Raw genomic sequence first — 69771 nt, forward strand, 5'->3', positions numbered from 1 at the left:
ACGCTGAATAATCTTCTCTATCCTATTATGGATAGATAGTTGAACTCCAAGTTGGATATTGCATTGTCAAAATCAATGCACCTGCACTTAAGTAGATTTTTCAATTGGTCCAATCTTCCCTACTCTTCTTAAATGGCCCTTCCTACCAAAACCTCCCCCATCATATTCTCTTTCACTATACAATTCTACGTAGCCTTATCCGTACATATACATGCATGCATGTATATACATATCTCTGTATTATACTACTCCCCTCACCTTCCCATGCAAAAAAAAAAAAAAAAAACCCCCAAAACATACAAGTTCCTACTAATGAAGACTAATAATTCAGTTAGATTATTTTAGTAATGATCAATATTTTTAGACATTATTGTGCACTTGTTGAAGAATATAAATAGAAAATTTTAACTTTTTGATGTATTTAATTTATTCCCAATTTAATATTCTTGATAACTTAGACATTTTAAGACAGAGAAAAGAAGGTATATATTTTCGATTTTTTTTATAATTATTTACTCACTTAATAAAAGTTGGACATAGACGGATATATATATAATAAAATAAGTATGTATTTACATAATTCTTTGTCCTATCTATATTTTTTGTCACCTGATTTGTATTTTGTTTAACATAACATGTGCATATATTTTAACCATACTCACATAAAAATATAAAAATGTATGTAATTGTAATAGATGAAGGAACGAATGAATTTGGTGGAAACTCAAGTCCAGTTGACTTCACGTGAAGTTGATAGATGAGAGCCGTTAGATAATTTGACTGATTTGACTAAATTTTTATCTAACGACTCTCAGTTATCAATTTTACGTGAAATCGACTAGTTATTAATTTTACGTGAAGTCGACTGCAACTGAGTTTTTAGTTTACTATATGATTGAGAGAATAAGAATACTAACACTATAAAGAAGGGTACGTAGCTTCGTCCAAAGTTAGAATGTTGAAGGCGATGTAAAATTCTAAATTTCCCAACTGGGCTATCTGAACAAATAATGATAAACTTAGTAGTAAGTAGTAACAACTAAGAAGACATAAGAGGTTAGTTAATAATAAGGTGAAAACTCAGTTGAAGTCGATTTCACGTGAAGTTTAAGAACTGTTAGATGATTTAACTGATTTGACTAAATTTTTATCTAATAGCTCTTAAATATCAACTGAAGTCGACTTCATTGTAAAAGTAGAAAATATACAAGTAAATGAAAAATAGAATAAATAATAAGAAAAGAAAAAGGAAAACAGTGAAACGTTCTCTCATACTAGAAAAAATCTGACAGCAGTACATAGTGTGTTTCTCCCTCTTAAAATGACACCAAAAAATAATGGCGGTTGTGTTCTCACTTCTCACTTCTCATAGTCATTTGCATTGATTGATTGAAGCTGTGAGAGAGAGAGAGAGAGAGAGAGAGAGAGGGGAAAGCAATAGTAGTAAGTATAGTAAGTAGCAACAAGCATGGCCACAGGAACAAGCTGCAACTAGTACTATTACTATTACAGTATTACTATTACTACTACTGCCACCATCACCATAAACCATAAACCATAATCACAGCCATGCTTTTTTTCTAACTCATTATTTTGTTTTTCTTCTTTGCCATTACAGGAAAATAAAATGAGCCAAACGCTATAAACCTGACCCCTGGATTCTATTTGGTACTCCTGAATATATAATACACAAACACACACTTGTTTATTTTTTTTCGTGCCATCAAAAACCTCCCCCACCGCTATTCACTTTCCAAGTTTATCACTTTATCTCTTTCCTTCTTCTGGGTTTTGCTTCTTTTCTTGAGATCTGTTCTCTTCTGAGATCTGTTTGGTTTTGCAAGTTTGTTCTGTTATTCAGCTTCTTGGGGTTATTTCCTTTGAACTAAGTTGGTTGCTTTGTTTTGGTGGTATGAGGTATTTGGTTGAAGATTGGAACCTGGGGTGGTGGGGGTTGAGGAGGAGTATTAGCGAATGAGGCATAAAGCTATAGTCTTTTGCAGTGATACTGGTTTTGGTTGAAGGGTGGGAATCTTGTAGGAGGTGTGTACAAGGTTCTGTTTCTAAGAGATTTTGGTTTTTGTTGTTGAAGGGGAACAAGAGGATAACAAGAATGATATTCTGTAGGGGGAAAGAAGGGACTAAAAGCTTGGTTTTGTGGTGTGGGTGTCATTTTCCCAAGACTTTGTTGCTCAATTGGTCTACTTAATAAGAAGGTGCTTTTATTTGGAATCATTGATTGTGTGTTGGGAGACCTCAATTTTATTTTAAGGTTACAACAACTTGTTGAATTCCCTTTCTTTTTCTGCTGAAAGAGAAAATATGAGACTTTCTTCAGCTGGTTTTAGTCCTCCACCACAAGAAGGTATGTTTAACTCTTTGCTTTTTCCAGGTTATTCTTCACCTCATTCATCTCTTCATGTTTCCCAGTTGCTTTTTGTGTTAAAAAGTTTTGGAATTTTTTTATGGGCGCTTATTGAAGTTTTTAATTTAATGTCCACTGTCCAACATATGGTTTTGTTCTTACAAAATGTATTTGAAATTTTTGAGGTGGGGATTAGGAAAATCAAAACCTTTTTTTTTTGAGCTGCAGTTTGTCTTGTTTTGTCACAACTGATTGTCTAGAGAAAGTGTTTTCAAAATGTGTAGCAGCCACTTCTTCTGGTGCTTGCTCTAGTGTTTTGAGATCTTGGTTTTCTTTACATCAATTTGTTGTTTGAGCAAGTTATGATGAAATTTTGGTGGTGTTTTGAAGGGGAAAAGCGAGTTCTGGACTCAGAACTTTGGCATGCATGTGCTGGTCCCCTTGTTTCTTTACCTGCAGTTGGGAGCCGTGTGGTGTACTTTCCACAAGGTCACAGTGAACAGGTATGTTGAAAATATGATATTAGATTATTATTATTATTATTAAGCATAATAAAGTGATGATCATTTTCTGGGCTTGAAGATTGTTTCTTGTCTCTTGTCTCTCTATCTTTTATTCTTGTTGCCACTGTTAATTTGGAGGATGGGGTTTCTGTTACACACAAATTAATTAACAACACTTTAACCCATGATAGAAACCAACCAGTACATGACCTTCATGTAATTTTTTATCTGATTTACTTCTTTTGCTCTCAGGTGGCAGTGTCAACTAATAAGGAAGTGGATGCTCATATTCCCAACTACCCAAGCTTGCCACCCCAACTCATTTGTCAACTCCATAATCTTACTATGCATGTAGGAGATTATTCACTACCTAACTTTTTATATTTGGGTTTGCTAGCTCTTGTTTTGATTATTTTGGATTCAGGCCGATGCTGAGACCGATGAAGTGTATGCACAGATGACCTTACAACCTTTGAATCCTGTATGGTATCTTGTTTTACCTGATAACTGATTATTACAGTTTGTAAAGTTAGTTATATCTTTGTTTTTACTGTGATGATGTTTGCAGCAAGAGCAAAAGGAGGCATATCTTCCAGCAGAGTTGGGAAGTCCAAGCAAACAGCCAACAAACTACTTCTGCAAGACTTTGACAGCCAGTGACACAAGCACCCATGGAGGATTCTCTGTTCCTCGCCGAGCAGCAGAGAAAGTCTTTCCTCCATTGGTAAACTTACTCCAGAGACATGCTACAAACCTTGCACTTAGCTCATCAAATCTGTTAACTTTGTGTTTTTATGATTTTGATGTACAGGATTTCTCTCAACAGCCTCCTGCTCAAGAGTTGATTGCAAGGGATTTGCATGGCAATGAATGGAAATTCAGACATATCTTTCGAGGTGAGTTGTAAAGTGGACATTGATTCAGTGTTGGGGGATGAAGAATTGAAGATGAGATCAGTTTGAAATTCTTTCAATTTATGCAGGCCAGCCTAAAAGGCATCTACTCACAACCGGATGGAGTGTTTTTGTTAGTGCTAAAAGGCTTGTTGCTGGTGATTCTGTGCTCTTTATCTGGCAAGTAATTTAATTCTTTCCTGCTCATTAATTATGTTTTTGAGCTTTGAGAATATTCGTGTTTCTAACTTGAGAGCCTAATTTCTTTAATAGGAATGACAAGAACCAGTTGCTTCTTGGCATCCGACGCGCGAATCGACCACAAACTGTGATGCCTTCCTCAGTGTTGTCAAGTGATAGCATGCATTTGGGGCTTCTTGCTGCTGCAGCTCATGCAGCTGCAACCAATAGTCGTTTCACTATTTTCTATAATCCACGGTACAAAAGTAGTGCATGCATAATACTTGTTAAAATCTCTGTTCAAGGTTAATTGCCTGGGATTGACATGATCTTCTTAAATTCAGTGCTAGTCCATCAGAATTCGTCATACCTCTGGCAAAGTATGTTAAGGCTGTGTATCATACTCGAGTTTCAGTTGGTATGCGCTTCAGGATGCTGTTTGAAACTGAGGAGTCCAGTGTGCGACGGTATGTTTCCAAATCTTTTCTTAATGGTGAAAACTCAAGTGTAGTCGATTTCACCTGAAGTTGATAACTGAGAGCCGTTAGATGATTTGACTGATTTGACTAAATTTTCATCTAACGGCTCTCAACTATCAACTTCACGCCTGAGTTTCCACCTTTCTTAATACCATGTAAATGCCTGCATTTGTTGAATCATACCTTGTTGCTTTGGCAGATATATGGGCACCATAACTGGCATTAGTGACTTGGATGCTGCTAGGTGGCCAAATTCACATTGGCGCTCTGTGAAGGTTTGTAAGGAGCATTATATTATTGTTATTTGATTAAATTTGTAGCATTTTCAAGTGTTATCATTGATTGAGTTGGATTGCAGGTTGGTTGGGATGAATCCACTGCAGGAGAGAGGCAACCTAGAGTGTCTCTTTGGGAGATTGAGCCATTAACAACATTTCCTATGTATCCATCTCCATTTCCTCTACGCCTTAAACGACCTTGGCCTCCAGGACTACCATCATTCCATGGTAAACCTTGCCTCCTCCTATAGACCATTTCATTTCAACATTGCAAAACAAATAGAAATTCTCATTGTGCTCCCCATGAAATGCTAGCAGGATTGAAGGATGAAGATTTTGGTATGAGTTCTCCACTGATGTGGCTGCGAGACGCCGACAGGGGTGGTCTTCAGTCTCTAAATTTTCAGGGGATTGGAGTTAGTCCTTGGATGCAGCCGAGGTTTGATCCATCCATGCTGAATATGCAAACAGACATGTATCAAGCTGTGGCTGCAGCCGCACTTCAGGATCCTTCTAAACAGCATCCTTCTTCCTTACTTCAATTTCAGCAGCCACAGAACTTCCCAAACAGGACTACTGCTTTAATGCATTCACAGATATTGCAGCAATCACCACCTCAGCAAGCTTTCCAAATTGATCAAGAGAATCAGTCACAAACTCCAACACATGTTCAACTGCGTCCACAGCACCAGAACTCATTCAATAACCAGCTTCACCATCACAACAACCAGCAACAGCAACAGCAACCACAGCAGATTTCCAATTCAGTGTCTACAATGTCTCAGTTTGTTTCAAGTTCAGCAACTCAGCCTCTCTCACCACCTGTGCAAGCTATCTCTTCCTTGTGCCAACAGCAAAGCTTTTCAGATTCAAATGGAAACCCTGTCACCACTGCTAATGTTTCTCCTCTGCATAGTATCTTGGGATCCTTTCCCCAGGACGAAGCATCTCAGCTTCTGAACCTCCCTAGAAGTAGCTCTTGGATTCCTGTTCAAACATCATCAGCAGCATGGCCGTCGAAGCGAGTTGCAGTGGATCCTCTCCTTTCTTCCGGAGCATCTCAGTGCATTCTGCCTCAGGTGGAGCTGCAGAGTAGTATTTCTCAAAATGCAGTTACATTGCCACCCTTTCCTGGGAGGGAGTGCACAATAGACCAAGAAGGAAGCACTGATCCACACAACCATCTTTTATTTGGTGTTAACATAGAGCCTTCAACTCTTCTTGTGCATAGCCATGGTGACTCTCCCACCATTCCCTTTCAAACTTCTAACTACATGAGTACTGCAGGTGCCGATTCTTCAGGCTTCCTGCATCCCTCAGAAAATATGCCCAACAAAACCTTCGTGAAGGTTAGTTTTAGTTTTCCTCTGCTTAATATCAATTCATCTCCTTAATCAATATCTGATTCATTCTTGTTTACAGGTTTATAAGTCAGGGTCCTTCGGAAGATCACTGGATATCACTAAATTCAGCAGCTACCATGAGCTGCGCAGTGAACTAGCTCGCATGTTCGGCCTAGAAGGCGAGCTGGAGGACCCTTTGAGATCAGGCTGGCAGCTTGTATTTGTAGACCGCGAGAACGACGTTCTTCTCCTCGGCGATGGCCCCTGGCCGTAAGTACTAATTAGTAGAAACAAAATACAGCCAGAATTTGCCTTATTTAGCATTCATTAACTGTTGCAACAATTAATGAATGTTAAATAAGGTAAGTTATGCTTCTTTCTCTTGTTTATCACACATTTATTATGATCATGTTTGTTTCACAGGGAATTCGTAAATAGTGTATGGTGCATCAAGATACTTTCACCGCAAGAAGTGCAGCAAATGGGAAACTCCGGCCTAGAGCTCTTGAACTCAGTTCCGGTCCAAAGGCTCTCTAACAGTATCTGCGATGATTATGGGAGCCGAGACTCGAGAAGTTTAAGCACCGGGATAACCACGGTGGGATCATTAGACTACTGAATCAAATTAAAGTTACTAGGCATTTCTTCCATATTTTGTAATATTATAGTCTCTACTCTTAAGCCTTCTGTTTTTTTGGTTCTTTTGTTTTCATGTTCTTCAGACAATACTGTAACTATATATGGCATATAGTCATTGTGCTAGCTACAATATATTACAACACCTAATTCGTCAAAGATACTTCTCTCCCTTAGTTTCATTTTTAGTTACCGTATATTTTATGATTTTAAGTTGGTGGAAATTCAGGTACAGTCAATTTCGTGAAATTGATACTTGAGAATCGTTAGATGATTTGACTGATTTGACTAAATTTTCATCTAACGGCTTTTAGATATCAACTTCACGTGAATTCGACTTCACCTGAATTTTCACCTTTTAAGTTAGATAAGATAATTTTGGATGTTTAAATAAAGTCAACCTTAGAAAAAGGAGGGTGACTTAGTCTCTTATAATTACAAAGCCATGTGAAGTAGTGTCCCTATGATCGTTCCATTAATGTGAAAGTGGCCTTATTTGTCGTCTTCTTTGGTTCTGGCCATGCACCCTTTTTTACCTTGTTATTGCTTTTGTTTCATGAGTCGCAAAGTGAAATTAATAAAGCTCTGCATTATTTTGTCCATTTCGAACTTGTTTAATTATGCTTTCTCCAATTTTTTGTGTCCCCAAGTAGTTGGAATTATTTAAGCCTAAAAATTCCTTGGATATTTGGAATACTTCAGTTCGTACAAATTTAAACTCCAAGATTTGTCGTTAGGCAAATCTTAAGAGATAAGCATTGCTAATGATTGAGATTCGGTACGCAGTAACAAATTGTACAAAGTCTAATAATGAAATTTATTTATTTTATAGATTTAACTAGACACATATTAAAGTTATTAATTAAACATTTTTTTATAGAAAAGATATAAATTAAAGTTCTTCTACTCATAATAACTTTAACACGTGTCTTTATTACATCACGTATTAACCATGATAACCGCTTTATTATGAGTTAGGTACGTACGTAGATTGAAGTTGATAGCGACGAGAACTTCATTGATTCTCATAACGTGCAGTGTTAGATACATTTAATCATAGCTAGTTCCTAGCTTTTTGTTTTCTTCCCCTTGAAAGGTGTTTCACGTTTCAGCGAATGCAAGGAGAGCCTAATTTGAGGTTTACTTTTTTAGTTGGCACCATTAGGTACCTTTAGCCAAATTAGGGCACTAGGAACATGTAGGATAAAGCTAATAAGCTTAGAGTTGAGTGTAGGATTATTGTAAGGTCCTACATCGATTGGAGAGAAAAACAAAGCATGCCTTATAAGGGTGTGGATACCTCTCTCTAACAGTTACAATTATTGTGTTGTGTAATTGCATTGTCTTCAATAATAGGTATTTGCATATAAACAAAATAATAAATATTTAGGATATCAAACACAAATTTTTAAATAAAAAATAAAAAGTAAGTATATATTATTAAGATATATAATGTATGTTGATAGGAAAGTTATATCTAAAATGATAAAAGAATAAATATTTACAGAATACACAAAAACTCCATGTACAAATTAAGTAATTTCTGTATTATTGTTTTGATGCCTAATACCAAGTTGTGGGAGCTTTTTTTCTTGGTATGGAATGGTGACCAGGTAGGGCACTATCTATACCAATGATATAAATACTAATAAAATATAGGGCTGGCAAACCAACAAACCTTACCCCACCTTATTACTTGTATTTATAGTTGGGGATGATATATTCATTCTTAGCTTGTCAATCATATGATATTGTTTTACCACCTTATAATTATTAATATTAATAAAATCGTTTTTACTACTCAAATAAACACGATTGTTATTATTTTTGTTTCTTGGGGACTCAGTCAGTCACAGCATGACTAATAAAAGAAGGTTGTAATAATAACCTTTGTTTGAACAATTATACATGCAAATTTAATTTACGATGAGAAATTTGGCAATGCAATATTGAAAAGACTTGCATTATGACTATGACTTATTTAGCTTTAACTATATATATATATATATATATATATATATATATATATATATATATATATTCTTTTTTAGCTTCTAGAATTTATTTCTTAGTTCAAGATCCGACCCCTCTTATCTTACTAACTGGAATCAAAGAATTAGTAGATCTGTTCTGTCCAAAATGGGAATAGGCTAGGGTTATGAACTTAGAATCTAGAATCTGATGATCGAGTGAAATTTTAGCCCCGATTAGTAAAGGGCCCGAAAAATTTTCTAGTTATGAATCGAGAATAGAACCAATGGATGATGCTTGGTTACAATTTTAAATCCGTTATTATATGTTTGCTCTAGTTATAATACAACTCATATATATATATATATATATAAAAGTGGTATTATATTAATTCTCACAAAATTATCATTCTTACGTTAATTTGTTGGCTTGCCTATAGTCACAACAACTAGTATTTTTACCCGTAATAATATTATAGAAATATAATTTTTTTTTTAAATTATGGTCCACTTTATTTTAATAGTATAGATTATGCATGACACAAAAAATTTATAAAATCAAACTATTTTTATAACAAAATTTGTAGGCTGACAAAAGTCTCTAACTAAGAAGATCAAGATATCTATAGATAAAAAATCAAATAATAAAATTTTTAGTTATTATTTTTATATGAAAAGTCTAATTTTTTATTAATAATTAATTTTAACATTTGTTATCTAAAATTTAATATAATTTAACGTGTATAATTTAACATTTAATTATATGTTAAGTCTGTTGTACAAATAGAAATAATTAATTTTTATACTTGTTATTTAAAAATAATATTTTTTATCTCTATGTATATAAAAATATAATTAGATATTAGCATAAAAAAATTATACTGATAGTTATAAAATTAACTCAAAATTAATTTTTTTAAAACAATTGAATCTTGATTCTAACTTTTAATTATAACATTAGTATTCTCTCCAAACTATATGTAATAAATATTTGAAAAAAGAGAAATGAAAATATAGATTAGAAAGATAAGCGGTGAAAATTTAAAACTAAATAAAAAATTAAAAACTATGTATATAATAATAATAATAATAATAATAATAATAATAATAATAATAATAATAATAATAATAATAATAATAATAATAATAATAATAATAATAATAATAATTTTTATTTGAATTATATTATTTTGTTAATTTTATTTTTTATAGAACAGAAAGATAGAAAAAATAGAGAATGAGAGAAAAGAGAGAGAAAGATAAAGATGAAAAATGAGAGTGAGAGTGAGAATTTGTTAATTTTGGAAGAAAACATTTTATTTTAATTGTAAAAAAATATCAAATGACATATTTTGATTTATCAAATCACTAATATAAAATATAAATTATATATAGAGTAAAAATAGTTGAGAGAAATAGAAAAATGGAGAGAGGTATAGATGAGAAAATTTAGGAAGAGAGTTTATTAATTTAAAAAAAAATATTTTCACTCAATTTCAACAAGAGAGCGTCATGTGAAACATTTGATTATTAAATTAGATAATAATATAAGTATATTTCAATTTTAATTTTAATTTTAGTACAATTAAAGAATATCATCTTGCATATTTTGATTGTCAAATTAGTAATTAGTCATTTATATTGATAATAATATATAAACTAGATAGAGTGGTTGAAGGAATGAGAGAAATAGAGAAAGAAAAAGGGAGGAGGGGAGAACTTTTTAATTTTAGAGGAAAAGATTTTATTTCAATTGCAATAAGGAAGTGACATGTGACACATCTTGTTTGTCCCGTCGGTTAGGTGGAAATTCATCAATATCATAAAAAAACACCTCCAAAAACTCACAAACAACCGGAATTTGCTCAAGACTCTGGTCATCCTCCGAAACACTCGCCGTTAGCAGCATGATACCCTGACACTTATAATCAGAACAGTTCTGTAACGTTCTGATTTGTTTTAAAAACATTTTACATTTGAATTCTTTTATTATTATCCAACCCTCTACTTTTATCTAAATTCCTACACTACCCTTATTTCTTTTACCAAACCCTAATCCTAATTAACACCCAATTATCCTTTTACCCCAAAGAAATCCTAGCCCCCTTTTTTTTCAGCAACACACACACACACACACCTAACAGCAGCAGCTGGGAATGAAAGAAAAAAAAAAGAAAGGAAGAGGGGAAGAAGGGAAGGGGGAGAGCAGAGGGGAAGGGAGACCGGTGAAGGGAAAAGAGAAGAGGGAGGCGGCGCGGTGGGTGTTACTACCACCGTCGCCGCCGTTGTTGACATGGGAAGGGAGGGAGATCTGAGAGAGTGATATCCGAGAGAGAGAGAAGGGAGAAGATGCAACAGCGCTGGTGGGCCTCGTCACCGTGCTTGCCAAGTCTCCATCGCGTAGCTGTTGCCGCCTTGCTGCTGCTTCGCCGCCACCATGCTCTGCCGCATCACCGCCGAACTCGCCAACCCGCCGTTGCACACCAGAGGAAAGTGAGATCGAGCAGAGAGAGAGAGAGCAGTGACGCTGCCGTCGCTGTTGGGGCTGTCGCGGTGGTTGCCGTCATCACTGAAGGAGCTCGTCGCTGAGCTGCTGTGTCGCCGCAGGAGGAGAACTCGTCGGAAAGCTGCTGTCCTATCCGGCCGTGCTCTATCCTCCATTCTTCCTCCACTGGTTCCGCCATTATCATTGCTCTTTGAAAACGTCGTAGGAAGCGTTTCACACTTCTGTCAGTTCTGTTTCACCACTGTTCTAGCCTAGTTAGTGGTTGTTCTGTTTTGTTTCTGTTTTCGCTACTGTTTTACCACAGTTGTTGATGTTGTCGTCGTTGCTCTGCCTTTAGCCGTCGTCGCTTCTGTTCTGTCGTGCCCCTGTTCGCTGTTTTGCTTGCCTATTGGAGCTGCCGCTTCCACCATCCAAATTTTGGGCTCTTTCGTACCCTTTAGTTTGGTACTCCGAGTTTGGTCTCTTCAGTCCCTTGGGACTAAGTTGTGAGTAGGCTTTACATTTATAATTGTTTAATTGTGCATCTATAATTATTTTGACATGTATCTATTATGATCTTTGAATTATACTCATTATATTTGCTTTGAACGATAATAAATTGATTAGAATAATTGGTTTATTAGAATTAAATAATTCATTTTTATGAAGTTTATACTTTCAGAACTATACATGAGACTATATATATTTTTGATGAAGTTTTGCTTTATTCCAAAATGTTTGATTTTACTTGAATATCTGTTTTTGAAATATTTGTTGGTACTCACTTACTTTAAAAATTGTGAAATATATTTGAAATCTTTTATGATTGAAAAAGATTTCTGATGAGAAAGTATTATCTGATTTGATTTGATTCGATATCTTATATATTTTAAAGATAAAATATTTGTTGTATTTGAAATTATATGTTTTGAATTGGTTTGGGAGGCTCGTATTAGAAAACCGTAGTTAACGGCGGTTATGACGTTAACCTAGATGCATCTGGCTCAGACCTCAGCTAGCAGGGACGTTGCTAGCCTAACGTATAGGTCACACGTTGGATCTGTTATTTCGTACGGACACACTAGAGGAAAGGGCTACCCTTAGAGGTGGAGCCGCCCAAGTGTGGACTATTTGATTTGATTTCTGTATGAGAGCTCCCTTATTGATTCACTTATTCATATAAATTATTATTTTCTAACTAAAATTATTTTCATAATAATGTTTAGATGGTCTCATGTGAATTATAGATGTACTGTCTAGTCACTGAGTTGCAAAACTCACCCCTTTTTTTTTTTTTTAATATTTTTCAGGAATAAGTATTTGATTATGTGAGCTTTTCTATTCAAGAGCTGCAATGGGTTCTATTTCTTGTTGAGTTCTTAGACGTCATCTGCTCCATATGTCACATGCAGGATTCATCTATATTTATTTATTTTATTTTGTTCAATTATGTAATTATTCATTCTAAAAAGTGTAAATTTATCAAAAATTATTTGTAACATTTTTATTTACCTTATATTCGAATTTGTTAGGGTTACTAGGAAACTATTTTTCTTGAGCGCCAGTCATGACTCATTTTGGGCGGTGACAAGTTCACTGTCATAGAATTTAAATAATAATTATTCGCCACAACCGATCCTTCCATATACTCCAACACAAAATACACTAATTTTTCAAAACAGTTGAATAAAACATGATTCTTAAATAACCAGTCCAATACATGCATACATAACATGCATGGGATTGTTAGGTTCCTTATTAAGTAGTTCATTTTATGGGAGACTTACATACATATACATTACTAGTATTATTTCATTAAATAATAGATTGAGGATTAATTTTAATAATGCAGCATGCACGTGCAATGTAAAGTATTTTATTTTATAGTGTATATTAACTGTCAACAGTTTGTATTGAGAGGTTATAGTTTGAGAAAAGCCTCATTTCAATTTAAATTTAGGACATGCATATGCATTTGAGTTTATCCTAACTTTATATTGATAGTGTATAAATAGAAGATTGATTAAAGTAATTTTTGTTGGTAAAATTTACATGCAGTTGTGTCTATATAAAATTCATATTTAAAATTTTTTAAATAATTTAATAATTTTAACTAAATTATCATCTAATAATTATTAATTATCAATTTTATATAAAATAATTACATATAAATTTTTATCTTTTAATTTTTATTATAAACCACCAAAACTTACAAAATAAAAAAAATATCTTATAATTTAAGAAATTCAGGAACTAATAACTAATAAATAAAATAATTTAATTTAACACGTGTCCTAAATCTTCAGGGCATATGTTAAATTTATAAATTAAAAAAATTTATTAAAAATATAAATAAATTGAATTTTTATATATTTGTTTTATATTTATTAAATAAAAATATTTAAATTTTTTTACTAATGATAATCTAAGGACACGTTTTTTTTTTTTTTGTTTGCACCAATAGACGATCAAACAAGCAAGTTCCATTCCCATCCTCTATTGTTTAAGGACACGTTTTAACTAAATTCTAAATAAAAATAAAATATTAAAGTGAGCACTAAGCCCAATGTATTTGGTAAACGCAAGTCTACAATATGGGCTTTGAGGATTATTAGGGAAGGTTTATGGGCTGGCATTGGTTTGGGCTTTAGGGTCCAATTTCAGAGGGGTTGGATTAGGGTTTACGAGGGGGAAGACCGAAGACATATACATAATACATTGCATTCATTTTGGTTCCCTTTGCGGCTTCTCCTCTTTCTCACTGCACCCGTTGCTGCTTTGAAGTTGGAACCATGGTATGCCAATTTCACTTTCTCGAATTATCCCGTTTAATGAATTGTTAGGTTTTTGCAAATTAGCTACTCAGAGTTGTTTAAACACTATTGCATCGTTGATTGGTTATGGTTTATAGAATTATAGTCACTAATCATGTGTATATAAAGTTGTGTTCTTGAATGTTAATTTTGCAATGGTGTGTGATTGAGCTTATTTGTGTGTAAAAAGCCGAAGCAAATACATGAGATAAAGGATTTCCTTCTAACAGCAAGAAGGAAGGACGCAAGGTCAGTGAAGATAAAGAGGAGCAGAGATGTTGTTAAGTTCAAGGTCAGGTGCTCCAAGTACCTCTACACACTCTGTGTCTTTGATCCTGAAAAAGCTGATAAATTAAAGCAATCTCTCCCTCCTGGTAAGAGAGATGATTATAATATCTCAGTTAAAATGAATGTTTTTTTTTTTTTATTTAATGACATTTTGTTTGATCTATAACAACTAACTAACTTATAAAGTTGTTGGTTTTTTCAGGTTTGAGTGTGCAAGACCTGTAAAGGTGTTGACCAAGTATGTGTTTTTGAGGCCTTTGATGTTTGTTTTCATTATATTCTGATCAACATTGGGATATTTGTGAGTTAGTTGGTCTTCCTATTTAGATAGTCGTCCTATATAAGAATAGAACATGGTTGTTTACTTTTTTTTCATTTGTTATGAATGCATATTGTTTTCTGTCTAATGGAAGATGTCTCTACTCTGTCAAACTAAATATGGAGGAATTCATAGCCTTTTTCTGAATTTTTGGCTGGTGTTCTTTTCTCAGTATAGTTACAAGTTACAACTTACAACTTACAGGTATCACGTTACTATACTCAAGAGTGCAATCATATAAATCTTCTAAGCAATAGAGCGAAAATTGAAGTTCACTAATTGTTGATGCTCATTCATTTAACGTTGCTTTCTTATTTCTGTGATGTCAACTTCTTTAGTTCTCGGTAGACAAACATATGAACCAATAGATACAAAATTCAAGAAATTTTTAGAGTGCCCAAATATTAAGTAATTCAAAATATTGCATGGTTTGGTGAAAGCAAATGTTTCATTTTGAAAAGAACAGTAAATTTTCTGCTTGTAAACTCGAGAAATGGTGCCCTCTATCAATAGTCTAGCCATTCATGAATGTGGCCGAAAAATACATACAGAAACTGAAGCAATTTTGGCGAGTAGTGTTGTAATTTCATTTTTATCCTCAGTATGTCACAACAAACCACAGAAAATGTAATTGGAGGAGGGTATTCTTCCAGATTGGCGAATGTATTCTCCTTTTTCTGCGATTCTTGCTGCTTCTCGATTCTTTCTAGCTTCAGCTGCTGCGAACTTTTCCTCTGTTCTTTGTCTCAGCATCGCAATCTTTTTCACCGCCTTTGCCCGAGCTTGAGCTTTCATTTGCTCAACTTTGGCCTATAATGTTAAGAACTCAGTCAGTGGTAAATTTGCTACACAAATCAATTGAATGTCATTAGTCTTGGATCAAATCTATGATCTGTGCTAACTAGTTTTAGTACCTCGATTCTTCTCATTTCTGCTTCTAATTTTGCCTTTTGTTGACTTTCCCATGCTTGAATTTTTATGTCCTCGCGCTTGTATCTGCAAATTGAAACATGTTAATATCAAAAGGAAGAGCATGGTTTAATTTGTTTAAAAGAAAAATGTTGTTTTTACTTTAGTCCATAGACAATATGAATAATGCAGAAACCTTGCAGTATATCTAGATTTCTCAGCTTGCTCCCATGAAGCTGCACGTTTTTGGAATTCGATTCTGCCACGTTCTTCTTTATTCAAGTCCCAAGAAGATGTTTTCTTCTTAACCTTTTCATCATGGCTTGCCCATGCAGCAATGTTCATCTTACCAAGCTGCACACCAAGGGCTTCAATCTCTTTCCTTGTCTTAAGCTTCAGTTCTTCTTCAGACAGCTTTTTTTCAGTGTTTTCAACTGGAGACGGAGGATTCGCGCCCCTCCTAGGAGTTGAAGGCATTGATGGTGCTGGACTAAGTACTGGAGTTATTGAACCAATTGGAGTAGAAGTTCGCGAAGGTCCCTGACTTGTCATGGGGGTCATTTCTGTTCCCATGTCTCTCATTGCAACAGATCTTATCCCAGGAACGGCTTCATCATAATTTATAAGGATATAGTTAGTTAATGTTCCTAACTAATCATTGAGCATTGTAAAAAAATGAATCCTATTTATGTTCTTCTATGATCAATCATATCCTAATTCCATGAAAATAGTCAAGTATGCTGACAAATTTTGATGTAACAATTCATATGACATTGGGTGCAATGAGATCTTCTACATACCTGTCTTATCATCTGCTTCCTTTAAACCTTTGGTTTCTGGAAAAGATTCCATTACTGGAACATGAACTCGTTCTGTTTCTGCCACTTTGGCTTTTGGTAGCTTATTATCAAAATAATCAGAATCTGGTGCAACCTTGATCATACTAGTTGTGAAGCGATTCACTTGGTTCTGTAAAGCATTCTTTTTTGTGTAACCAGCTTGTATATTTTGCCTATTCATTATCCATTTCTCTGCATCATTCCACTTGGATGGAATAGGCCTTAATAGGAACCTTGTTGCAGGATTGTTCACTGGTCTCTCTTTATGGAACTCGAAACTTGATGAGCTAGCACTACTATCGCACTCAAGATTTTCATCGTCTGTTGTTTTCGCTGGGGGAATTATTGTTCCTGACTTACCATTATCACCATTTTGAGAATGCTGCATTTTTATGAGGTCCATGTTACCATAACAAGTCTGGTTATTCTGGTGCAACATTGCATCACTTGACAGCTTTAACGGTGGAACCTCTAAGCTTGAAGATGTAACTGAGAAACATGATTTAATTAGTTCCAAATATGAAAATCCTAATATTCTAGACATATGACTTATCGTTGTCCCGAAAAACTCATAATTCAAAGTATAAAAATGTAAAAGAACTACTATGCTAGGATAAGCATGAAAAACTCAACTCCTACAATCATAAACTAGAAATGTGGACCAACCATGGGGATAAATTCTGCAAAATTGCATATTTGAAATGAAAATGTAATGTTAAGAGAGAGTAAGAGAGAGAGAAATGCAAATGTAGACCTTCATCAAGAAGGTTGTTAGTCTCTGAGGCAAGTAAGCTGTTCTTCACAAACTCAGCATCATCATGCTTTGAAGGGGAAGTTCTGGTTGAGTTACAGTTGGATCCATCTTTCTTCTTAAGATGGTGAGGTCCTGTAAGCTTCATCCTTAGTTTACTAGGAGAAATCATTCCACTCTGCATTTGTGCAAAGCAATGATCCCTCATTAAACACCTATAACTCCAATGAAAAGTTTTCAAAGCACAATCCAACTTCAACAAAGAAAACCAGTACTAGTTGTTCAGTCCCTTCTCACCACAATGTCCACCTCCACATATTTCAATTCAGAATTACATTTTCCACAGAAGAAAAAACAAGTGTAATTGAGATTGAACTAAGCACTATTCTTTCTGCCCCACACAGCCAACAACTAGTTTGAACAATGCATGGTTTCAAGTTACTTTTACTGTTAAAAGTAGAGAAAAAAAATAAAACCAAAAGCAGAATTTTCAAACCATGTTAACAACTTTACTTGGAGGGAATCAGTGTAACTATTAACAAAGTCTTGTAAGCAAACAGAAGCAATGACTGTTCTGAAATTTACCCTGATAAAACCACACACACACAAAAATATAGACAATATCACCACAAAAACAAACAAAAAAAAGTTTCAAATTTTATGAACAAAACCAACAAGGTTGAATAATACCCCACAAGATCAACCACTGCATTAAATACAAAAAGTTCAACAGTTGAAGGGAACATTAACATTGGCTTATTGTACATATCACATCAGAGGTAGCAACAAAATAGCATTTACCTGAACTTTGCCAATCCTCTCATACTCCATTGTATATAGTATTCTTTCAATTTCAAGTCTCAGTCCAACTTGCAAAGCTAGTTCAGCAAGAAAAACAAGTGTGTATCAATGCAGCATGTGAGTGAGTGACAACACAAAAATATAACAGGATAGCAATGTGAGTATGAATTTTGAGGTTGCTTGCTGTGGATGTTATGTTTTGTATCTGATCCAAGTATGTTCTTCCACCACGTGGGGGCCCACTTAATGTGTTGAAAGATCTGTCATGTGTGTGGGGACACACACTGTTGTTTTGAATGCTCTTCTTGTTGGGTTGTGTGTCCCTATCTATAGTCCCATTCCAACCCAGAAATTCATTAACATAAAATAAAGTTTATATGATTAACTTATGGATTTAATAGACAGAAAATGCAATTATGTTCAGTTTTCTCAGCTATTACTTAGAGTGGTTTACATTCTTTAAGTTTCATTAACTGATTATAGTATTGCACATTATTACATGTTATGTTTCTGACTCCTTTAACATCTCATATTCAATGAAGGGAAAGAAACAAAAATGAGATCATTGAGATTTGAAGCAATAGATAAGGAAATGATTTTGGTCAGAGTGTTTGGAACAGTGTCAGTGTGTAATGGCAATGATGAAAAGTTTGATTTTCAATTTCCTCTGCAAGTAACTGCATGAGCAGGTTGGTCATAATCTTTGATCAAACAAAAAAACTTGCTACAAAAAGAAGTGGTAATAAATTTGCAGAAAAATACTTTATGAACCGAAACTTCAACTTACATTTTGGAGCAGCAACTCTAGTAGCATTAATGTTATTATTATAGCATTTTTAAAGTTCCAATCATAGCAATAATTACTCTAGCAGATGAAACTTTTATGCACTTTAATTAAAAAATTATGGTAAGTTGTTATTATAATGGATAATTGGATAGTTTAATAGTTATCACCAAAGTTCGTTTTTAAAAAAAAAAAAGAAAAGAAAAAAATTGAGACCCTTTTAGTAAAAGTAATTAAAGATTTTCTTCTACCATAAACATGTTAAAAAGCCTCTCTTATTTTCTTGGGATAGTTTAAAACAAACCTTTAAACCTGAAAATATACTGAAAAAGTTGCAACTTTAAAAAGAGATTTGTGTGAGTGTAATGACCTTGATGCAAGAAATTGCATAGGACAGAATAAAAGATTTTTTTTTGGATAAAGTATATTTTTTGTCCTTAAAGTTTGACAAAAGTTTCAAAAATATCTCTAAATTTTATTTTGTTTCAATTTTGTCCCAAAAGTTTTTGATTTGCATCAAATATACTCTCGACAACTAAATTTTCAAAAAAATTAAAACCAATCTAACAATAATGCATGAAAATTATGCTTGATTTGCTTGTGTTGAAAGTTGTTCTTATGAAATTGTTGTTGAATTGGTCTTAAATTTTTTGAAAAATTAGCCATCAGGAGTATATTTGATGCAAATCGAAAATTTTTGGGACAAAATTGAAACAAAATAAAACTTAAGGGTATTTTTAAAACTTTAGAGACAAAAAATATACTTTACCCTATTTTTTTCAAATTAAAACTACATGTTTGACTGGAAGAACACGCAGGAGTTGTTGCTTTCTGATATTATCACCCTTTGCATGCTTCTCCTTTTTTCAAATCTTTGAAAAAATTGAGTTATTTTGGTGTGGAATTTTGTTTCCATGTGTTATTTTTTCCCCTACTCCCCTTTGGTCAGGCAATAAGGTTTATTTAGATTTGTTTTTTAAGTCAATGATGGTTTTGTCACGCTTATATCATATGATAGCAATTTTTAAAAGTCACATTATTATTACAATCACATTCAAGAGATGGCACAACTATTCAATACAAATAATGTAAGTAATAAAGTATGTAACCAATGCTTCAAATTTAAATATGGCTGAGATTCTAGTTGGTTAAGCATTGGCGGTTTTAGAAGCTTCAATTACAATTACAATTACAAACTGAAATAATGCTCCATTTTTATAATATTATTTATTGCCTTTTTGTTTTGGAAATAAATACAAAATATTGGTTAGTTGACTTAGATTCAATATTTCGAATTTCTTTGGGCCCTGTGTATAGTTGTTGGGTTGTATTTTGATTTTTTGGTCATGAAAGACTAACAATGAAAGTAGTACTAGGCTTTGAAAATCCAGATAAGGACAATTGAAGTTGGCAAAGTACAATTCATAACTCATTATAACTTAGAAAAGTACACACAAGACAACACACCCCATTAAGGAAGTAACAAACTTCATTGTTGTGTTGCATATATAATTACAATGAATTTCAAGAGAAAATATGAATATTTTCAAAATGAAAAATGAAAAATGAAGTATCCAGTTGTTCTTCTTACAGGTCAAGTTATTTATTGTAGGTTTATCTCAAAATTTATGCAAAAAAATTATCATCTGAAATGATGTGATAATATAAGATTTTGTAGCATCGCTAATTTATAGGATATATGTATTAAAATTGCAATTGAAGCTCTTAAATCGCTACTTAGGCAGCACTCCGTTCACATGCATAGTTTATTTATACGGTAATGTTAGGGAGACAAAAAAAAAAAAAAAACAGTCAGAACTTGTCTTATTAGCATTCATTAATTGCTGCAGTAATTAATAAATGTTAAATAAAACAAGTTCGGGCTGATTTTGGCTAAATTTTTTGTTACCAAATATTTCCGTTATAAAAAATTGAGAATTGAAAATCATAACCAAATGCTTAGTAGTATCATTATTAGTCCACAAAAGACTATATAGTAGCTATCTCTAATCTGAAACTTGATTTTGCTAAATCAATGTACAACATTTACAAAACAATAAATGGAAAAGAAAGAAAAAAAAAAACAAAATAATGTTGGCAGAGGAGGATGGTTCAAATATTTTACACTACTCTCAATTCTACAGAACCTGCTTTTGCATGTTTTCTTTACCATTCTGTAACATTTGATGGGGTGAAACATAGGAATGTTTAACCAAGTTGTCAGCATCACTAACATACACTACTCTAAAGATATCATACTTCATCTCTAAAGAGAAACGTTCAAGATATGGCATCATCCAATTTCTATGGTCAGAATTGAGAATATATGAGTAACAAAAATGGAGAGACTTCCACACATGCATGCACACCACTCCTGGCCTGCTCTGTGCTTTCAAGCAAAGGCCTGCTGTCGCGCCTTCTATCTTGTCGAATCGAGACCTGAAAATTGCCAGGACAGCATAGCAAAGATCATTGAGGTCACCACTAGTGGTGGCTGCTGAATGAATGGAAATTATGTCCCCATTGGAGAATTTAGCAGTTGAAGATCCATCTCTTGATTCTCCGGCGTATGCTTCAAGAAAGGTGTATTCAACTAATGTAGTCATGCTTGATATGTTGTTTATCATTGATTTCTGTTAAACAAAAAGATAATTTGAACTTGAATGATGAAGAGGAAAATTTTCTGCCTAAATTCTTTGATGAATGTAATATGATAATTAGTAAGGGTAGTGTATTCTTTTCCAAACAATACATAAAGAAAGAAAAGGAGTATTAAGAAGAAATTTGATTTATGATAATAGAGCTCAATGAATAACAAGGTTGGATATATTAAAACATTTCAGGGTTCTGTTTAGATGTTTATTTTCTAAGAGTTGGTTGTGTTCATTTTAAATGTTCTGTTTTTAGTCCCTTAAAAAGGTTCTCTGATCTTGATAATTAAAACAAAATAAAATCTTTCCATACACCTCTCACCAAGTAAACTCTCCTCATACAAATTCAGATGTTGACTAATTTTAGTTCACATAAAATTCTTATCCGAATTCAATTATTGAGGGGCTAAACTTACAAGGGTAGTGATAAGCTGTTCTTTTTCCTTGTTGGACCTCTTCTGCCATGCACCATACCATATGATCTGATCATAAGCCACAAAATATTCAGCAAACTTCAGCTTATTGCATACAAAAATAAAATAAGAAAGAAATGTAAGTGCATTAAATGATCAGTGAAATGAGCATCAACATATAAGATATTTGCATTAACACTGCATAGAGAAACTTTTATTGTGGGACTGAAGATATGAAACTGATACATTGATAGAAAACTGTTGGGCCAACCGTGGAGAGCTCTCGATCGGAGAGATTTCGGGGAGGAATCAAGTGAGATAACATAAGATAAAAAAACACCATATCCAACTCAAAACATTAAGGGGTTAAGTTAATGGGTCTCTCATCTTATAAACTCTTCACTTTTCCTTACTTTCTTTGATGTGAGACTAACTTCAACACTCTTCATACTTGCAACATTAACAAAAACAATGACAGCAGTATTTCTCCTGAACTTAACTAAATTACAAAATCAAATTGGCTCCAATAAAACTCTTATTCTTAGGGATTAGAATAGGATGAACCAAATTTTCAAAAATCAGAGTTATTATAGCAAGAAGGGAATAACAAATAAGATAAATCATATTGTTTTAGAAACATTTATTAAAAATGAATGAACTAAACAGATTCAAAAGTTTGAAAAGCTATATGTGTGTGTTTGTGTGTGTGAATTGTTGGCAGATTCAACCATTACAGATGGTAGAGTACCATGGAGCAATGGAACTTGAAGCTGTCATTCACTGAAAAAAACAAAAACAGCTCCAAAGTAAAATCTTCATGTTGTGTCCAAAACCTACGTGGAAAACAAAACTGATAATAAGAAAAGTACTATAACATCATTTTGGGATATATATGCAGCACAATCCAATTGAAGAATTTAATGGGGTTTCCAAAAACTAAGTTTTTACACACAAAATAAAGAACAATTGAAGATTGATTGATGAAAGAGAATTACTAGTATGGATGAAGTTAGTTACCATGTTTCCATGGATGCTCCTAAAGATAGAGGTTTGAAGACAACCAAGGGTGTGAGTACTCAAGGAGAAGTGTTTGAGGACATGAACAACAGCTTCATCATCAACCACCACAAAGGTTGGCTTGAAAACAAAGAAGCTAACGTCCAAGGTGTTCTTGTTGTTGTTCAAAGGCACACAACAACATGCCATGATGCTCTTTACTCTCTTAGTCTCTCTACTTTGTTTTTCTTGTATTCTGATTAATTTTCTTGATCTTCAAGTTCCAAATAAATCCCTTCTTCTCAAGCAAACTCGAAGCTTCCATCAACAATGAATGAATAGCAACAAGGTCTAAGGTTGCTTTCTAGAATGGTTCCAAATTTTGACTTTGGTTCTGGAGGAATTCAACTCAGCTGCTTGTTTCCTTCTAATTGGTCTTCTGTTGTTCCTTCTAAATGGACTAACATTAAAGTAATAAAGAGGAATCACAATGCAACTGCAAGATTAACTACTTCAACTTGTTCACACCTATTCCACTGTAAAATAATAGTAAGCCTTTACATCCACGAAATTTCTAAGATATTTGTTATATCTAATCTGATTTAATCATGCTAAGTGTATACCAAAATCAACAACTAGTATAATATATATATTGAAATACAAATACACAATATATTAGTAGACGATTTTAGTCTACAAATAGCACTTTTGAATCTAATTATATATAACGGAGATTTACAAAAGTTTTGGTATACAATTCTTTTTTCTAAAATAGTCTTTGTTCTATAATTTTTAAAATTTGAATTTAAAACAAAAAATTTACCATATTGACTAACTTTATATTTATTGTTTTGTATATATTTAATAAATAAAAAAGTGAATTACTAAATATTTTGATACGCACCTAGCAGCTTTATAATACGATATATAATATTGGTTTTGTTAGGTAGATAATAACTTTTGTAAATAATGTGAACAATGGGCTCTAAAATTGACCTAATAAAGTAAAAAAATATTCCACTCCGAAATTACCTCATAAATCCTAACACTAGGATAATAATCCGTACATAGTAAATTGAACATCCAACCATTGTTAACTGTGTATGAGTAAATCGAATCAAAAGGAATAACCATCCAATTAAAAATAATCAACATAATCATCTGCATACCTATTGAATTGAACATCCAACATATCGATTTGTTCACATTACTTAGTATTCTCATTATTTTCGTATACTTTTCCTAATAATATTTGATGCTTTGACCGATTCAACCGCTTTCGCCTTTATATAGTGTCCTTGTGAAAATATAGACAGAAGAAGTGATGAACCAATTAAATGTTAGCAGGTCAAATAAATTTGCATGTTTTAATTGGACTATATGACATGAATTCTAGCCGTGCAAACTACGTCCTTCCTCAATTTATCATTAACTTGGCATTTCTAAGGACAAGATATCTACAGGAATCGCAAAAACAAAGTTCCATTTTATGTCTCATCCCATAGCGGAAAGCTGTTTTTGATATTTCAAAGTTTGTGAAAACTGAAAAGCATTTTACGCGTATCTACAGTGTGTAACTTTGCAAGACGATTAAATAACAACAAATCGATACACGCGTTAAAAATTTTATTCTTTTCAGAAATGAAGCTTCCTTTAGTCTTTACTCGTTACTCTCTTTCGACTAAATGTTACTACTAAAGGAAGTAAAAAAAATAAACACACAATGTAATACAAGTAATTCCAATAGATAAGACCAAATGCTTTAGCAACAGCCTTCAGATTAGTAGCTTTGTACTAGTAACAGCGAAAAGAATACTACAATACGGATGGTTCCCTATGCACTTCAAGGAGTTGATTACAAAATTGTTACTAATTCTGCTCAGGATTTTAATTATAATTCGGGACTTCCATCACAATAAGTTATCCTCAGCAAGTCCGGAAATGGCATCTCTAGTAATGATGTCGATTCCTTAGGGACTTGTACAAACTCGGGATACTCTTAAAAAATATTAAGTTGAAATTAAATCTAATTCTGATTTAACAGTATGCTGTATGCCTGTATCTGTATATGTTGTCTCATGCTTTACCCTGCAAGAATATGGTAGCATATAATATTAGAGCACTGCTATTTATTTAAAGTCAATATGGCTACAGATAAAGGAATTCAAGAGGATAGGGAATTGCATTACATGTTTGTTTGTAGTAATCATACATCATCGGTTCCTAAACGTGTAATAGAGCTATTGTTCAAATAAGGATTTCCTTGTTTTTCATCGAAAATTACTTAGGAACAACAAAATGTAGGACCAGTGAACGAAATGGAATGCATGCATTTACTACACCTTACCTCATGAATGTATTTGCATTTAAAGGATGGAAGTGATTCCAAAGTGACTTTTGATTAACCAATCTAAAGAGTTCTTCACATTTTCTACCTACTCCAGTACTCCCTTTCTATCTTCTTCAACAGACACAACCTGGATGTCATCTACTCTCCACAATTTATAAGGGGAAGTTTTAGAAACTTAAAAGGCAATTATACCCCCAGGAATGAAATCATTTTGGCAGGCACATACATCCCAAGAAAGGTGACATATCAGAGACAGATGCATGGTACTGATCATAGTGAACATCTCATATCCTAGTTTGATATGTACTGATCTAGATGAGCAAAATGGAGATTCAGATTCACAAGCATTATTACCTTATAAGTTTATGGGGACTTTCAAGCCATCGTGAGCAAGCTGCACTGGAATTCCCTCCCTAATCACAAAAATAGAGGGTTCAACTGTATTAATTGCTAAAATTAACAACATACCTTATAATACAAAGATATATAGTTGAACTGCATTTACTTGGTCCTGTTACTGTCAGACTGTCCGGTAATATTACTTGTATAAGTTGCATTTGAAACATTTAATGATTTAATATTCAACATCTTCATAAATGGATAAGACATGTACCTTCTGGACCAATCTTTCAAAAACTCATTGTCCTTGTGGTGATCAAATTCGTGAGTCATTCCAATCAACAGGGTTTGCTTTGGACATAACCTCTTGACAGTTTCAAGAGTCTATAAAATTCCATCAATTAGTAAGCATTTCACCACAGGGAGATACAATGTGTAACTGTAAACATCATTTCATAAAATGCAAAACAAACCTGTGGAAAACAAAGGTGAACATTGTGTGATCCAGTCTGCAAAAACAGAGATTAACATAAGAAGGAAGATGTCTATGACCGAGAAAATTATATATACTTAAAATTAAGTGTGGGATTGACAAACAAGCATGAAAAAAAATTTCTGAATTAGAAAAGTATCAGGGAAGGCATTATTCCAAATAACCAATCATGCAACTCAATGCTAATGATAAAAAAAAAATCCAATAAGCAGATCTATACAATTGAAAATAGAAGTACTGACCCTATACAAACAATCCAATATAAGAAGATCCAACTGCCCAGCTCCACTTTTTGATATGACTGTAAAAAGAAGATTCATTGCTTGAAGTTAGGTGTCAAAAAGCAGAACATACTACAGGATCTTATTTTGAATTGAAAAACTTTTTCCCAATCTAAGTAACAGCATTGATAAAACAGAAACGATCTCTCCGCATACATATATAGTCTTATAGTCCAACTTTGTGAGATAGTACAGAAGATAATTCAAAACGCACCATGCTCTGTACTAGCTGGAAACCGTGAAACATCTGATATATAAGCCACCTTGTTTTTCTCACCAAAAAGAAAGCCCAAACAGATGTAATCCTCTCCATGCATAACCTAAACCCACAGACAAAATAGCTAAGTGGTAAAATAAAAGTATTTTTTCTTGTTCTTACCTTTAAAGACAAAGATTGCAGCCACTTACTGGCAAAGGAGTGAATTTCAAGCCTGATACATAAAAGGGTTTATTGATATCATCAGCGATAATGTTCCAGGCAAGCTGGGCTACTCTACGTATTTCTTGTCCTTCCTTTGGTTTCTTCGGAATCAAATATGGAAACTTCTCTGCTATGCTATTGCAAGATGTAAAACAGTGGATAGTTAGCCCCTCAATTTCTAATTTACAAGAATACTGACTTTAGAGGATCTAGAATAGAGGGAAAGTCCTAGTAATTTAAACTAGATCAGGGATGAAGTGCAAATTAATTGCATGATAAGTTATTGTAACTGAAGGTACCTATCCATTGAATGCTGACTCAGGTATATGGGGGTGGGATCAATATCATTTGTGGGACTAAAAGGCTGCACAGCACGTATATCATCCAATCCAAGGACTGCATCAGCATGTTCATGAGTCAAAATGATCTGCAGCTCAAGCAAGAACTGAATTTCATTCTGAGACTATGAAATTGATGCCAATAAAAATTTCAAAGATATAATACAAATTTCACATACTAACTCTGATTCATATTGATTTCACATAAAAACAATAGTAAATCCATAGACTTTAAATAAATGACAGGACCATTAACTCACAGAATCTATTCTCGGTATCCGATGGGAAACAAACCATCTAAGTACTGCCTCCCTAAATGTCTTCCCAACATCAATCAATATATATTTGTGATTATCATTGCTTTCACAATAATCAATTAGAAGGGATGTATTGCACCTGTAAGAGCCACAAAATACTAAAATGTTAATTCTTTCCACAAATGTCATGGCATAAAATCCTAGGAGCAAGAACCCTGATTATCATAGCAATGCGATTCTCAATTTCGGTTTCAATTCTTTCTTTCCCGTTTTCCTATAGTTCAAACACTAATGTTTTAACCGTTAATCCGTTCATGCTAGCTTTCTAACCGTGGTTGCTTAAAACGCTCGAAAATGGAGAGAGAGAAATGAGAGGAAAAGTAACCTGTAATTAGGGTTACGCTCGGGAGGGATAGATAATGACTGAACACAGACGGAGCAGGGAGGATCTGAAGGGCGGATCAGGCACATTACGTTGGGAACCATGCTGGAACAGCCGGTTCCCATGAAGATCAATGCAGATTCCGACGGAGCGGCGGTTGCGTGAGTGTTTTCGGAGGCGGAGCAATTGGAAGTAGCCATTGCGTGACGGCAGATCGAGAAGGAAGAGAAAGAAGGTTGAAGAGAGAGAGAGTTGAAGAGAAAGAAGGTTGGTAAGAACAATAGAAAGAGGGAAGATTCCGAAGGCGCATATAATAGTTAATACACCAAGATTCCCAACCCGCCAAATTTAGAATTGGAAAGTGGATCATACGTCAATTAAAATATATGATTAGTCATGTAAAGATAAGATATTTTTTTATTTAATTTTTTAGAAGACTTAAATATCTTTTTTTGATGTTAGACAAAAATTATTTTTTTAAATTAATCAAATTATTTAATTTTATAGTTTCAAAATTTAAAAATTTTAAAAACAAAAATAAAATCACATTTAATGAAATTTATTTTTCCATAAACTCTAATTAATTATTCATACCAAAAAGAATAAATAAATCTAAAAAATACTAAAAAAAATCACTTTGTTTTTTTATTTTGCTGGGTTTTTGACCCAACCTCTTCTCTGTCTTCCTCTCTGAGTCTCTTCTCTTCAGAAACAACATTATCTTAACTCTCCTTTTTTTTTTTTTATGGTAATGTTTCTTCGGCTTTTAATGGGTCCCTGAGTAGTTTTTTGTCATTTTTATACATTTATTTGTTAGGGAATTTCACCATATTCCAAATCACAAGTGAAAGCTATGTGCAATCACATTTGTAATATGGCAAGTCACCAAAAAAAAAAGATTTGTAATATGGCAATGTCTGTAATCAAAGCCTAAAGTAGGCCAGCCAAAAACTCAAGTGTGAGCCCATTATTCTTTTAGGCATGGAAACCTGTCAAATAATGGGCCCTAATTGCTCTCACCGTTTACACAAGTCCAACCCTCTCAAAAAAAAAAAAAAAAAACCCCTCCCAAAACTGTAATTTGAAATAAATGAGAAATATATCCAAAAAGAATAAGTGAATGAGAAATTAATTTTTAATTGGTTAATATTAATTATTTTTTTATTATAGAGTTAATTTTTCACTATTTAAAAAAAATTAATTAGGATTTAAATTTAAAATTTTAAATGAAAAATAATTTTAAAAAATATTGATTAAAAAATGACTGGACAAGTAAAATAAGGTCGTATAATATGGAATAAGTTGTTTATTCAAATTGGTCTTAAATTTTATAATTGACACATTAATGAAAATAATTACCTTTTACATTCATCACATGATCGGTCTAAGAGAATGGTTGTGATTCTATAACTGTGTAAAATATTTTATACTATCAGTGTATTAAACTATATATATAATTTTGATAGAGTAAAGTATTGTTTTTGTCCCCAATATTTGGGAGAAGTCCTATTTGTGTCCCTAACGTTTAAATCGTCTTATTTGTATCCCTAACGTTTATAAAAGTGATTCAATGTTATCATATTTAGGTTGTCACGTGATTATTTGATTTTATAGAATAATTATAACAACCCGAGTTTTTAAAATTTAATTTTAAGCTTTGAATTTAAAAATAAAATTTAATTTAATTATGACTTATTCTATTATTTTAAATTATCTATCAAAAACTATATTGATAGTTACAGTCTAAATTGATTTTTATAATTATTATTATTATTATTATTATTATTATTATGAAAACAAAAAGTAAGAAAGAAAGAACTAAAGAAGGCTTTTATATATATATATATATATATATATATTGACCGAAGCTTAGAGGGATTTGAAGAAGTTAAAGCCAAACGTGGCTTAGAGGGATTTGAAGAAGTTAAAGCCAAACGTGGCTTGCTAATCATATATATATATATATATATATATATATATATATAATTACACATGTTTCCTTTCCATTCAATAACCATGACACCTAATCCTTTCCTATCACATTAATCATCATCATCTATCTTCTTTGGATTGCATTTTCTTGCATGGTGAGAAATAGTGACCGAGAGCAACAGAGAAAATCGTGGAACCCTTATGCCTTTCTATTTCAATTTTTTTAAATTTGTAACTCCAAAGAAAAATCTAATTCAGTAAAAGTGTTCGTATCTTCCTCCTTTACGCGTTGACGTTATTTTTGTTCGGTAGAAGCTGACGGTAACATAGCTCCCCTTCCTCTTGAGTTCGGCCAATTGAAGTTTTAAGAGGCACGGACGATTTCTGACGCCTTCCTCTTCAGCAGCTCGATCAAAAAGTTTCTCCAAAGTTTTCGTTGATTTTGATTTCGTATGAAAGTAGGGGATTTTGTTTTGAAATTAACTATTTTTAAACTATGAATGCCATGGAAGTCTAGTGGGTGTTTGTAAATAATTTATGATTGTTTGAACTGACTGAATGATGAGTTTGAGTTGTGTTTGTGACTGAATTTTGATGAATATGTATTTGATTTCTTGATTGAAAAGAGGTCGAAAATGGTTCAGTTGGGACCCGAAAAAGGGTGGCTAACCCGAGTTTTAGGGAAAGTGCTGCCGAAATTTTATAAAAAATATGAGGTTTTATTTGAAAAGTTATTTTAAAAGATTTGGTTTTGAAAAATTAAATTATTTGAAATATATTTAGTTAAGAAAAGATTTATTCTATTTTAAAGTTTGATTTATTAAGAAAAATATAATGTTTTAAACCCAATCTTTTAAGGAGAGATTTTGTTTTAAGTAAAGATTTGAACTCGGTTTATTAAGAAAAGGAATCTCTGTCACAGGAGAGCAGAGAACAAGGATTTAAAGAATATATTAATTAATGAAATGTCTGCCACAGAAGAGCAGATGTGATATTGTTTGGGCCTTAGTGCCAAATGTAAAGTGGGGACGCCCACACACTGAGAACTGTTTTCCAGATGTACGCTTATTGATTTGGAAAGTCACACTGTATGCGGCCTGGCCGTACGACTTATAAGCACACTGTATGCATCTGGAAAGCCATACCTGGGACTTGTGCCTGGGTAATATCGGGAGCGGGTAGGCAACCGACACATGAGCTCATGGCCTGCGTTAGGGATAGACATGCATCATATTAATTGCGCATTTGCATTTGATTGTGCTTGCCTGTTTTATTACTTTGTGATTGTATTGTTTGTCTTGTTGTGACTTGCTTGTACATTGAATTGAATCTCTTACTTGCACTATTTGTTTGTGAGTGTATCAAAGTGATTACGAGTTGACATTTGACTGAGGATTAACTATGTGGCTGAGAGGCAGAAAATGTGACTAGTTTATATTTAAAATTTGTTTTGAGTTTAGAAATTTAAAGAAAAGTAATTATTTATCTAAAGTAGAAATAAAAGTATTTTCAAAGGGTTAACAAAATAGTTTTATTGAGTAAAGTTAATTATTTACATTAAATTCATTACTTTTACGGCATTCCCATTCCCTACTGAGAACGTGTGGTTTGTTCTCACCCCAAAATCTTCCACCCTTTCAGTGATACAGGTTCGGAGATTCAGTAAGAAGCTGCAGACGACTAGTAGTTTTACTTGTGATTCCTGTTATTTTTATAGAGTTCCCTCGCCCTTATTGCTTTAAGTTTTATTTTATCCAGAGGGATAGGTATTGTATTTAAGTTTTACATTGAATTTAGTTGTATAGCATCTATTACTATTAATAATTATGTGATTTTAAGTACTAAAATCTATTTTCTGAAATTCTCTTAAAAACGGAAACGTGATATCGACGTAAAGGCTCAATAGTAAATTTATAATAAAGGAAATAAGGTCCGTAACGCCTTACTTTTGGTACGATCATGACGTGCTAAAAGTTAGGGTGTTACATTATGGTATCAGAGCAGTCTGTTTCCGTTAGAGCCTTGGGAATGGACTGACTATGCTTTACTGCATACTCTGAGTGTTTGTCATGCAGTAGGACTTGTCCCACTGACAAGAGTTTGAGTTTCAAATGCATGATTGTCTATTGATTAATGTTGTTAGTCGACCGTTGCATCTCTCATGGTATTAGGTTTGGCCAACTTAATACTAATGATTCATGTATATGGAAACACTAATGGATTATCATAGATGAGATAGAAGTAATAGGTAACGTAAATCGTGGGTTTTGGAAACGTTAGAAGTTAAGTTTAGGGGATAGTTCCGTTTCAACGCATAATCCTTATTCGTGCTAATGTGAATCTCTTCCTTGATTGTTTGTCGTAAGACTTTTTGTTTCAAACTTCTTTCATGAGATATGGTTCCTTTCACATTTGTAAACTGAACATGCCACACCTCTCTATTTCTTTTCTTCGATATTTTTGAAAATGAAGTTGATATGAATCTTTTCCATCTTATATCAATTTTCGAGGGCGAAAATTTTTGTAAGGTGGGTAGGATATAACAACCCGAGTTTTTAAAATTTAATTTTAAGCTTTGAATTTAAAAATAAAATTTAATTTAATTATGACTTATTCTATTATTTTAAATTATCTATCAAAAACTATATTGATAGTTACAGTCTAAATTGATTTTTATAATTATTATTATTATTATTATTATTATTATTATTATTATTATTATGAAAACAAAAAGTAAGAAAGAAAGAACTAAAGAAGGCTTTTATATATATATATATATATATATATATATATATATATATATATATATATATATATATATTGGATTGCATTTTCTTGCATGGTGAGAAATAGTGACCGAGAGCAACAGAGAAAATCGTGGAACCCTTATGCCTTTCTATTTCAATTTTTTTAAATCTGTAACTCCAAAGAAAAATCTAATTCAGTAGAAGTGTTCGTATCTTCCTCCTCTACGCGTTGACGTTATTTTTGTTCGGTGGAAGCTGACGGTAACATAGCTCCCCTTCCTCTTGAGTTCGGCCAATTGAAGTTTTAAGAGGCACAGACAATTTCTGACGCTTTCCTCTTCAGCAGCTCGATCAAAAAGTTTCTCCAAAGTTTTCGTTGATTTTGATTTCGTATGAAAGTAGGGGATTTTGTTTTGAAATTAACTATTTTTAAACTATGAATGCCATGGAAGTCTAGTGGGTGTTTGTAAATAATTTATGATTGTTTGAACTGACTGAATGATGAGTTTGAGTTGTGTTTGTGACTGAATTTTGATGAATATGTATTTGATTTCTTGATTGAAAAGAGGTCGAAAATGGTTCAGTTGGGACCCGAAAAAGGGTGGCTAACCCGAGTTTTAGGGAAAGTGCTGCCGAAATTTTATAAAAAATATGAGGTTTTATTTGAAAAGTTATTTTAAAAGATTTGGTTTTGAAAAATTAAATTATTTGAAATATATTTAGTTAAGAAAAGATTTATTCTATTTTAAAGTTTGATTTATTAAGAAAAATATAATGTTTTAAACCCAATCTTTTAAGGAGAGATTTTGTTTTAAGTAAAGATTTGAACTCGGTTTATTAAGAAAAGGAATCTCTGTCACAGGAGAGTAGAGAACAAGGATTTAAAGAATATATTAATTAATGAAATGTCTGCCACAGAAGAGCAGATGTGATATTGTTTGGGCCTTAGTGCCAAATGTAAAGTGGGGACGCCCACACACTGAGAACTATTTTCCAGATGTACGCTTATTGATTTGGAAAGTCACACTGTATGCGGCCTGGCCGTACGACTTATAAGCACACTGTATGCATCTGGAAAGCCATACCTGGGACTTGTGCCTGGGTAATATCGGGAGCGGGTAGGCAACCGACACATGAGCTCATGGCCTGCGTTAGGGAAAGACATGCATCATATTAATTGCGCATTTGCATTTGATTGTGCTTGCCTGTTTTATTACTTTGTGATTGTATTGTTTGTCTTGTTGTGACTTGCTTGTACATTGAATTGAATCTCTTGCTTGCACTATTTGTTTGTGAGTGTATCAAAGTGATTACAAGTTGACATTTGACTGAGGATTAACTATGTGGCTGAGAGGCAGAAAATGTGACTAGTTTATATTTAAAATTTGTTTTGAGTTTAGAAATTTAAAGAAAAGTAATTATTTATCTAAAGTAGAAATAAAAGTATTTCCAAAGGGTTAACAAAATAGTTTTATTGAGTAAAGTTAATTATTTACATTAAATTCATTACTTTTACGGCATTCCCATTCTCTACTGAGAACGTGTGGTTTGTTCTCACCCCAAAATCTTCCACCCTTTCAGTGACACAGGTTCGGAGATTCAGTAAGAAGCTGCAGACGACTAGTAGTTTTACTTGTGATTCCTGTTATTTTTATAGAGTTCTCTCGCCCTTGTTGCTTTAAGTTTTATTTTATCCAGAGGGATAGGTATTGTATTTAAGTTTTACATTGAATTTAGTTGTATAGCATCTATTACTATTAATAATTATGTGATTTTAAGTACTAAAATCTATTTTCTGAAATTCTCTTAAAAACGGAAACGTGATATCGACGTAAAGGCTCAATAGTAAATTTATAATAAAGGAAATAAGGTCCGTAACGCCTTACTTTTGGTACGATCATGACGTGCTAAAAGTTAGGGTGTTACAATAATTCTGTTAAAGAACAAACACGTACTCCACGTACTCTTGAAGGGTATTTACAAATTTGATTAATTAATATTATTAATATTATTGATATTATTATTAATATTATTAATATTAATAAACGGTTACTGACCGTTTAGTACCATTTGGTTGAAGGGACACAACCTTTTAAGGATTGTGTATGTTCAAAATATTGTGTCTATTGGCTAAAGGGACACAACTCTTTAAGAGTTGTGTATATTCAAAATTGTTGGGTATATGAAGATGGTAAGATGACAAAATCTTATATTTATGTAGTGGTTTCAAGGCACGATTAGATCGCTTTCTTTAGAGAGATATTTGTCCCCACACTTAGTTGCTATAGGGTTAATGACAATACTCTCCCAGGATACAATGAAACCTAAGAATTTCTTAATTAGCAATAGTAAGAAATTCTCAACTCTCTTGAACAAAGAAAATCTCTTAATGGTTGAGTAATTGGTACACTTAGTACGTCATTTCTGAAATAGTGAACAAGGACTTATTTATACATATTGCACATAGCAATTATGATTGGTTACGTATACAAATGGTTGTGTCTTTTCTATTGCCAATAGATACAATGTTTTGAATATACACAACTCTTAAAGAGTTGTGTCCCTTTAGCCAATAGACACAATGTTTTGAACATACACAATCCTTAAAAGGTTGTGTCCCTTCAACCAAATGGTACTAAACGGTCAGTAACCGTTTATTAATATTAATAATATTAATAATAATATCAATAATATTAATAATATTAATTAATCAAATTTGTAAATACCCTTCAATCCCCCACTATTTACAAAATTTAAATATCATACAAGTATATGCATAAAGAATGTGTCACTAAGATTAAACATTCTTTTAGTGTAAATTTTAAAGTTCTAACGAAGTAATAGGTGTCTAATCGATTAAACCTATACTCCATATGTTAGTACCAAAAATCACACACATTACTTATACCCTCCAAGTTCAAGAGTTTACAATTTTAAGCACTTATATGGCCTTGTGCTCATCCTGATTTCATGAATATTTACGAGAATAAAACCTCTAAAATTCTCGATTAGAGCGGCACCACTCTTATATTCATATAGGTGGAATCTTTTGATAGATAATATTATCATTCCATTAAGAGTTTAAACTCACCCTCCTAATTTATTATAAATAGCACTAAATCCTATACCTTAGTGCTCCAATTGCTAAATAACTTGTTATTACCCATTAAACCTTGAAACTAGTGGTCTACTAGAATAATGTTGGGTTCCCATCATTTAGCAATAATAGGTTTTAATCCCATTTTAGCAGTAGTTTCTTTGATTTTATCCCTTGACAAACCTTTAGTCAAAGGGTCTACTAAATTTCCTTGAGATCTTATGTAAGTAATGGTAATTACACCATCATCTATTAGTTGCCTCACAAACTCATGTCTCAAACTTATATGTCTAGACTTTCCATTATAAACCTTGTTATATGCTCGAGACATGGTTGATTCACTATCACAGAAGATTGAAATGGCTGTCGTTTGCTGTGGCCACAGCTTTATATCATATAACAAATTTCTTAACCATTCCGCTTCTTTACCTGCGGCTGATAAAGCTACAAACTCAGCCTCCATAGTAGAATGTGTAATACATGTTTGTTTCTTTGAGGCCCAACTTATTGCTCCACCACCTATGGTGAAAATCCATCCTGAAGTGGATTTGTTATCACTAAGATTTGTAATCCAACTTGCGTCGGAATAACCTTCTAAAACTGCAGGATAATCACTATAATGTAATCCCAAGTTTATGGTTTTTCTTGAGATAACCAAGAACTCTTGTTATAGCTTTCCAATGTTGATTGCTAGGCTTTCCTGTAAACCTTGATAATTTGCACACAGCAAATGCTATATCAGGTCTAGTACAATGCATTGCATACATTAAACTTCCTATAGCACTAGCATATTCTAATTGTGCTATAGGTCTTCCCATGTTTCTTTCTAATTTAAGATTAGGATCATACGGCGTATTGGGTTTTTTAATTGTGAGATGATCAAACTTTTCCAATACCTTTTTAATATAATGAGATTGACTTAAAGTAAAGCCAACTTCATTCTTATGTACCTTTATGCCTAATATTGTATCAACTTCATTCAAATCCTTCATCTTGAATTTAGAAGTTAGATACTCCTTCGTTATACGAATTCCTTCTAAATTTGTTCCGATGATTAACATATCATCAACATATAAACAAATGATTACTCCATAATCTTTAGTAAATTTTGAGTAAATACATTTATCCGCACTATTATGTGAGAAGCCATTTGATAACACAACTGAATCAAACTTCTCATGCCATTGTTTAGGCGCTTGTTTTAGCCCATACAAAGACTTAATTAATTTGCAAACTTTCTTTTCATTTCCGGGTAGCACATAGCCTTCCGGTTGCTCCATATAAATTTCTTCATTAAGATCTCCATTTAAAAAAGCCGTTTTAACATCCATTTGATGTATATGAAGCTTATGTATGGATGCTAATGCTATAAGAGCCCTAATGGAAGTCATTTTTGTTGCGGAGTATATGGAGCGGAAGATTCATGCACAATACCATATAATTCACAAAAGTGATCAAATTCATTAGAAAAATATTCTTCACCTTGTAATGATTCAAGGATCATCACTTGTAGATCACGAAGTCTACTTACAAGGATTTGTAATTCATGAATTTGATCTATAATATCATTCATAACAAATTCAAAATATTTCATCATAGTAAACTTATCTGTTCCTTGTCGTTTAGTATTGTACTTTTCTTCCAAAGATTTTCAAATCTCCAATGGTGATTGAATTAACATATGACCTCGACATACAATAGTATCTGCATCATGTTTCTTCTTCAATTGAACAATTGTTTCTTCCTCTTCCATTGTGGAACTTCCAGCAGCATTGGCAATTGGTGTAGTCTATGAGTTAATCACATATGCAAGATTGAGAACTGAAAGAAGAAATATCATTTTGTCCTTCCAACTATTGAAGTTCGTTCCAAGAAAGCGATCTAACTTGACAAATTCTTTGATTCATGACCTTGAACGTAGTGTTTTGATCTTGTGCCATCTTCAAGAAATATCTCTCTAAAATTGTTGGGTATATGAAGATGGTAAGATGACAAAATCTTATATTTATGTAGTGGTTTCAAGGCACGATTAGATCGCTTTCTTTAGAGAGATATTTGTCCCCACACTTAGTTGCTATAAGGTTAATGACAATACTCTCCCAGGATACAATGAAACCTAAGAATTTCTTAATTAGCAATAGTAAAAAATTCTCAACTCTCTTGAACAAAGAAAATCTCTTAATGGTTGAGTAATTGGTACACTTAGTACGTCATTTCTGAAATAGTGAACAAGGACTTATTTATACATATTGCACATAGCAATTATGATTGGTTACGTATACAAATGGTTGTGTCTTTTCTATTGCCAATAGATACAATGTTTTGAATATACACAACTCTTAAAGAGTTGTGTCCCTTTAGCCAATAGACACAATGTTTTGAACATACACAATCCTTAAAAGGTTGTGTCCCTTCAACCAAATGGTACTAAACGGTCAGTAACCGTTTATTAATATTAATAATATTAATAATAATATCAATAATATTAATAATATTAATTAATCAAATTTGTAAATATCCTTCAACTCTTAATGTATAATTTTTTTTGTAACTCTTTATGTATAATTTTAGTTGAGTCGAGTTATACCCAACGGATCAACAATAATAATAAAATATATAATAAATTCAACATATTATAAATAAAATTTTAAATATAATAATAAAAAATAATTTTATATCATATTGTACGGTTTAAATTAAATTAAATCGATTTTGAGAAAAAAATTCGAAATTTAATCTAATTTATGTTACTTATTTGTAAAATATACAAATTTAAATTAATATAATTTTAATTAATTTTTAATTTAATTTAAATTAAATGAGCTATCCATTTTGAATTTTTTATTTAAACCACTCTCCTACCTAATTACCAAAAAAAAATTCACGCAGAATAATTTTTCCACCCTTTAAGAACCCTTGTGGTGGAAAAAACATAAAAGGAGAAACACAATTCCACGTTTGAAAACCTTATATGCTTTGATTATGTCCTCAATTCAGGGGGCTCTGGGTTCTTGAAGGGCGTAATCGGCGGATCCACCTTCTACTTCTTCAAGTCCCTTTGCAGCTCTCCAACCCATATCGCTACCGCTTGCCACGCAGTTCTCCTCCATGCACCCCGCGTCGGGGGCAAGTTTGCCGCCTGGTATGCCCTCGACAGTACCGTCAACTACGCCTTGTATTCTGTTCGTCAGAAGAACGACCTCTGGAACGGCATATCTGCCCCGGCCATCAGCAGCGGGCTGCTCTCTTTGTGCCGCCGCAGTCTCAAACCCTCCGCATGCTTCACCATGTTTGGTGCTCTCATCGGCACAGTACGAGAGGTCGGCTTAATCATGTTGAACAAGTTTGAGGCCGATTGCAGGCTTGAGGATTTGAGGAAGGAAGTAGCCGAATTTGAGGAAGGTAGTACCTATAGATGCAATGTAGCTGAGTCGAAATTGACGCTTTGACTGATTCAGCATGAATTTTTAGTTCTCTAAAGACAAGACAAGTAGGGCTAATAATTTATTTCTTTTATTAGGTATAAATTTTGCTCTTTTAATTCAAGAACGATTAAATTCTCAATTTCTTTGCGAATCTTAAAATCAATTTAGTATGCATGTTGATTGTTACTAGATAGGTACCATAGTATCAATGCATATCTAGTTCTATACTTTATACTCTTATTATCCATTTCTAAATTTTATAGATTTTTTTCAGTTAAGATAATGAAAGAAAGAGTTCTATTCACTATCTTAACCCATACATCGATTTGATTCACATCTTTTATTTGTGATACACATCTTTTCATTTATGATATAAGGATTCAAAAATAGGGATTTCGAGTGGTGTATTGATTAATCAATTGAAATAGTATTTCAGAATAAATACGTAAACAAATAAATATGGAAAAGTACGAGGAGCCAATGGAATATTTATACAATGTATACAATGGAAGTTTAGAAAGTATTAGAGATATAATCATTAGTGTTACCTTTTTCCATAAGCTGAAGCTTTTAGGATGAGTGGTATCATATATGGTATTAGAGCGCTAGATCCGAAAGGTCGAGAGTTCGAGTCTAGTATTCGGATGGTTATTGTACATAGTATGAGAGGTGTTCATTTTGTAACTCAAATGGTTATTGTACACATTGTACAAATAGTTTATTGTCTCTCTAGCGGGATCCAATAAATATACATATTTTTGTATAACCATTTTTAATGTTTAAATTTAAATTTTAGATTTTTTATTTTGGATGTGTTTTAAAAATATTTCCGGGCATTTGAAATTCTTACGAAATCCTATTAGCCAATTTTTTTTTTTTTATATAAATAGGTATGTTCTTTTTTTTTTTTTTATTAGTCTTTTGGTGTGTGATTAGTGGATGGTTGTTATTAATAAAATAATAAAAATCTGGACTTGTGTTGGACGACGAAAGGAATAGTTGGAGAAATAATTTATGAGATGGGTTATGAAGATGAAGAACCATAATCTAAAATCACCCAAAGTTTCATACTGAGACTAAAACTATTTTTCACATATAAAGATTGAATATGTATGTGCATAAAGGAATCAATTTATTTATCTATACAATCGATTGTTACGAGTTTTTAATCAGAATTATTTGACCCAAAATAGATATATACTATCTGATTGTTGTTGAACTAAAATGATTGAATTAACAACAAACACTATTTTTCAATCGTTAACGCCATCAAACAAATTAAAACTAACAGATCAAACATAAAAATTCATTGATTTACATTGTTTTTCCTTATTCTTCAATTCAAAAGAACAATAAATGTTGAATTTTAATTTTATAATATAAAATTTGAGTTTTAAAAATTAAATTAGTTGAAGTTGATTTTACATTGACCTCATGATTGTATTCATAAACTAGAATTAATGTCACCATTAGTGGAGATTCTGTTTCTTTATAATTTTTAATTGTTAATGATATATATAGTTGTGAAAATAAGATAAGTGATAAATAATAAAATAATTTATAAAATAAAGATTAAATTTTAAAATAAAATAATATATGAAGAGCTAATTAATAAATAAAATTTAAAAAATGATTATTTGACCATTATTAAAATTTAAAAAATAAATTTTGTTACCAAGATCATTTAATAATTTAAATGTTATTTGGACCAACGTCTGGGAACTATTTTCTAATTTCTAAAATGAAGCTCTTGGTTTCTAATTTCTAAAATGTGACAACTCCTCCTCAACTTTTAGATTTAGATTGTTGAATTTGTTGAACGCATATTTTCAAAAACCAAGTGCTTTATCCAAAAAAGAAAATAAGCGTTCACTTTTGATTTTAGGTGACAGTATGCTCTTGGTTTTAACCTTCTCATGTTTTGTGCCTCCATTGAATGAGGAATAGACAATGTGCACTACCATTTGCAAGCTTGAGAAAGGTACACAAATGGTTCATTATAACTGTGATACAAAATGGACACCATTTTATCCTACCCAGTAACCACCTTTGTAATTGGTTTTAGAGATAATACTCAATTTGCTCCCTGAATTTACACGCGAGTCTCAATTTAGTCTCTGAGATTTCAATTGCCTCTATTTAGTCCCAAAGTTTATAAACGTGCCTCATATTAGTCCCTAAGACGATTTTTAGTATAAAATCGTTAATGAAGCGTTATTATAGACTATTAGATGTCACGTTAAAACTTGTAAAATGATGCAGTTTTGATTTTGGCATTTAAATAGTTCAAAAACGGCATTGTATCACTTATTTTGTTAGGTAAAATTTTAATAAACACCATTTACGATGTTGTGTTTGGGTTATTTGAGTGCCAAAACTAAAACGACATCATTTTACAAAGTTTAGTGTGACATCCGGCTGTTCACGATAGTGTTCCGTTAATATTTATATGTTAAAAATTGTTTCAAGGACTAATATGAGTTATGTTCATAAAGTTTGGGGACTAAATAAAGGCAATTGAAACTTTAGGGACTAAATTGAAGTTTTCATGCGAATTCAAGGACCAAATTGAGTATTATACTATTATGTCTTGGTCTTATTTGGTTAATTACTACAAAGCCATCCTAGACATCCATCTACTGTACATGTTCAAGCATTCTTCAGGCTTATACTCTGGAGCTGTGTGGCCACCACCCTGCAAGTTAGATGATGATTATTATTATTGTTACAGAGTTACACACAAGTGCAGCAAAAGGGAAAGAAGGTTTGCCTTGACAGTTGCAAAGGTCATTGCATTGGAGTAAGTCCTTGTATATCTGCATAATAACAAACATTCATTAACTACATAACTTGCTTTCTATGGACAAGTTCAACTTAGTTACATAGCTATAATTAGGGGAATACCCTGCAACTTGGCCATTTGTGTGCCATGGCCTCCAATCATCTATGATGGAGTAGTTTAAAGATCTTATCCATGCTTCAGTTGCCAAGAAAGGAATCAACATGTCATGATCGCCACTGTATATCAGTGAACGGTAACCTTTTTTACTGAGCTTCACATGATATGGAAAGCTGCTAGGGATATCCTCCTTGTGAGGTATATCAAAGGTACATCGTTGCCATTTCGCTTTCGTTCCCTGCAAGAATTGAAAACATGAAAACATCATTTTCATGTCACTGCTGACCATCCATGCAATAAAACTACTTTTAATGTTGTGTTAGCTTTACCTTATGTATGTTCAAGGCACTGCGAACTTCGCCATCATTAGCCCAATAACTACTGAGGAAGTACCCATAACTCTAATTATGGAGAAGGATAAAGTCAAATTAAAACCAGAAACATTAGAGAAGTATTAACAGAGAGATGCATGAATAGTTATATATCTAACACCATATGCATGGAAAAGAAGCATTAAGGAAACATCTCTTATTTGATAATTCATGGAAGATTACCCGACAAGTTAAAGGTGGCAATGCGAGTCGATTATTGTTAGACCATGAATAATAGTTATCAATCAGAGATCTCTTCCAAGGAACATCCACTGGCTTTGGTGAACCTAACTCACATTTTGGCTCCAAAATATGGGCTTTAGAAAGTCCTGATATGGTCTAAAGAATTGGAAGAATTCTTTCATTTTAGAAAGAGATTTTAGAATAAATAAAGATACAAGGGACAATGGAAATAGTTGGTTACATACATCCTCATAGGACTTCAGATCTTGTGCACATAACACATTTGCAATGTCTATGTTTGCATATTCTCCTCTGCAGTTTTTTTGCAATGACTGTTGATTGAGTAAATTATAAAGATCAGCCATCATGGAGATTTTGCTCTTCAATACAACTTTTAAAGAATAAGCCACAAGCACTTATAAGTAACTACCTGGTAGAGTTCATCAGAAATAAGTCCCATTCCATGAGCAAATGGGATTTCCTGGTTTTTCTCAGTTCGGGTTGTTGCAGCATTCCCCAGCAGGTATCCCTGATGAAAAGAGCATCTCAAAGGCTATTCATGCTCTTAAAAGAATACATTGTTTGAAAGGAATCATAAATGAAACCTGAAGATTAATCCATGGTTGTAGTCCTTCTTCATTTGCTGTAAACATTGGAATTTGTGGAATGATTAATGAATCTGGTAACATACTTGTTCATATGCTATAATAGGTCTAGCTTTCCAGACAAACATAGATGATGCTTGTACCTTGAGAAATTTCATGAGTTATTACAGGAACAGGAATGCCAGAGTATGAATCACCACCAATGTAAACTTCATTGGAGAAAAATTCTGGATGCTCAATTAGCCACTACAAACATTTAAAACATGATCATCATGAGTTAATATTCTAGTAAAATGGGTTGATATAATAATTGCAAAGGAAACTATAAAGAAAAAACTAAAAGCACAACAGTTTTGGGGATACCTTTCTAAGAAATTGATGGGTTTGGTGAACTAATGACCAATCTGTCCGGTGAGAAGCAGATTCTGTTGTGGCATATGAGAAGCCTGTATTTACAGGCAAGTCTACAAATATAATGCTACTTACCTATCACAAGTGGAAGAGATGTCATGATTATTAGCCATAAATAACTAGGAAAGCTTTTAAAGGATTTGGTGAAATGGAAAAAGAATATGCCAAGATATATAGGTATGATCTGCACTTTTGTCCATGAGTGTGGCCTCAAGACCAAGTTAGGCAGGCTTCCATTGTATTCCTCAATTTTAAATGTAATTGGACCTGAAACACTCAAAATATAATTGACATTTAAATCACAGGAGATTTGACTTCTCAAAAGTGCCTAAGTTGGTAAAGCGATAAAGTAAGAGATTAATTAATAACTATTGTGTATATATATGACTTACTAAATGATTTATAGACGGTGAAAACTCAGGTGAAGTCGTCTTCATGTGAAGTTGATATCTTAGAGCCGTTAGATAAAAATTTAGTCAAATCAGTCAAATCATCTAACGGCTCTCAGGTATTAACTTCACGTGAAGTCGACTGCACCTGAGTTTCCACCTTTATGGATAGTTAACTATTTACTTTCTCATTTTACCAACTTTGTGTTATCTTATACAAGGCAAATACCAATTTCAAAGACAAGGCCAGAGAAAGCAGAGCAGCCAGGACCACCGGTGAGCCACAGCATGAGAGGATCCACCTTAGGATTGTTCTCTGACTCAATGAAATAGTAGAAAGCCTGCACATCTTCATTTTCACCCACACCTATGTATCTGATTAAAATCATACATGCAAAGTTTAATTAAGTACATGATCCAAATCCCATGAATTAAGAAAGCTGAGGCCATAGGCCATAGAAAATGTTACTGACCCAGTTTCAAGCACAAAAGGAAGGGGTCCCTCAAACCCAGGGAGGTACTTCACTATGTTGCCACACTTGGCATGTTGAGCTGAAAACTTTAGTAATAGTAAAAGAATGGGAAGTAACAATCCATGGCAAATGAAATTAGATAAACTTGCCATTTTCAAAGGCTTCATTACTTTCTCTGCTAGCATTTGCTATGGCCTTTGATTGGAGCTTCTTATTGTAGTCACAAAGACTTACATTCACAATATATATGTAACTTAACTGCTATGCATTTCTTTGTTGTGCCAATTTTTCATACTATTAAAAGTGACACATGACACAGAATAATAATAAAATAATGGAATATGAAATTACTTGAGCTTTATGATCTCTCTTTCTATTTGAGCAGCTTAGTCAAACGAGGTTGTGTGCACCCAATGGGAAGTGGAATTTTGTGTTTGCTTAGTTGGGACGTTGAATATTATATTTAATTAACAAACTCCTATTATTAAATTAAAAGGCTGATCACATGCTATATATTATATAATATTCAAATAAAACGTGAAGTCAATAGCCAATATAATACAATACAATATACAGAAAGTGTTTATATATTCTTCAATTGTTATCTTGAGAAAGATACACTACACTAACAGATGATTGAATGATGCATAAAGTTAATGAAATCTGCTCCTTGATTATAACTTCTTATTCCTAGACACCTTTGTAGTTTGATCTTCTTTGGTTTGTTCCTAAAAGGGTCTCTCAGAGATCCACCTACTATACATGTGAAGGCATTCTTGAGGCTTGTATTCTGGTGCTGTGTGTCCTCCACCCTGCAACCATATCCATCATTATAAAACAAATAACTCATCTTATCACCATTTGTGTCCAAAAAGAGAGATCTAGATCTTGCCTTGACAGTTGCAAATGTCATTGCATTGGAGTAAGTCCTTGTGTATCTGCTTAAGTGGGGGAAAAATAAAAACAAACAATAAATGTAAAAAAGAAAAGAAAAGAATCAACTGCATAATAGATCTTTCTAGAGTTAAAGGAATGAATACCCTGCAACTTGTCCATTAGTATACCATGGCCTCCAATCGTCGACAATGGAGTAGTTTAAAGATCTTATCCATGCTTGAGTTGCCAAGAAAGGAACAACCATGTCATGATCCCCACTGTTATCAATACATCAAATTTATTTTCCATTGAAATGTCTCAAGCTCAGCAAGATTCAAGCATGCAGAGGAAACTGACCTGTAAATCAGTGAACGATAGCCTTCTTTGCTGAGATTTACTTGATATGGAAAGCTGCTAGAAATATCAAACTTGTAAGGCATATTACGGGAGGTGCATCGTTGCCATTTCTTTTTAGTTCCCTGCAACATAATACAGCCAAGATTTTCTCCTAATAATTATGCAAATGATCATTTGGAAATCAACTTCAAATGAGTCACTGCTATACCTTCCTCACTTTAAGCGCATTGCGCACTTTGTCATTGTTGGCCCAATAGCCACTAAGGAGATATCCATAATCCTGGTCATAGAACCAGAATTCAATTTATAACAAAAAGCATTAGAGAGGTTTTTAGCTTCAGACTTTACTGAGAGCAACCAGTGCATTGTAAGCTAGAAGATCAACAGACACTAAGAGATATAAACATGCTTGGAGAAGAAGATAGAATAGTCAAAATGTAAAAATTGTCTGGCTTTTTATCTACCAAGAAGGACAGTGCAACAAGGATAGGGACACAACTTTTTTGTCTTGTCCTATTTCCTGTCTTAAGAGTTAAGACACCTACTGTTTCGAGGGTTACCTGAAACTGAAGGTCGATCTCAGATGAGATCTGCTATGGTGTCGGAACACCTACCAAGCACAATAGTATTCAACAATATAGGAAGATTACCCGACAATTCCGGGATAGTAATCTGAGATGAATATCATTTAACTTCCAAGGATAGTTCTCTGTTAGTGATCTCCTCCAAGAAGATTTCAATGGGTTCTGTGAGTCCAACTCACACAATGGCTCCAAAATGTGGGCCATATTAATATCTGATGTGATCTGCAGATATGGTTTTCAGGCTATAAATCAAGCTAATGAAAAATTAAAAGAAGATAATAGGGGCAATAAAACGAAAATTGATTTGCATACCTCTAAATAGGACTCGAGATATCTTGAACACAAAATATTTCTGATGTCTACATTTACATATTCTCCGTTACAATGTTTCTGCAGTGACTGTTTCATTGAGTGAAGTAACTCAATCAGCATTTTTTTAAATTAGTTTTCAATGCCGTTTTTAAAAAGAAAATGCTAAGAACTTATCAGTGAACTACCTGGTGTAGTTCATCAGAAATGAGTCCCATCCCATGAGCAAATGGGATTCGATAGTTTTTTTCTTTTTCATCTATTTTAGGATTCCCCATCAGGTATCCCTAAAGAAAAGAACATTAGTTACTTGTTTGCATTCAGCTTCTGTTTATATTTTTTTGACGAATTTTTACTGTCTTTATATTTAAGTGAACAAATGCAACTATTTGATCATCAAAGCAAAAACGTTGAAGATAATACAATTTATATGGAGTTACTTGTTCATCAAACCTGGAGATTTATCCATGGTTGGAGGCCTTGTTCATTTCCTGAAAACAAGGAAATTGGAAATTTATGTAATTATTAAACTGTCAACACAGACAAACAATCAATCAAGTGGGTATGAACTTCTATACCTTTTAAAATTTCATGAGCAATTACAGGAATAAGAATGCCAGAGTATGAATCACCACCAATGTAAACTTTGTTTTTGAGAAATGCTGGATGATCCATTAACCACTACAAAGATATTTACACATAATATTAACATTTTAACATACTGATTAAAATAACTGCAAACAAAGAAGCCAATTCATGAATGTAAAGTTGAGTATACCTTCCTAAAAAATTCATAGGCTTGATTGACTGACAAGGAATCGCTCCGTTGTGAAGCATATTCTGTTCTAGCATATGAAAAGCCAGTATTAACAGGCAAATCTACAAATACAATGCTACTTGCCTGCCACAAAAATTGCAACAAATAACCTTTAGAAACACAAGAAACTAACCATTAACCCTAAAGCTAAAGGAATCTAAAAGGATCTGATGAAATGAACAAAATCAAAGCTATAATTACATATTTCAACTAACAAAAATGTAGATAATTGTCTCCACCTTAGTCCATGAGTATGGCCTATACACCAACTTAGGGAGGCCCCCATCATATTCATCAACTTGAAATGCAAGTGGTCCTGCATTGCATCATAAGATAGACTATCTTAAGGATTAAAAGAATGATTTTTATTTGTACTTTCTGATATTGAGCAATGATGCTAAATTGCCACTAACCTATTTCAAAGACAAGGCCAGAGAAAGCAGAGCAGCCAGGACCACCAGTGAGCCATAGCATGAGAGGATCCTCTCTTGGATTGTTCTCTGACTCAATGAAATAGTAGAAACTCTGTACATCATCATTTTCCCCTACTCCTATGTACCTATCAAAACATATGATAATATCATTATCATGCATGAAAGCAAAATGGCACAAAAGTAAGAAAGCATAGGCCATAGGCCATAGAATATGTTACTGACCCAGTTTCAAGCACAAAAGGAAGGGGTCCCTCAAACCCAGGAAGGTACTTCACTATGTTGCCACAGTTTGCATGTTGAGCTGAAAACTGTACTGATAATAAAAGAATGTGAAGTAGCATCCCATGGCAAATGTGACAACTTGAATAAGTAGACCTTGCCATTTTCAATGGCCTCTCCACTGTATCTGCTATGCCTTTTGGTTGATTCTTCTTATATATAACTTAGGAAACATTTCAAGCGCAATGGGAAGTATCGGTGAACAGTTGTTTTAACTATTTTTTTTTTACCAAAGATATGAGACTCGAACCCGCAACCTCTTAATTGAGTATGGGAAGACTATATCATTTGAGCTATTACTCATTGGCCAGTTATTTTAACTGTTGATTTTAATTAATATATTATATATATATTTTTTATAATTCAGATCAACGGATAAAACAACTGGAGCACCAGTACTCCCAGTGCACTTGAAATGTTTCCTATAACAACATATATGCATTTCTTTCTTAGGTGACATAATTAACTGACACTAATCTAGTCATATGAAGTCACTTGGCTTAATGGTCTCTCTTTGCTGTTTGAGTACGTCAGTGTCACTCTAATTGGAGCTTCCAAATCCAAGTACTCGTGATACCCGTCCGGAATGGTGTTGAATAATTATACTAGACTGATGGTTGCAATTAAAATACTAGTAATTAATTAATATAATAAGCACGTTTTATAGATGTGATTTGCCTAATCGAAAAATGGTGTGCTCTATATATCATATCATATTAGTCTTGGGTTGCAACTTGCATCTTGCACGTGGAAGGTCACATAATTTGAATGATTCACAAAGTTTATCTTTTTCCTTTTTTCTTAATCCATTAAATCACCGAAAAGCATGATATGATATATGCCACGGTCACCCATAGCATGAGATTTCGTCAAACTTTGTACTTCTGTAAAGGAAGAAATTCTAGCGGTATCAGTTTTTTAGTAATTTTGGTTACAATTCCACTACGTTACCAATAATATTTCTACCAACTTCTGCCAACTCTTATTTATAATGATGTTTAATGGAAGTGTCTTTGTGGATGTGTCTAATAAAATATTTTTTTTATGGCTGTGTCTAATAGAAGTGTTTTTATAGATATATTTTCTAGTTGTCTCTCTTTATATATGTGTTTAAAATATAATAATTAACTATTGTTAGTAATAAATTGGCAGATAATATGTTGGTACTGTATACTTTTTTTTTTTGTTATTATTTGACTATTATAAATATTAAATTATTATTTATATGTTTAAATTTTAAAAAACAAACATGCACTATTTTCTATGATCATAGTGGTTTGATATTGGTCAAAATTCCGTATTTTTATGTGCAGTTTCAGTTTTGTTATGCTTTGGGGTATTTGTTGGATTTTTTTAAGTTTTTGCCATATTACAAACTGAAACAAATTATTGTGCCAATGTCTGTAATCAAAGCCTAAAGTAGGCCAGCCAAGAACCCAAGTGTGAGCCCATTATTCTTTTAGGCATGAAATCCTGTCAGATAATGGGCCCTAATTGTTCTCACCGTTTACACAAGTCCAACCCTCCGAAAATGTAATTTGAAATAAATGAGAAATATGTCCAAAAAGAATAAGTGAATGAGAAATTATTTTTTAATTGGTTAATATTAATTATTTTTTGTTATAAAGTTAGTTTTTAACTCTTTTTTTTTAAATTAGGAGTTAAATTTAGAATTTTAAATAAATAATAATTTCAAAAAATATTGACTAAAAAAAAGAAAAGAAAAAGACCGTACAAGTGAAATGAGGTGGAATAATATTGAATATACAGGCAACTTCAAACTCCCGGAAAGAAATTGAGGACCTTCAAGCTAAACTAGAGGAGTTGCGGGTGGTTGGAATCAATGGGGGAGAGGAGGTTACCAGTTTGGAAGAGAAGTTGGAGCTGGCATATTTGAAAGAAGAGAGCTATTGGCGAGAAAAATCTATAATCAAGTGGCTAAAAGAAGGAGATCAGAACACTAGATTCTTTCACCAGAAATTTCAATCAAGGATGCGAAGGAACAGAATTTGGAGATTAGTGGGGAGGGACAATGAGATTGCATCGAAACCGGAGGATATTGCAAATGTAGCTGAGGACTACTTTTGCGATATTTTTACTTCTTCTTGTTCGGCTGATCCGAATCCATACTTAGAGGATTTGGAGTCTAAGGTTACAGCTTCCATGAACCGTAGGCTCCAAAGGCCAGTAACTATGGACGAGGTCAAAAGAGCTACATTTAGTGTTCATGCTCAGAGTGCTCATGGTGATGACGGGTTTACAGCTAAGTTTTTTCACTTTTTCTGGGATATAGTTGGAGGTGACGTTTTTAAGGCAGTGAGAAGTTTCTTTCACAGTGGCAGAATTTTAAAAAGCTTCAATCATACTCAAATTTGTTTGATTTCAAAGGTGCCAGATGCCAGTGACATGACTCAGGTACGACCGATCAGTTTGTCTTCAGTTATGTATAAAATTATTTCTAAAGTTATGGTGTACCGATTACAAGGTATTATGAATAAAATTATAAGTCCAAATCAGAGTGCGTTTCTCAAAGGAAGACTCATTTCAGATAATATTCTAATTGCCCACGAATGTATGCACTATTTGAAAAATAAGAGAAGTGGGGCAGAGCATGAGATGGCTATTAAACTAGACATGAGCAAGGCTTATGATAGGGTTGAATGGCATTTTTTATGGTATATTATGGATAAGCTGGGGTTTGATGCTAAATGGATTAACTGGACTAAGAAATTGGTAACGACTGTTTCTTACTCTATTGTTGTGGAAGGTCCGACAGGGTGACCCCCTATCTCCATATCTCTTTTTTTTTGTGCAGAATGACTTTCCTTCTTGCTACACAAGGCAGATCAAAACAGATTAATTCAAGGAGTTCAAGTTAATCGGAGATGCCAAACAATTAATCACCTTTTGTTTGCTGATGATTCAATCCTTTTTTGTAAGAGCGCACCTAATACAAGTCAAAGCATTCTAGAATTGCTAGAGACCTATGAGGGTTTTAGTGGGCAAAAAGTCAATTTGAATAAGTCGGCTATCTTTTTCAGTCACAACACTCCTCAGAACACAAGACTAGCAGTTGCTCAGACACTAAATATTGAACATATCGGAGCACAAGATAAATACCTGGGACTGCCCTCTATAGTTCAAAAATCAAAGAAAGCAACCTTTGGAGCTATCAAGGATAAAGTTCAGAAGAGGATTATGGGTTAGAAAAGAAGTATATTGTCATCAGGTGGCAAGCACACGCTATTGAGAGCGGTGGGGGAGGCGATTCCTATTTATACACTCTCTTGTTTCAAGTTCCCGGACACGCTGTTGACTGAGATTCATAGCATGCTCTCGCAATTTTGGTGGGGTCAAAAAGACGCAGAACGAAGAATGGTTTGGATTAAATGGGACACAATGACGAGACCAAAGAAAGATGGAGGGCTGGGGATCAAGGATCTAAGGGCGCAAAATTTGGCTTTACTGGGCAAGCAATGTTGGCGTCTAATGAAATACCCTAATTCTACTATATCAAGAATGCTCAAAGCTAAATAATTCAGATATACAGATTTCCTACATGCAGAGATAGGAAGCGTACCGTCGTGGGGTTGGAGAAGTATTCTTGAAGGGCGCAAGGTGATCGAGAAAGGCTTGTTATGGAAAATAGGCTCTGGCACTAATGTTCGCATCTTCCATGACCCCTGGCTCCCACCACCAGTGCCCCTTAATGTCCCTCAAAATGCACTCACAATCCCGCCAAATATGCAAGTGTATTACGTTAATGCGTTACTAAATCCTGATAGAAGTTGGAATAAAAATCTGATTGAGTCGATTTTTTCAGTTGATATATGCAATAAAATTTTTTCAATCAAACCAACAGAGGAGGAGGATGAAGTTAATTGGTGCTGGACAAAATCTGGTATATATGAAGTTGGGTCAGGATACAAAATTGCTTATGGATTCTTTCATTCTCCTACTTCATTGAGGTCCCAGAACATACACAACAGAGTCTGGAATAGCATTTGGGAGTTGAAATTACCACATAAAATTAAGATTTTTCTATGGAAAAGTCTTCATGAAAAGCTTCCGGTGTTGCAACAAGTTCATAGCCGGTTCGCATCCACTCCTGCCACTTGTCCAAGATGCATGTTGGAGGCTGAATCAATTTCTCATGCTTTGTTCCAATGCCCCCTGTCTTCAATAATATGGAGCCTAAGCTTAATAACCCCTGACCTATGGATGAGAGAAGAAGAAACTTTTTTCAATTGGTGGCAACGAGTCTTATCCTGGGCAGTGGCTCAATTCGACGGTAGACAAAAGACTCTCCTCATAGCGGCGTTGTGTTAGAGCACTTGGAAAGCGAGGAATCGGTGTGTTTTTGAGAAGGTAATAAGCCCAGCACCAGAGATAGTGAAAGAAGCTAGCAATTTAGTGCGTGAACTCGTGAACCATACCTGATAGATGCTACTTTTTCTTTACTCTTACTTTACTCTTCTTTAAGCTCTTAGTCTTTCAGTCACAGCTGATGATAAATGGGAATACCCAATTTTTTTGTACTTTTTTATGAAAACACTTTTATTTTATATTAATAAAATAATATTTATCTTTGAAAAAAAAAATCTTTTGCTTCTATTGCTTAGAGTGTCAGACAGGGATAATTAATATTAGGGTTTAGTTGTTAGTAGAAGGTTTTAAATATTTTTATTTAATAAATGTAAAATAAATGTATTAGAAATTTTAATTTTTTATATTTTTAATGAAAATTTTTTAATTTCAGATTTATTTTAAGTTATTTTAAATATTCTAATTTTTTATTATTTTTAATACTTTTTTTATATTTTATTTTTTATTTTTTATTAATTTTTATTATAATTTCATTATAATATGAATTATTAATCTTATTAAAAAAGACAAAATAACTAAAAAATTGATCATATATAACAATAGAATTATAAATAAAAAAATTTTACCGTCTAAAATAATATTAAAAGAAAAATATTGAAAGTATTAGAAAAATTATAGAATATTTTTTTGTTTAACATGGTAAAATTTATTATTGTAATTCTTGTATATTGTTTATTATTTTTTAAAATATGTATTATTGTTCTTATTAGAAATAATAAATTAAATAAAAAATTAACCATAAATAATAATAAAAACATAACTAGTAAAAAATTAGAATCTAAAATAATAATAAAAATAAAATTATTGAGAATATTTAAAAAGAATATTAAAATATATTATTTTATATATTATTTTTAATTTAATAAATAAATATTAATTTTTTATAAAAAAATACTTAAAAATATTAATTTTTATATATTATTTTTAATTTAATAAATAAATATTAATTTTTATTATAATAGTAAAAAATTATAATATACTAAAATAGATTATTATAAAAAGTATTATATAAAAAATATACGAAAAGAAATATAAAAAAGATTAAATATACTTTAAAAATAATATTATAATTTAATATTATATTTTTTTAATAATTAACTAATTATTTATCTAAGAGTGATTTAATTAATATTATCTAAATAATATTTATTTATTTTAACTAATAATATTTATTTTATCATAGGAGTTATTGGGGTCATTATCCTTTGCGTACTCCACCAGAGTATATATAAGACATGCTCAGTAGGTTCAAGATGTATAAGACATGCTCAGTAGATTCAAGATGGTTCAATAAGATACTTTTGTTGCTTATGGGAAAAAATGATTCGGAACAGTCTATTATTAATGGGAGAGCCACAGCAAAACAGAACATTATTGATAAGGTAGGTGCTTTCTTTTCTTGATGTAACGCTACAAAAAAAATGTGATATTTTTATTGTTGAAGATTGTTGTACTTTGATATCATTGTTTTATACTTATAGAATTCTCACATCTCCAGTAGTTTTCATGAAGTCAAGACTTCACCACAAAGATCATGGATTCCTAGTTTGCAAGTGCGAGTCAAATCCTAGATATAAAGATCATAGATATCATTTAATTTCAATCACAAAGACAGTATATCTTCCTTTATACATCACCAACCTCAAAAGCGCAAGCCAGCAAAATTTTGAAGTTGACTTCGAGGGCATGTAATAGTACTGTTGGAGTATTATTAAATCAACCATAAGTTAACCATATAATTTCCTTGGTGAAAATCACAGGTCCATCTAAATAGTATCTATGCCATGCCCATATTTGACACTTGTAGCAATAAACCAATGCCTCCTCAAAGCCTCCATGACCGCATACAAAACAAATGTTTTCCTGAACTATCGAGGGTATGTTTAATTTGGTGGTTACTTTCATATTTTCTTTGGCTATGGAATTTTCATTTGAAATTTCAGTATTGGTACTAGAATCTGCAGGAGCATCAAATTCCATTGAGATTGATGATGGAAGATAAAGATTTGTTTCATGCGTAGGATTTTGACTCTCATAATGTCCATTGTCTTCCCATGCTTGCTGTTCCAATTTAACTTCCAAAAGGCTGAATTAGTGGTTCAGAATTTAATTCCTCTATAGATTTTTGTGATGGTACTGATGAAGGTACTTGAACTGTAGACTCCACATAAATTAACACAGGAATGATGTCAAGTACTTCCATCTTTTCTTCAACTTTGCAATTTCCATCTAAAAAATTTCATTGTTGATGCTAGAATTTACACGAACATTGAACTCCATTGACATTGATGATGGCATTTGAACATTTGTTTCATCAGTAGGAACTTGACTTCTGACTTAGTTAGTACAAGAGGTTGACTTTGTGATTCAGAATTTGATCCCTCTGCTGGTACTAACAAGAGTACCTGCAGTGGCATAGACTGCTTTGGTGGTGCTCCTATAGATACTTGAGGGGTAGATTCTGCATTTGCACAATTTGATGGAGCATTGGTGTCAGATTTTGATGATTTGATGACCTTTCTTCTCTGCTTAATTTTTCTTGCCATTACCTCCATTAGTTCCCCCAATTTTCAGCTTGGAATAATGACTCTCTGCATGATGATGCTAACTGCTTAGTGTTGTCCTTGTTATTACAGCCACCATATCCTCTAAATTTTCGCTTTGATTCACAGTCCTCTGCAACAGAGTTATTCTTCAATTCCCCTTCCATTAGTTCCTCCAATTTTTCTCTTGGAGTCATAACCCCTAGTTATGGAGTTATCCCTACATTCCTCTTCAGCATTTTCAGCTGGAACAGTAGAAGTCTCCCCATGAATTCTCTAGAATTTTTGAACTGTCTTAGACCGATCTACTGTACTCCCAAAAGCATTTGGCACCTGCTCCCCTCTCTCGTCTTATAGCTCTAAGTTTCTCGGATTTCTCATGTCTTTTCAATGTATGCTCATGTCCTTTCAACATATTCTGATGGTTCCTTTTTTTTATTAAGTTCTTCTATGATTTTGGAACTACTCAATCAAACCCCACAAATTTCACACCAGAATGGTCTTGCTCGTGGAGCTATAATGGGATTTGTTGGCCATGCTTGTGGGCTTGCAACACGACTAGTTGGTCGTACTGGTGAGGTTGCAAAGCGATTATTCGGTCTACCAGTTTGGTGCTGTAAGAAGCTAGCAGCTCTGACATCATCATCTTAAAAGCTTGGGGCCACAAAAGGATTACTTTGTCTAGCAGTTTGGTGCAGTAAGAAGTTAGCAACAGGAGCACCACCATTATCATTTGGAAAACCCCAACCATACGGAGGGGTTGGATCACCGTAATTAAAATAGCTGTGATTTAAATCTCCATGAAGCATATTTTTCCGGCCATAGTTAATTTGATTTCGATATCTCTCAACGGTGGGTTGTTGAATGTTCCATGCATAGTTGTTCGGAGGAGAATAAGGATATTGAGGAGTAAAATCAGAATAGAAGAGATTCATGCTGGAAAAAGAGCTTCTGCGACTGAAGTGGTTTTGCTGTTTCGAGTAAAAAGCTAAAAAGGTTTTTGACACTTTTTCAATCACCGACTGGGACTACCAAGAAGATAGTTTAAAATTTAAAATTTGATTAGTTTGTTAGCATAATTTAAAATTAAAATTTTATTAATTTATTTTGTATTTGTGTATATATATAATTAGTCATTTTTTATTTTTAATTGAATAAAAAATATACAAATTCTTTTGACATACTAGCTCAAATTTATTATATATTTTTTATTATGTACTCTTTCATATAGGATTTTTTTTTCAGTTATAAATTATTAAAAATATTTATTTTCATCAAAGTCACTTTTTATTGAATAATATAGTAGTAATGCACGTGACACTTAATATGACATGTCATCATTTAACTAACGAAATGATCAATTTGACTTACATTTTATTTTTCAAAGACTAATATAACTAAAAAAATCATTGGAGGACTAATTTAAAAAATCGATGATCTTTTAAGAATAAATTTGACTATTAACCCATAATAATATATTGGCATGTCTTTGAATTTGTCTGTTAGTATTTTTTTTGTGCAGCTTGTATTCTATTTTGAGTTTACCTAAACAATTTCTTTGTATCTTCATGGACAAAATAGCATTTTTATTTTTTAGTACTTGCTGATTCATTTCTAACTATACATGCATTAAATTTAAAATCATATTTATTAGTTTTGTTAAGATAAAATATATATAATCTATCTAAATTTAGACTTGTACCGTACACAAAAAATTAATGATGTAAAATTTTTGCATATAGTTTTATAGATAAATAAAATGATAACCAATCTATATAACTCTTAAAACAAAAAAAATATTATAATAAATTTTATAGTATAATACAATAAGAATAATATATTAAAAATTAATTCTATCGATCTATATATTATATGAATATATATTAATTTATTTACTTAAGTAAAAGCTTTTGATAAAATATAAAACAAAAAATTAATTCTTTTTTTATTTAATTTTGATAAATGAGTTAAATTTAAGAAAATTGATAAATAATTACAAAAATAATTTATTTGTCGACACATCCTGTCGATAATTTATTATATTAGATGATAAAACACATAAAGAAAAATTCTATTATAACAAGGGAATTAGAAAACATCCACAACATAATATTTGGATAAAAAAAAAAACCAAAACTTCACAATATTTTTTATTATATTGATCTACAATAATGTAGAACAATTGTATAACTAATACATAGACACAAAGTTTGGGAGTAAAATCAGAGGCCTAAAACTCAAAGAGCCAGATATAGCTAAGGTGTTTTAGAAGGGAATGCAGATTCAGATAGGGAGTATAATATAAGACAAGTGATGGTGGATTTTGGAATGGATGTTATTGGGTGTGGAGTTTGTCTTGGAAGTGGAAGAATTTAGGAATTATAAGAACTCTGTACTCACTTTTTTTCTTTCATTGAATTAAACCCTAACTGTTCACCCTTACTTATAGGGAGAAGTCTCCAAGGTTGAAACCAAATAAACCAAGCCAATATTCTTCTTCTTCAAGTTAGAACCGGTTCGGTCAGAGAAAGAGAAGAGATAACTCATGCAAAACCCAACATGCAATTACCTCTAGTCCTTTTTTGGTCATCAATCTTCATCAATTCGAGCCCTTCATCATTGCCTTGCTCTCCAAGATGAACTTCTGGTCCTTGATGCTTCATGATGATGATAGCTTAATCTGCTCTAATTTCTGCCTCTTCCATCACGTAGCGCCTGTAGCTGTAGCTACCTCCTGTGGTGGTTGAGCAGAATCAGAGACAAGCCATCCTTTCAAGATTCTTTTTCTCTGAACGAGATCTTCTCTTCCATTTTTGGTATGGAGAAGCCAAGATCTCTTCACAAAATCTTACCAGAAGTGAATGAGAATCTTAGTCACAACATACTTTTAGTTTTCTTTTTCTTGCCATCATTGTCATGGTCTTGTAGCGTGCATCTTCATCTCTTTGGTGTCTAGCCATAGCCTCCATGCTTTCTCTGTAATGATATGACCGAAGGTAGAAGAAAGATGAAAGAGAAGATAGAGCTAGAAGAAAAGCAATTAGATGTAATTGAAAAAATTAATTGAAATGGGGTTGCTTTTACTTCCCTAAGTAGCGTGTGACATTAAAGCCATCCATCAAATCAATAACAATTTCTCTCTCATAGTTCCTATGCATGTATTAACTTCACTTTAATGAAATTTGAATTCCACCACTTGATAAAAATTGAGATCTGTTGGAGGCAAAATATTTGCTTATCTATATATTGCTTCTTTTACTTATCTTTACTTTGGGAAAATGTTCCCTTGAAAAAAAAACACATCATAATTGCTCTTTTTTTACAGTTAATCTTTATATTAAATGATATTATTAATATCTCACCCTTGAAGGTTATGAAATAAAAAGAAGTTTACGAGAACTTTTTCTTTTAAGAAAACAATTTAAGTGATTATTGATCATTATTGTGAGCCATTACCTTTTGAAATTTTGTTAGCAATTGTAAGAACAAGCATACCAGAGTATGAGTCACCAATATAAACTTTGTTTGTGAGAAATTCTGGATGATCCAGTAACCACTACAAAGATTTAATATAATGACTATAATATAACTGCAACCAAAGGAAGCAATTCATGAAGTAATATAAAGTTGTGAGTTGTGACGATACCTTCCTACAAAATTGATAGGTTTGACTCACTAACAAGGAGTTGCTCTGTTTAGCATATGAAAAGTCGGTATTAACGTACAAATCAAAAAACAATAGCCACAAATAGCACATGCAATGATAAATGTAATAACGGCTATGAAGCACGGACACTTCGTTGAGTTATCGTGTCCGCATGTTAGACATATTTCAGACACGACACTCACCGACACTCGTCCGACACGCGTGTCTGCTGTGTCCAGCCGTGTCTTAATAAAAAATAAAAGTTATTTTTCGGACACGCCTGAACACACCTAAATACCATCACGTGTCCGCGTGTTCAGACTTATTCTTAACATATATTTTTAAAATAAATTTAGATATAGTATATATTATTATTTATTAAAACAAAAAACATTTTAAATACTTGATATAATTAAAATAAGACATTAAAAATAATTTAAAATTTTAATTTATATTTTAATATCAATAAAATATCAAAATATCATTACAATTTATCTAAAAAATACTTTATAATTTATATATGCGTGTCCCAGTGTTATGTAAGATTTTAAAATTCACGTATCAACGTGTCCCGTATCGTGTCGTGTCCCGTGTCCTTGTCAATGTCCGTACATAGACTGACACAGTTTCGAACAGAAAAGAAAGTGGTCCCTTGAAACTTGACTTGAAAATGTTTGTAGTTAGAATTGTTATGAATTTATGGTTGTATGAATGGTGAAGTGAAAGTCTTTGCTTAGTTGGGACGTATCATAATCATCAACTACAACAAGACAGACCCGTGATGGGCAAGAACTTATAAATTCATTATATAATATTATATATTGCCATGTCATTGAAATAATGTTAGGTAGACAAAAAAAAATAGGTAGAACTTGTTTTATTTAGTATTAATTAATTGTCACAATAATTAATGAATACTAAATAAGGCAAATTATGACCGTTTTTTATTATTTTTTTTTATTACCAAACATTTTCGTTTTTTTGTGCATGCTAGTATCCTATTTTGAGTTTACCTAAACAATTCCTTTGCATCTTCATTGAGAAAATTACATTTTTAGTACTTAGTGACTCATTTCTGAATTCTAACTATACATGCATTAAATTTAAATTATATTTACTAGTTTTCTTAAGATAAAATATATATAATCTATCTAGATTTAGATTTTTTTTAATTAAAGATAGAGAGATTCGAATCTGCGACCTCTTAGATTTAAACTTGCACAGTACATAGAGAGTTAATGATATAAAATTTTTGTATATATTTTTTTGGATAAATAAAATAATAATAAAAAAAATTTTATTTTATAATTAATTCTAAAACAATCTATATAATTCTTAAAACAAAAAATTTTATCATAAAAAATTTTATAGTATAATACAATAAAAATAATAGTATAAAAAAAACTAATTCTATTGATCTATATATTATATACATATATATTAAATTATTTACTTAAGTAAAAATTTTTGATAAAATATTGATGAGTTTGGAAAACTCTTATTTAATTTTGACGATGAACAAACATTATTAAAATGTTTAATTACAAAATTATTAATTTGATCTTAATTTATATTTGCCTAATTAAATAATTTTGTTGTGCAGATTTTATATTGGGCCGAAAAATGAGTTTCTGGCTTAAGCTCAAAAACCAACCTTGTTGCATGATTATATACTAAGTGGTTGAAATTTTATATTGTTGGGCCAAGCTTGATGTTGCTTACAACCAAGCCCATGGTTAATTTTTGATGAGAACCTCTTATGCTTGATCCGAAACAATTTTCATCAAGAAAGCAAATGTTAACCAAATGGGCCAGATTTAATATTTGATGCAACTAAGCCCAATTATATGCAATTCCTCATGCATTACCCAAAAAAGAGGGAACCCAAATTATTTTCAACAGATCCAAAATTCAAACATGTGTTGGATTTCAAATTACACTCAACTATCATTTATTACATGGGAACTATGAGAGAGAAATTGACAAAGTGATGTGATTGCAAGCACCAAGGCTACACGTTTGTCAGTAAAAAGAGAAAGGAAAATTAATTCACTTTTATCTTTTGTTTCATTAACTACTATTTCTCTTTCCTCTCTCTCATCTCTTTCTTGCTTCTTCTTTGGTCTTTGTCCAGTAAACCATGGACGTCGTGCTCATTAACAAAGAAAAAGAAGGAGTTGCATGTATCAAGACCATCAAACCAATGATGGCAATAAAACATACTAAAATAAAAATGAGCTGTGGGCCTGTGGCTAAGATACTTACCAAATGTGGTCAGATTTGGTGAGGTTATCTTGAGCTTTGCATGCTCAAAAAGGAAGAAGAAGATCTCGGCCAGCAAGGGAGATTCTTGAAGCATGGCTTGTCTTTGATTCTGCTCAACCACCACAGGGAGTAGCTAGAGTGGCGAAGTGATGGTTGCAGGCAGAGATTGAAGCAGATGAAGTCATCATCATCATGAAGCATCAAGGGCCAGAATTCCATCTTGGAGAGCAAGCCAAGGATGGAGAGCTCGGATTGATGAAGGGTGATGATCAAGAAAGGACTAGAGGTAATTGCATGTTGGTTAATGCATGGTTATCTCTTCTTTCTCTATGTGGCCGAACCGGTTTTGTTGAAGGAGGAAGAAGTTGGTTCGGTTTTGGCTTCAATAAGTGGAGGCTCCCCTCTTCTATAATAAGGGTGGACAACCACTGTTTGAAGTAAGGAGAAAAATTGAGAGTGCAAGGCACAGAGTTCTCAGAGCTACCTGAGCTAACAATTTTCTCTTCTCCTTCAATGTATTCTGTTTTGTATTTTTCTGTTTAATTTTGTCATGTCTTGAGTCTCATGGAAAAAAGGCAAACAGTGAGGTTTGTAATGAAAAAGCCATAGAGCGGAAAAAGGCAGAGAGTGCAAAATTAAAAGAAAAAGCCATAGATGTCTTAGAGTTCCTTTGTTCATCTATGTTGTGTTTCATGATTCTGTGGGAATCCCCTTGTAAGTTGGGTTAGTACTTTACAAGTTGTAATCAGATTGATTATAGTGAAATTCCATCATGTTTGTGATGGAGACTGGATGTAGGCTGCACTGCACTTAGCAGCTGAACCAGGATATATCTTGGTGTAATCTTTCTTCTCTCCAACTCCATTTCTGATTTCTACTGCACAGGAGCAAAAACTAAAATTGTCTCGTGCCAAGTGACGAGACAAAACAAAAAGTCTCGTGGCAAGTGACGAGCAAAAACAAAAAGTCTCGTGTCCAGAGACGAGCTAAAACAGAAAAGCCTTCTCTGTATTCAGCAAGTGTCAGCAACATAAAAAAGGGGCTAAGATTCAACCCCCTTCTCTTAGCCACTGAAACCATCAAATATGAAACAAAAATTAATTCTTTTCTTATTTGTTTTTGATAAATGAGTTAGATTTAAGAAAAAGTTGATAAATAAATACAAAAACAATATATTTATTGACACATCTGTCGATAATTCATAATATTAGATGATAAAATATATAATAAAAAATTTTCTACTATAATAAGGGCATTAGAAAATATCCACAACATAATATTTGAAAAACAACCCAAAACTTCACAATATTTTTATTATATTGATCTACAATAATTTAGAACAATTGTATAACTTTTTTGCAGCTATTTAGAGTGTATGGGGAACAAGGAACAATATCATTTTTAGAGGTGGACAATTTGACCTTGACAAATTGAAGCACCAAATCATTTTTTGGGTGGAAAGTTGGATGAGAAGAAGAAATAATGAGACTCGATTCTAGAAGCAAAACTAAGGACCGATGGTTTTGCAGAAACATCTAATCAGGTTTCTATACTTGCTTTATTAGCTTGATATAAAATGGTAACTTGTGATGCTTTTATTTAGCTTTTATGTTATATTGTTTTAGTTTTTTTTGTTCCTAGTTGTTGTGTTATAATCTGAACTCATTATCTTCTTGATTTTTGTGAGAGACTTAATTATAAAAAAAAAAAAAAAAACACTAATACACAAACACAATAAATTTGGAAGGCACACATGCTATAATATTATATTACATAATATTCAAATGAAATATAAATTGAATTGTTATCTTGAGAAAAATACACTTAATTGACAGATTTTTTTAAGATGCAAAAGTTCAGTCTAAAAAGAGAATGATCATAGAGTGAATGAAAACTGCTCCTTGATATATAACTTTTTATTCCAAGCCACCTTTGCAGTTTCATATTCTTAATATTAAAATAACCATCCGTACACCTAATGAAATGAACATCCGATATATCTATTATTCACATTATTTATTATTTTCATTGTCTACCTATACTTTTCTTTCTTAAAAAGGCCTCCTGAGATCCACCTGCTATACATGTGGAAGCATTCTGGAGGCTTGTACTCTGGTGCTGTGTGCCCTCCACCCTGCAACCATATCCATCATTATAAAACAAATAACTCATCTTATCACCATTTGTGTCCGAAAAAGAGAGATCTAGGTCTTGCCTTGACAGTTGCAAATGTCATTGCATTGGAGTAGGTCCTTGTGTATCTGCTTAAGTGGGAAAAAAATGTAAAAGATAAAAGAAAAGCATCAACTGCATAATACAGCTTTCTGCAGTTAAAGGAATGAATACCCTGCAACTTGTCCATTAGTGTACCATGGCCTCCAATCGTCTACAATGGAGTAGTTTAACGATCTTATCCACGCTTGAGTCGCCAAGAAAGGAACAATCATATCATGATCCCCACTGTTATCAATACATCAAATTTATTTTCCATTGAAATCATAATAAAAGTTAATGATCAAGTCTCAAGTATGAAGCAAAGAGAGAAAACTGACCTGTAAATCAAGGAACGATAGCCTTTTCTGCTGAGATTTACTTGATATGGAAAGTTGCTAGAGATATCATACTTGTAAGGCATATTTTTGGTGCAGCGTTTCCATTTCTTTTTAGTTCCCTGCAAGCTTTACTCTTAATAACCATGCAAATGGTTATTGGGAAATCAACTTCACATGAGTCACTGCTATACCTTCCGCACGTTAAGGGCATTTCGGACTTTGTTATCATTGGCCCAATAGGCACTAAGGAGATATCCATAGGTCTGGTGATAGAAACAGTACTCAAATTAAAACAAAAAAGCATTGGAGATACGGGTGTTCATGCGTATCTGCAGAATCCGCCGTAAATATCCGCATCCAATCCAAAAATTGTAGATCCGATCCGATCCGCAAATTGATCGGATCGGATCGCGGATATTTGCTCTACATTCACGTATCCGATCCGCAAATTCGCACAATAATAATTTAAAAATAAATAAATATATATATGTTTGGTATTATATTTACTTGTTTGTATGTTATAGTTAGTAATTATTATTCATATATTGTATTATTTTATTTTTGTTATTTAGAAAGAGTTTGATTAAAAATATTTTAGGAATAAATAAGTTTAAAAGTATTAAAGAAATATTTTTATTGAATTTTTTACATAGAAATATGATTAAAAAGAGAAGATTCAATTATGCAGATATATCCGATTGCGGATCGGATTGGATCGAATCTGACAATAAAAAGCGCGAATATCATATCCGATCCGATGGAAATTGTGCGGATCGGATCGAATTTTCGGCCATATCCAATCCAATCCGATCTGCGTACACCCCTAATTGGAGAGATTTTAACGAAGTACACAATATTCAAAAACAGGATAGGAAGGTTACCCGGCAATTCCTGGATGGTAACCTGAGATGAGTATCTTTGAACTTCGCAGGATAGTTATCTGTTAGTGATCTCCTCCAAGAAGATTCCAATGGCTTCTGTGTGGCGAACTCACAGTTGGGCTCCAAAATGTTGGCTGAATCAATACCTGATGTGATCTGCAGAATTGCTCTTCACTTTTCAGGCTATAAATCAAGCTAATGAACTTTTGATAACAAAGATTATGGGGGCAATAAAATGAAAATTGATGGTTTCATACCTCGTCAAAGGAGTTGACATCTCTTGAACACAAAACATTTCTCATGTCTACATTTACATATTCTCCTTTACAATGTTTTTGCAGTGACTGTTTCATTGAGTGAATTATAGAATCAGTTAGCCTTTTTGAAATTAATTTTCAATGCCATTTTAAAAATAAAAGTATTAAGAACTACCTTGTATAGTTCATCAGAAATGAGTCCCATCCCATGAGCAAATGGGATTGCATAATTTTTTTCATTTCGATTTATTACAGGATTCCCCATCAGGTATCCCTAAAGAAAAGAACATTCATTACTTCTTGTTTGCATTAATCTTCTGTTCAAATTCTTTTCATGAATTTCTACTTTACCTGTTTGATCATCAAAGCAAAAAAGTTGAAGATAATACATTTTAAATGGAGTTACTTGTTCATTTATATATCTTCTAATTGACATCTAGGGCTGGAAGTGAGCCGAGCTGAGTCGAGCTAGACCAAACTCAAGCTCGGTTCACGAAAATTGAGCTTAGCTCACGGCTCGACTCATTAACAATCGAGCTTATTTCTTAAGCTCAAACTCGGCTCATCAAAAACTTACGAGCTGGCTCAAATAAGAGAAACATAAATACATAATCTATAATTCTATATCAATAAATTATAACTTATATATTTTAAAAAATATTTGAAAAGATCAATTTTATATATTGTTTATCTATCAATAAATTATAAATTTTTTATTTATGTCCTATATTAAAATTATATATAAAAAATAAATATAAATATTAAATAATTAAAATTGTTATAATATATATATATATATATATATATATATATATATATATATAATCGAGTCAGCTCACGAGTTAATGAGCTGGGCTTATCCAAATTCAAGCTCGGCTCATTTAATTTATGAACTCAATTCCAGGTTTAAACTTGGCTCACCAGCTCACGAGCTTAGCTTATCGAGCTCGAGCTGGCTCATGAGCTGGCTTAATTCACCTCCAGCCCTAGTGACATCTTAGGCTGTTTATTTCTAGAGACATAAGGGAATATGAAAATCAAACCTGGAGATTTATCCATGGTTGGAGGCCTCGTTCATTTGCTGCAAACAAGAAAATAGGAAATTTGTGGGATAGTTAAGCTGTCAACAACACATTGTATTGTATGTGAATTGGTGGAAACTCAGGTGCACTCGACTTCACGTGAAGTTAATATCTGAGAGCCATTAGAAATCAACTTCATGTGAAGTCGACTTTACCTGATTTTCACCATGTGAATTTTATCAAATCGATCCAAGTTCCAAGGTAATTACTCCATCACTTTACACATGTCCTCAGTCTAGAAGATCAGAACTCTTTAAAGTGAAACAACATTACCATACAATCTTTGTGATCCGATACCTTTTGAAATTTCGTCAGCAATTATAGGAACATGCATACCAGAATATGAATCACCAGCAATGTAAACTTTGTTTTTGAGAAATTCTGGATGATCCATTATCCACTACAAAGATTTATACATGACATTATACTCATTAATATAACTGCAAACAAAGGAACCAATTCATGAAGCAATATAAAGTTGTGAGCATACCTTCCTCAAAAATTGATGGGCTTGACTGACTGACAGTGAGTCGCTCCGTTGAGAAGCGAATTCCGTTCTAGCATATGAAAAGCCAGTATTAACAGGCACATCTACAAATACAATGCTACTTACCTGCCACAAAAATTGCAATAAATAACCATAAAACTACTAACTGTAAAACAAACCAATGCCAAAATTATATATTTCAGCCAATAGAATGTAGATAATTGTCTCTACCTTAGTCCATGAGTTTGGCTTATACACCAAACTAGGGAGGCCGCCATCATATTCATCAACTTGAAATGCAAGTGGTCCTGCAAGAGAGACTATCTTAAGGACTAAAAGAATGAAAGATTAAGGTAGCAATAATTCTTAATTATTTGAGAAAATTTCACTCTCCTCTCGTACATACGTTAAAATGACACTTTCATCCCTTCTATTTTATAAATGTACATTCTTTTTCTTTCTAACTTTTAAAAAACCTCCTCTTTAATTCATTTTAAATTTTTTGTGTTAACTAATATTAACTTTATCCATTTTTTAAGAAAAATAATTTTTTTTGAAAAAATACCCATTACAAAAATTTTATTTTTTATCATTAAATTTTACTTATCAAAATAGCTTTTAATAAATTATTTTTTATTGATTAAATTGTATTTTTACCAAAATACTTTTTAAAAAATTAATAATTAAATTATTTTTTTTAAGATACCTACCTTTCAATAATTTTTTAATTATTAAATTGTGATTTTATCAAAATTTTTGTTAACAATTATTTTTATATTTTATTATTAATTTTTCAATATTAATATATATTATTTTAACATTAAATAAAAAATCTTACACTGTTAATATGTATAACAATTAATATATATTGATATTGAAAAATAATCTTACTATAATTTTTTATTTAATGCTAAAATAATATATATAGATATCGAAAAATTAATAGTAAAATATAAAAAAATTGTTAATAAAAATTTTGGTAAAATTATAATTTAATAATTAAAAAATTATTGAAGGATATTTTAAAAAAATAATACAATTATTAAAGTTTTTTAAAAATACAATTTAATCAATAAAAGAATAATTTATTAAAGGGTATTTTGGTAAGAAAAATTTAATGATAAAAACTAAAATTTTTGTTAATGAGTATTTTTTAAAAATAATTTATTTTTTCTTAAAAAATGGATAAAGTTAACATTAGTTAATATAAAAAGTTTAAAATAGACTAAAGAAGAGGTTTTTTAAAAGTTAGAAGGGAGAAAAATGTACATTTATAAAATAGAGAGGAGTGGAGTGTCATTTTAGCATCTCACAGGGGAGGGGAGTGAAATTTTCTCTAATTATTTATATTTTTCAGTGTCAAATGATGCTTTTAACCTATTTCATAGACAAGGCCAGAAAAAGCAGAGCAGCCAGGACCACCAGTGAGCCAGAGCATGAGAGGATCTTCTCTTGGATTGTTCTCTGACTCAATGAAATAGTAGAAACTCTGCACATCATCATTTTCTCCTACTCCTATATACCTGATCAACACATATATATATATTATTTATATTATTCTCTATTCTCTTAACTTGATTTGCTCCCAATATTATGCATGCAAAGTTTTAGCACATGAGTGTAACTGACCCAGTTTCAAGCAGAAAAGGAAGTGGTCCCTGGAATCCTGGAAGGTACTTAACAATGGTACCACAATCTCCAAGTTGAGATGAAATCTGCAGTAGCAATAGAAGAATGGGAAGTAGGAATCCATGGCAAATGAAACGTGGATCAGTTAAACAAGTTGAGGAAAATATTGACATGTTTAGTTGGCTCTCTTTTTTCTTTGAGGATGTGCATAATGTTACGTGCTCCCTATAAATAATAATGAAGTTGTGATACTCAGAACTCAGAAGGGGTATCAAAGTAAATGCAACTTGAGCTTTCAAGGAGAAAAGAGTTATGTTATCCGTACTTTGATTGGCGTAATGGAACTAAATTTGAAATTAGTGGTAGTTGGATTTTGTGGTATGACTCTATGACACGCACCATTAAAAATATGAGTTTAAATTTAATGCTTATATAGTTAAACAGACACTTCGCTGAGTTGCTGTGTCCATGTGTCGGACACATTGTCATGAAACTACTCATGTCAAAAGTTTAAGCTCATAGGAGAAGGTAACATTAATGGTTATATCTCTAACGCTCCCCCTCAAATAAGAGACTTTTTGGGTTTGTTTAATTTTTTTTGCATAGGCTTTCTTTTTCTTTTATTTGCCTTATGCTATTTTTCACTTTTGGGGTTCACCAAGGATCGAACTCTTGATTTTTCGGACATATAACTCTGATACCATGTCATGAAACCATTAACCACTCATCCCAAAAGTTTAAACTCATAGGAGAAGGTAACACACATTTCAGACACGACACTCACTGATACTCATCCGACACGCGTGTCTGCTGTGTCCAACCCTATCTTAATAAAAAATAAAAAATTCTTCTCTGGACATGTTTGGACACACCTAAATATTCTCATGTGTCAGCGTATCTAATCTTATTCTTAACATATATTCTTGAAATAAATTTAGATATAGTATATATTATTATTATTTATTAAAAATAAAAAATATTTTAAATACTTGATATAATTAAATAAGACATTAAAAATAATTAAAAAAATAATTTATATTTTAATATCAATAAAATATCAAAATATCATTATAATTTATCTAAAAAATACCTTATATTTTATATGTATGCGTGTCCCGTGTCTTATCAGATTTTAAAATTTGCGTGTCGCTGTGTCCAGTGTCGTGTCCATGCATTATAGCTAAGTATTAAAAATGTTATGTTTGATTGCAAAGGAATTCTTTACGTAGTTGTACAAGAAAAAAACTAGCATACTAGTTCAAAGACATGGCAATATGCCAATATGTTATATAGATGAATGTAGCATTCAATGAGATATCAAGTCTCTTTTATTTACTCTTTTAATCCACGCCAAATCTTAAGATCAGATGTGCATCTACAATACATATATTGAGAATACAGAGATGATTCAACTGTTTTATGGTGAAGGAAATCTACTTCGTGGTATAGCTATGGAAAATGGATATACTATTTATTCCTATGCATGTGTTGTCAATTATTCTTTCTTCCTTTCTGCTGAGCTTTACATGATATGGAAAGCTGCTAGAGATATCCTCCTTGTCAATTATAGGCATATGTATACAGCATAAAGTGTAACAGACCCAGTTTTAAGAACAAAAGGAAGGGGTCCCTGGAACCCAGGAAGGTACTTCACTATGCTGCCACAGTTTACAAGTTGAGATGAAATCTGTAGTAGTAACAAAAGAAGGAGAAGTAGGACCCCATGATTGTCACTATAGCAATTTGACCTTAGTCTAACCATTTTCACTGAACTGTCTACTTTCTCTGAGCATATTCATGCTGTTTTTAATTTAAGCCTCTTAGTGCTGACATTTCGTTTTCATCGTTTTTCATTGGTGATTATCAGAGTATCGATATATATCAAGGAGAAGAATTTTGTTTTGCCTTGTATTCTTTTGTTAACAGTTATTCTGACTTTCTATACCACTTATGCTTAGTTGGGTAAAGTTTTTACTTTTTAAAAGTAGCTTATAAAAGCTAACTTTTAAAAGATGGCTTTTTAAAAGGGCGGCCACTCACATACCCACGCTATAAACGTCTTTTTTTACGGACGATGAGGTGAATAAACTAGTTGACCGACATGTGTCCATTGTTCATTAATTAATTAATACAGCAGCTAAGTTATTTTTAGAAAATCGGTTAATAAAAAATATACGATTTTAAATGAACCAAAGATTTTTTTCTGTTTAACCAAAAAATGAACAGCAATTTAGTAAACCGGTTAATTTTTGTGGGCTTCTTTGTTTTTTTATTTACTTTTGAATTTTGGACTTTATA

General features: G+C 32.6%; 8 protein-coding genes across 13 annotated transcripts; 2 read left to right on the forward strand and 6 right to left on the reverse strand.

Moving 5' to 3' along the window:
• Positions 1–1235: 1235 nt before the first annotated feature.
• Positions 1236–6836, forward strand: LOC112785140 (auxin response factor 6). 4 transcript variants are annotated; one of them, XM_025828581.3, is made up of 15 exons: positions 1327–2365; positions 2756–2868; positions 3121–3219; positions 3293–3349; positions 3437–3592; positions 3680–3764; positions 3851–3941; positions 4035–4199; positions 4286–4408; positions 4620–4695; positions 4779–4926; positions 5014–5892; positions 5986–6047; positions 6121–6311; positions 6465–6836. In XM_025828581.3, the coding sequence occupies exons 1-15, from the start codon at positions 2323–2325 to the stop codon at positions 6658–6660; spliced, it is 2484 nt and encodes an 827-aa protein (XP_025684366.1). In that variant the 5' UTR covers positions 1327–2322; the 3' UTR covers positions 6661–6836. The 4 variants fall into 4 exon arrangements, with proteins under 4 accessions (XP_025684364.1, XP_025684365.1, XP_025684366.1 ...); XM_072229104.1 differs by having other exon boundaries at positions 5017–5892; XM_025828579.3 differs by having other exon boundaries at positions 1236–2365; positions 5014–6047.
• A 6954-nt stretch (positions 6837–13790) lies between these two features.
• On the forward strand, positions 13791–14699 carry LOC112783960 (large ribosomal subunit protein eL38z/eL38y). Its single transcript, XM_025827050.3, has 3 exons — positions 13791–13927; positions 14136–14319; positions 14436–14699. The coding sequence occupies exons 1-3, from the start codon at positions 13925–13927 to the stop codon at positions 14456–14458; spliced, it is 210 nt and encodes a 69-aa protein (XP_025682835.1). The 5' UTR covers positions 13791–13924; the 3' UTR covers positions 14459–14699.
• A 257-nt stretch (positions 14700–14956) lies between these two features.
• Positions 14957–17991, reverse strand: LOC112783959 (uncharacterized). Its single transcript, XM_025827048.3, has 6 exons — positions 17853–17991; positions 17055–17229; positions 16262–16789; positions 15658–16069; positions 15467–15548; positions 14957–15362 (listed from the first exon to the last, which is right to left on the reverse strand). The coding sequence occupies exons 1-6, from the start codon at positions 17880–17882 to the stop codon at positions 15159–15161; spliced, it is 1431 nt and encodes a 476-aa protein (XP_025682833.1). The 5' UTR covers positions 17883–17991; the 3' UTR covers positions 14957–15158.
• A 2590-nt stretch (positions 17992–20581) lies between these two features.
• LOC112785020 (uncharacterized) lies at positions 20582–23299 on the reverse strand. Of its 2 annotated transcripts, XM_025828424.3 has the most exons (4): positions 22718–23206; positions 22449–22533; positions 21704–21769; positions 20582–21269 (listed from the first exon to the last, which is right to left on the reverse strand). In XM_025828424.3, the coding sequence occupies exons 1-4, from the start codon at positions 22726–22728 to the stop codon at positions 20775–20777; spliced, it is 657 nt and encodes a 218-aa protein (XP_025684209.1). In that variant the 5' UTR covers positions 22729–23206; the 3' UTR covers positions 20582–20774. The 2 variants fall into 2 exon arrangements, with proteins under 2 accessions (XP_025684209.1, XP_025684208.1); XM_025828423.3 differs by lacking the exon at positions 22449–22533 and having other exon boundaries at positions 22718–23299.
• Positions 23300–24422: 1123 nt separating this feature from the next.
• On the reverse strand, positions 24423–27882 carry LOC112784913 (putative hydrolase C777.06c). Of its 2 annotated transcripts, XR_003194107.3 has the most exons (11): positions 27561–27882; positions 27179–27314; positions 26880–27007; positions 26568–26715; positions 26374–26479; positions 26121–26179; positions 25859–25894; positions 25660–25769; positions 25401–25459; positions 25044–25184; positions 24423–24784 (listed from the first exon to the last, which is right to left on the reverse strand). XR_003194107.3 is itself a non-coding variant. In XM_025828273.3 (10 exons), exons 1-9 carry the CDS (start codon positions 27755–27757, stop codon positions 25402–25404), a joined length of 978 nt encoding a protein of 325 aa, XP_025684058.1. In that variant the 5' UTR covers positions 27758–27881; the 3' UTR covers positions 24423–24784; position 25401. The 2 variants fall into 2 exon arrangements, 1 of the variants encoding a protein (XP_025684058.1); XM_025828273.3 differs by lacking the exon at positions 25044–25184 and having other exon boundaries at positions 27561–27881.
• A 12775-nt stretch (positions 27883–40657) lies between these two features.
• LOC112784276 (serine carboxypeptidase-like 13) lies at positions 40658–44336 on the reverse strand. Its single transcript, XM_025827424.3, has 13 exons — positions 44090–44336; positions 43846–43991; positions 43418–43494; positions 43180–43302; positions 42960–43062; positions 42817–42854; positions 42642–42740; positions 42457–42543; positions 42212–42367; positions 41987–42058; positions 41663–41895; positions 41529–41574; positions 40658–41453 (listed from the first exon to the last, which is right to left on the reverse strand). Exons 1-13 carry the CDS (start codon positions 44272–44274, stop codon positions 41370–41372), a joined length of 1449 nt encoding a protein of 482 aa, XP_025683209.1. The 5' UTR covers positions 44275–44336; the 3' UTR covers positions 40658–41369.
• A 237-nt stretch (positions 44337–44573) lies between these two features.
• Positions 44574–47924, reverse strand: LOC112784277 (serine carboxypeptidase-like 13). The gene is made up of 14 exons (XM_029296527.2): positions 47689–47924; positions 47446–47591; positions 47272–47348; positions 46994–47116; positions 46794–46896; positions 46669–46706; positions 46404–46502; positions 46219–46305; positions 45973–46128; positions 45531–45602; positions 45323–45444; positions 45130–45243; positions 44982–45027; positions 44574–44901 (listed from the first exon to the last, which is right to left on the reverse strand). Exons 1-14 carry the CDS (start codon positions 47847–47849, stop codon positions 44818–44820), a joined length of 1428 nt encoding a protein of 475 aa, XP_029152360.1. The 5' UTR covers positions 47850–47924; the 3' UTR covers positions 44574–44817.
• Positions 47925–62469: 14545 nt separating this feature from the next.
• Positions 62470–67781, reverse strand: LOC140172937 (serine carboxypeptidase-like 2). The gene is made up of 14 exons (XM_029296528.2): positions 67474–67781; positions 67222–67367; positions 66076–66152; positions 65848–65970; positions 65655–65757; positions 65319–65356; positions 64451–64549; positions 64276–64362; positions 64019–64174; positions 63329–63400; positions 63138–63256; positions 62932–63045; positions 62801–62846; positions 62470–62719 (listed from the first exon to the last, which is right to left on the reverse strand). The coding sequence occupies exons 1-14, from the start codon at positions 67644–67646 to the stop codon at positions 62618–62620; spliced, it is 1455 nt and encodes a 484-aa protein (XP_029152361.2). The 5' UTR covers positions 67647–67781; the 3' UTR covers positions 62470–62617.
• Positions 67782–69771: the final 1990 nt, after the last annotated feature.

This window comes from Arachis hypogaea, chromosome 20, assembly GCF_003086295.3.
Source record: "Arachis hypogaea cultivar Tifrunner chromosome 20, arahy.Tifrunner.gnm2.J5K5, whole genome shotgun sequence".
Taxonomy (NCBI): Eukaryota; Viridiplantae; Streptophyta; class Magnoliopsida; order Fabales; family Fabaceae; genus Arachis; species Arachis hypogaea.

Excerpts from the sequence above, each read along its gene's own strand:
- LOC112785140 (XM_025828579.3), top strand. The coding sequence starts at position 2,323 with ATGAGACTTTCTTCAGCTGGTTTTAGTCCTCCACCACAAGAAG. Across the intron at positions 4,696-4,778 it reads CACATTGGCGCTCTGTGAAG|GTTGGTTGGGATGAATCCAC; the intron begins GTTTGTAAGGAG and ends GTTGGATTGCAG. Across the intron at positions 4,927-5,013 it reads AGGACTACCATCATTCCATG|CAGGATTGAAGGATGAAGAT; the intron begins GTAAACCTTGCC and ends ATGAAATGCTAG.
- LOC112783960 (XM_025827050.3), top strand. Across the intron at positions 14,320-14,435 it reads AAAGCAATCTCTCCCTCCTG|GTTTGAGTGTGCAAGACCTG; the intron begins GTAAGAGAGATG and ends TGGTTTTTTCAG.
- LOC112783959 (XM_025827048.3), bottom strand. The coding sequence starts at position 17,882 with ATGGAGTATGAGAGGATTGGCAAAGTTCAG. Across the intron at positions 16,790-17,054 it reads TAACAACCTTCTTGATGAAG|TTACATCTTCAAGCTTAGAG; the intron begins GTCTACATTTGC and ends CATGTTTCTCAG. Across the intron at positions 15,363-15,466 it reads CAGAAATGAGAAGAATCGAG|GCCAAAGTTGAGCAAATGAA; the intron begins GTACTAAAACTA and ends TTAACATTATAG.
- LOC112785020 (XM_025828423.3), bottom strand. The coding sequence starts at position 22,906 with ATGGCATGTTGTTGTGTGCCTTTGAACAACAACAAGAACACCTTGGAC. Across the intron at positions 21,770-22,717 it reads GGAGCATCCATGGAAACATG|ATCATATGGTATGGTGCATG; the intron begins GTAACTAACTTC and ends GCTTATGATCAG. Across the intron at positions 21,270-21,703 it reads AACAGCTTATCACTACCCTT|AAATCAATGATAAACAACAT; the intron begins GTAAGTTTAGCC and ends TTTGTTTAACAG.
- LOC112784913 (XM_025828273.3), bottom strand. The coding sequence starts at position 27,757 with ATGGCTACTTCCAATTGCTCCGCCTCCGAAAACACTCACGCAACCGCC. Across the intron at positions 26,716-26,879 it reads AGTCAGCATTCAATGGATAG|CATAGCAGAGAAGTTTCCAT; the intron begins GTACCTTCAGTT and ends ATCTTGCAATAG. Across the intron at positions 25,895-26,120 it reads TATTGGATTGTTTGTATAGG|ACTGGATCACACAATGTTCA; the intron begins GTCAGTACTTCT and ends CTGTTTTTGCAG.
- LOC112784276 (XM_025827424.3), bottom strand. The coding sequence starts at position 44,274 with ATGCTAGCAGAGAAAGTAATGAAGCCTTTGAAAATGGCAAGTTTATCT. Across the intron at positions 42,741-42,816 it reads AACCATGGATTAATCTTCAG|GGATACCTGCTGGGGAATGC; the intron begins GTTTCATTTATG and ends TCTTTTCATCAG. Across the intron at positions 42,368-42,456 it reads ATCTGAAGTCCTATGAGGAT|ACCATATCAGGACTTTCTAA; the intron begins GTATGTAACCAA and ends CCAATTCTTTAG.
- LOC112784277 (XM_029296527.2), bottom strand. The coding sequence starts at position 47,849 with ATGGCAAGGTCTACTTATTCAAGTTGTCACATTTGCCATGGGATGCTA. Across the intron at positions 46,897-46,993 it reads CCTATGAATTTTTTAGGAAG|TGGTTAATGGATCATCCAGC; the intron begins GTATACTCAACT and ends ATATCTTTGTAG. Across the intron at positions 46,503-46,668 it reads AACCATGGATAAATCTCCAG|GGATACCTGATGGGGAATCC; the intron begins GTTTGATGAACA and ends TCTTTTCTTTAG.
- LOC140172937 (XM_029296528.2), bottom strand. The coding sequence starts at position 67,646 with ATGTCAATATTTTCCTCAACTTGTTTAACTGATCCACGTTTCATTTGC. Across the intron at positions 65,357-65,654 it reads TGCTGACGAAATTTCAAAAG|CAAATGAACGAGGCCTCCAA; the intron begins GTATCGGATCAC and ends TCTTGTTTGCAG. Across the intron at positions 63,257-63,328 it reads ATGCCCTTAACGTGCGGAAG|GGAACTAAAAAGAAATGGAA; the intron begins GTATAGCAGTGA and ends TAAAGCTTGCAG.